General features: G+C 32.1%; 1 protein-coding gene across 1 annotated transcript; it reads left to right on the forward strand.

Moving 5' to 3' along the window:
* Window positions 1-47,552: 47,552 nt before the first annotated feature.
* Window positions 47,553-52,958, forward strand: LOC124357076 (mucin-2-like). Its single transcript, XM_046808493.1, has 3 exons — window positions 47,553-47,580; window positions 51,866-51,975; window positions 52,307-52,958. The coding sequence occupies exon 3, from the start codon at window positions 52,310-52,312 to the stop codon at window positions 52,937-52,939; it is 630 nt and encodes a 209-aa protein (XP_046664449.1). The 5' UTR covers window positions 47,553-47,580; window positions 51,866-51,975; window positions 52,307-52,309; the 3' UTR covers window positions 52,940-52,958.
* The last annotated feature ends 19,131 nt before the right edge of the window (window positions 52,959-72,089 follow it).

Here is a 72,089-nt window from a genome sequence, read left to right on the forward strand (position 1 = left end):
ATTATGATTTATCATGTAAAATACTGAAGTATAATCGTCGTCTCAAAAACCTTTTTTGGTTAAGACTAGCTATGGAACTCATCCAAACTATATACAAGTACTGCCTCTTTAAGATTACTCTGTATATATTAAGAACTACGTTATTACATTAACAATCATTCCCGCAATGCTGTATACTAGTTACAGTTCGTACGCTCGCTAACTGGAAACCATACGTGATATCATAAAACACGTTGTAACATACATTATTGTAAATTACCTGAGAACTTTGGAACACATTTTTCTTGCGCCATAATGAATAGCAACTCACACGTAGCCACCCTTTTCCAAACTTTGGATGTCCACTATCTTGAAACTAAGGAAAAGTCAATAAATAACTAGTGTCTATAATTACGTAATATATGTAAAATTATATGGATTTGGGTATTATTTATATCATTTATTGTGTTCACAAGCTCGCGGAATATTGCATTTAAATTTTTTTAGTTATGGTGATTTAGAATTCTGTTGTCATAATTGGAGAAAATCCCCAAAAAACCGTTGAGGGCAATTGCAATAAGGAGATTTGTGTGAAACCTACCTAAATTATTGTTAAAACTGAAGTTAACAACAGTTGTACACCTGCTCGTATCTGTTTCGTAACAGGAACGATATTCCAAGTCACCTTCATTGCAAGTATTCGCTACGTCTGTAGTAAAATGGAAATAAGTAGTGACTAATCACCGGTCCTGTCCAGGAGATGACTTATGCAGCAGATCTCGTTACGTTCCAAGGACTTGTGTGCCTTGTATGTGCCGAGGTGTTAGTTATTGAGGTGAGGTGTTAGTAATTATGCCCAGAAATATAAGTTACTTTTCTCAATTGTAGGCAGTAAAGATTTAATTCGCATACATGATCACCAAAATGTTATTCATAAAAATTAAATTTAGTACAACAATTTTCAAAAACATTTTGAGTTGAATTTTTACTATTCATAATCGGCTTTATATACTCGTATTTGAGCCAGATTTATATTAAAACAAAAGGCAGTTTATTACTAGAAAGAACTAGATATATATATATATATATATATATATATATATATATATATATATATATATATATAAAATCAATTTGTAAAATATGTTAAAATAAAAAAACGATAGATTTCAAGAAAATTATATCAAGAACATCATTCTTCATTGTACTCAACTTATGGAATAGAAACATTGTAAAGGTTCTGAAACAAAATTTAAGTGATGCGTTAGTTATTTTCAGTATTACAACAAGTATATTTTGAAAACAATAGAAAGACAACATAGTAACATGCCTCAGACTTTCCTAAGGAAACTGAATATTGTCGTATACATAGTAAGCTGTACTGAATACATAGTAATGCAATATAGGACACTACTCCAGGGAGTATACGAGCATAGAGTAGTAAAGAGAGAGCAAGCTATAGAGAGGAGAGAGAATCGCTTTCTTGGTCCTAGCCAAGTAGGTTCACCTTGGTGGACTGAACACTTTAACTAGAGCTTCTAAATATTCTAGTAGATTTATCTTCGTTTCATTCCATATAATAGCTAGCAATGTTCAGTCACGATATTGTGTTGCCTCAGTTTTCGCTGTTTATTCTCATTATCTGCCTCACTCGCCCTTATCACAACATCCTCTCATTGGCTTCGGCTTGTTCTTTGATACATCTTAGTATGTGTAATATTTTCTCCACTGACATCTCAGCTAGCAGGCCAGCCAGGATAATTCTTGTCTTATACGCCTACTATATGTAGAAACTATTTCTATCCCTATCACACTTCTCTACCTTTTTAGCTATAATACTCATTGTTAATTCTCGGTTAGTATTATAAGTAGCAATTACCTTTTAGAAATTATTTCTTTATTCCCATTATGTGTACTTTTGAATGTGTGTCTTATCAAACATTGTTGGGTTTTCTGCTCCACGACAATATTAGCATACTACAGCTACTATAGAAAACTGCCCTCCATTAACCTTTTACCTAATAAAGATTTTAAAGGTGAAGTTTTGAATTGCTATAATGTGAGAGATCAGATTCTTAAAAGCCTAAATTACAACAGACAATTCTAATCGATCAAAAGATATATGTGAACACAAGAGGTGTAAGTACAAGTTAACTCTTGGACGAAATAATGTTTGCTCTTTTCTATGAATGTTGGTAGTCCAGAAGCAAAAGAAATTACAATAATTTAACCCTCAAATATAAAAAAAACCTGAACCAATCAAGTTCGTTGAAGCATGCTAAAACGTACTAAGCTCCAGTGGTGAAATATGTGTAAATTCCCTCACAATATAAATTTTTAAACACAGAACAAACATAACATTTTAAGGCTAACTGTTAGAAAAATCATAGATTTAAAGATCATGTTTCATCAAAAGTATTTTCAGAACGCCGTGATTTACAGAATTTTATCCCCTACGTTAGAACATATTAAAGTTATTTTGGTATAGCATAACGAACTATCAGTACTTTAAGTTTCAAGGACTGGAAAGGAGAGCGCACAGATCCTTGACCAATACAGTGCGAATTCTGTTAAGGATTTTTGGGTCATGTTGAGATCTAGTAACTGAAGAAGCCTTGAACGATATTGATTATTGTGTTGGAGGGCATTGTGTACTTTTTGTGGGAAAACTGGGTGCATGGTACCATATTATTAAAAATTGTTTAATCTTACAGTCTTCCTGTGTTGCATTACAGTTGGATTCCTTTATTAACAAGAATTCCATTGAAGCAATAAATGTTTAAACAAAAAGGTAAATTATTCTAAGAGGTATATTATGATTAATATTACATTTCTGTTTATAATTGAAAACATGCGACACGATCTTGCCATATTAAACTGATAATTAGCGGATCAGAGCTCTAAACAATCGTAAGCGCTTTGACTAATGATATCTAATCAGCTATACGGAAATGATCGCGTCCTTTGACGCAGTCGATAAGCATTAGTTGTAATTGATGGGATGTGAAGCGGTTCCTCCCTACCACCTTTCCCCAGAATTCCTCGCTAATTAATCTTCTAAAGAGTTCTGTAACTGATGTAAATTATTTGACTGCGCATTACAGAACATTTTTGTATGCCAAATATAATGATAGTGGTAAATTTTGCTCTGTTAGCACACTATAAAACATAGCCTTGAATCTAAAACTAAACAAAAATTAAATTTTGAGATAAACGATTTTTCTATAGAGCACATAAGATATTAAATTAAGCCAGTAGTTGTAACATGGTATAATTACAATGTATTACATTTTACTCGGTTCATCTAATTTTATATTATGATATTCCTTTTTGATGACCTTCTGAAGTTTTGTATTATTGTAAATTTACTTAAAAATAGTAACTTGTTAATGGCCATTTTCATTCTAGTGTTATTTTTATATGGCTACACCATAAAACTAGTACAAAATTTGTTATGATTTTTAATGCAACTGAAATATTTATTACTGCTATTATTTATACAAAATTATTACAGTTAGTTTGTTCATAATAGTTTCTTGTTATTGTTAGTTATGATTAAGGGGTTTTCGACAGTTATATTAGTAATAGATAAAAATCATTAACTCTACATATTAGTTTCTTGCTGTAATAAACTGACCATTGTTTTGGATGGGCAATCGTTAACGTAAATAACAAATAAATAAAATAATAAATAAAAAGTGTATTCCCTTTAAATTGTATTATACTTCACATACCAATTGTATTTTTATAATTTAACATAGGCTATATCTGTGATTTATACAGTTCAAAAAGTTAATAAATTAAAATATTAAATACGTATGGTGTTGTAGAGTTTGTTAGTCATTTCATGTTCAATTAACTTTTAATTTTAAAAACACGAAGAATACAAGAATACTTGGATTATTGGTGATAAATTTAAATATCCATTCCAGACGATATGTAGATATCCTCTTCTATTTTAACTCAGGGGCTTAAAAGTTCCGCAGAGAGAAAATATCTTTAATTCCGATTTTAGGTAATATTTTCAATACTGCAATCCATCAATTTAGATGCTAAACTTCTCTCCAAATGTTGTTTCTAACCTTAAAAATATAATTGTCTTATTATTAACAGATATACACGAAATACCCTATGTTTTAATTACCCTATGAAATAACTCAATATTTTTAAAATTGGATGAATTTTATTATATTATTGGAAGTTTGGTTTGAAAGTACAAGATATTAAAGTGTGTATGTCCCTAGTTACCTTCTCAATACCTCTATTTGTGTAAGAATTAACAACTCCACTTTAGCATAGCGCATAAATTATGTCATAAGGACGTAACCACATAGGGCGAGATTGGTCGGGAAATAATCTGACATGAACGTGTCATAAATAACTCCTCAACCGGTCCGCTGAGCGCGACCGAGTTCTTCCACGGCAAAGGTGAAGGCGTCAGGTCCAAGGCAACCTACAACAGACACGGGTCCGCTAAATTATGGGTCAGAGTTTAAAGTGGAGGGGAGGGGTTCATCCAGATCGAGGGAGTGTTGTAATGGTTTAGTTAACCCAAGACAAAGAACAGCTCCTCGGGAACGTTTAACAGAAACAAACAAACTGGGTTAACTTTTAACTCGCGTCAGTGACTCTGAGATGAGAACGTGTTATTTATACAATGAAGAACTACTTTGTTTTCGAAAGTTTCGTGCATCCCGTCAACACACCATTACTTCTTGTTTATGTCGATAAAGTCTAAACTATTGGGAGTTTTGAATGTATCCAAAACACAAACTAACGGTGTTAGAAATAAGGAAAAAGTTTAATATTTCTACAATACATTAACATGATAATCCATATAACATTTTTATAATCATTTTATCTATTATCTAAGCCTATTGAAGCAAAACAAATATCTAGCTATCTAATTCATGTTGTCTTACAAAATTGACAGAATTGAAAATAATAGGTTTTGTGCTATTTTCACTTATTGTATATTTGCTGATATTTTAATTTTAGCTTAACACAATCAGTATGAAGCATTTGTTGTCAATACTAGTTACTAATTAGAGGTTACTGTGTTCCACGGAAATAAAGTATATTTCATCTCCAAGTGCAAAAGTAGTCGTTTTTGTTATTTAATCGTATTTTAAAAGAAAAAAGAAGCAGAGTTTGGAAATACGACCAATCACCGACAGACTTGAATTCTCTGGGTGATATATAAGACGTATTCATCTTATGGAAAATATAATTAAAACATACGTTTTATTTACTCTTTATCATACAGACATTTTGTGATATATACTTATCTAAATAGCTGCTATTTACTTGTCCTGAAACAATAACAAAGTTTGAGATTAGCAAAATGAGAAAAAACTATGTGCCAGTTGGTTTGAGATCTGTGTTATTATATGGTATAATACAATTTAGGAATAAGGAAGTAGTTGTTATGCCATTCCACGTGCCACGTACCAGGCTTCGCTGATATTCCATGAAAAATTTCAGGTCCATAGCTTATTTCATTCTTAACAAAGCCTGGAGATAGACATTTATATAAAAAAGAAATTTTTACATCTCCCGACAGACAAAAGAGAAATTGTTCTAGCGTAATGAGTATTAGGCTCCAATGGCCCTCAATTAAAAACCCATGAATAGTTATACACTACCATAGAACTCATTCTTTTCTATCTAAAAATGTAGAGTTACACAAAAGTTAAAGTCTGACGATAAAACCTGTTTTTTTGTAACTTGTTATATTGTGCATTCAAATTTTTGTACATTAAGTTAGGTTTCATAATAATGTTCATAGCAATAATAAAGTTTCTGGCAAGCGAAGGAGGGAAAAACATCGCAAAAGTGCTCTGAAACCAAATCCTATTATCGAATACTTTTTAGTTTTACACTATAAATACAAATGTCACATGGTAAAATCTCTTTTTGCTTACAATTCTATTTATTATACTAATTTCTCGTATGCTATCACGGTTACCCTATGGAACAATGTAAGCATTTTCGCTAACACTCATCCAAATTCCAAGAAGTGACAAACAGCCTCATCTAACACAGTGTTTCTTATATAGAAACGTAACTTCGTTCAAAATTGCCAAGTCCATAGGCCTGTTCGTTTTCCAGATATCATGCGGACACACAGACGGACAGAAAGATAGACTTAAATCAAATTGGTTCAGCACGACGATTAATAGGTTTAGCTATCGCTCGGCCAATTATAAGCCCAACCATTTTATGCACGAGCGGAAACATCAAAAAGAGCTGTAACCTACTAGATAAAGAGTGAAAATGATAATTCTTAACCGTATTAAACAGACGAACTAAACGATACTCAAGAACGTTATCTTTTCGTCGTTTAACTGTTTGGTTGTCCACCGCCTTATATGATTGGCATGTTTTGGAAGTCAGTTGTTCGATTTAATGTAATAAAACTTCGGGGGTTAGCATTAAGTCAGTGACATACAGTACCCATTCTATATTCTATTGCTTGAATATAAAATAACAGAAAACAAAATTTTGTAAAGTGTGAATCCAGCATTAAGAAAACTAACCAAATACCATAAAATATACCACAGATTTAAAACAATGTGGGAACTATATTTAAAACGTTATCAAGAAAGTCAAAACCCTAAGTAAATATTTTGATTGTGTACGAGGGCGATTAGGTGAGTTGGTGACGGCATCAGAATTGGATAAAGGTTACGCCTCAGTGTTATGAAGACTTATCTGTCACATCACTATCAGTGTGGCTCTACGTGAGGCTAGATAACTGGACCGGGACTGCGGGGAAGCACGGCAAGCGCCCATCCCGCTTCGTGGTATTTTAGTTTATAACTTATCGACTTCACGTGATCAACCAACCTGATGGTATACTTTTAATAAAAAAGTCTCTTCTGGTTTGCTTTTAGATAACTTCTAAGATTATCTAACCTGAACAGAACAAAATTATCAATGAAGCTTGTCTGAACTACTAACAACATTCGTTCCTACCACATCTTGTAAAATTAATTGGAGTTCTAATATTCTTTAGCGGAATATATTTAGGTTCTTATCATGTTCTAACAGTCACAACAACGCTAATTTTATTAAATTATATTAAAAACAATTATACGGTTAAGTCTTCTTTATTGAACTAAGCGAAGAAATACTGTATATTATACATATTATGTAATGTAAGAATATCTTTGAGGCATATTTGAAATTATTTGCCGCCCACTGTTTCATATGTAACTTCTAATACACAAGAAACAGAAGTGTGGTGGAGTGTGTGTGGTTTCATATACTAATGAGTTATTTTTTAAATTATAAACATTCTATATATATATATATATATATATATATATATATATGACTTTGGCTTGGTTTACTGGCACTTAAAATGTATTTGAAATACTTGTATATATATATATATATATATATATATATATATATATATATATATATATATATATATATATATATATATATATATTATTCAATGTTTATTTAAAAATTAAATAAGGCGATTGCATTTTCTACAAGTTTGATTAATGTAAACAAAAGTCGTGTCACAGGTATTTGGTCTTCCGATCATATGTTAGTTTAGTTATTTAAACGCATATGTGAAAGATACGGCCAAATAACAAATAATGGAATCGTAAAAAGTAAGGGCTCTGTGTTGTAATGGTAGCATATTAACCCGGCACGTGAGAAATCCGGGTTCGAGCCCCGGCGGAGCAAGTGCTTTATGTGATTCAATGTTTATTTAAAAATTATATATATATATATATATATATACCTGAATACTTGTTAATGCAATGCTTATTGGCTTTCTGCTTTGGAAAATTATCTCTCAGCAAAGGGGTTAAAAAATTAATTATGAAATAATAATTTTTCCTAACAAGATGATACCTTCCTTCCTTACCCCGCTCAAAACAAACCGTTAGACATGATAATATGTTAAATCAGTAGCGTACATTAACCATAGATAGACGCTTAGAGTAGCGACTTTCATTCTCGTTGTGTCGTTGTCTAGTTGTCTGACGGTGATATAAAGTTGTTTTTGTGACTGGAGTTCGGTATTTATGTGGATAACGGTAAGAAAAATATTATCTGAGAACGCTATGGATATCCTCCCTATGAATATCAGTGTAAGATATTTTCATACCCGGATGTGCCTCTGAATAATGGAACATTCAATGTTAGACTTAAACTGTTGTCTTAAACATTTAAAATGTTAATGATATTTTGCCTCGTATACCAAAAGATTACATAAGCGTAGATGATGAGTGTTTTGTGACCGAAAAATACTCATTACTTAGTTAAATATCTATTACGAAACCAAGGATAAATCCATAAAAAACAACACCGCTTCAAACGGCTTTCCCGGATTGCTTTTCAAGTGTACAGTGCTATCAAGGATTTTGCAAAAGATTAGCCCTCTGCAATACTGATGGATTACTGTACGTTTAACTATCTATCAGTGAAAAGGGATAGGCAAGCAAGAACAGGTATGTATTGTATGAGGTTTATAGAGAGCTTATACAATATTGCAGTACTCCACCATGCAATATTGATATCATACCTCGGAGAGTAATATCAATTTATATCCGATCAGTATCATATCTCTCGTCAACGTAACGCTGGCTCGATGGTTTCCTTCACAATCAAAAATATTGCACTTTGTGTCTGCTGCATTATTTAGTATGCTGTTTGACATGGACATGGACTCGCTGCTCGCTTTTTCTTGTTGTGTGGTCTCGCAGAGTTGGTTCCTCTGGTATAATGTTATTATTGTTCTTTTTGTGATAACCTTTTATCCCTTCACTTTGGTTTTCCTTCATTGATTACATTGGATTGAGTACCAATGTTTAATTAACATCTGTAACGTTTTAAGTAGTTGAAGAGGTCAATGGAATAATTTACTAGTATAATAAAATTTTTACAATAATCTATGTTTTTATTATATTATTTATTAATAGTAGTATACAACATACTTTCTGTTATCGATATGTACTCGTATATTACAACTTAAAAGGCTCTTGTTTTGGTACTTTAATAAACTCGGTGTCTCTATGCAATATTTTACTATCGGAATAGGTAAGATTTAATTAATTTCAAAACTTTATTTTAATTTTAAAGTAAAATTTATTTTACTTTTTAAACCCCTATTTACATGGAGAAAATGTAGTTAAATTAAGTTTTTGAATCCCAGATTCATTTTAGTACAACAGGATATTGTATTATTTTATAAATTAAACTTAGTTTCAAAGAACGTATTGTCGATTAAAACCAATTTCATTGTACTTCTCTATTGGCAAGAGAACATCTATTCTAAAAGATATCTAGGTATATGCTTCTATAACGATTATATTAACTATAATTTTAAACTCTACAATAAAACAATCGTCGTTTAACGCTTTCTATTTTTGAGACATTTAATTTTTTTATAAGTCCAATGAATACTGTTTGAATAAAAATTGGCAAGTCTCTGCAACGAAACCAAATCCGTGAGATCTGTTAGTTAGTATTTTATTTAGCGTATTATAACATTTACTAAGCCATAATATCTTTGTAAATATTAATGAGTTATATAATAAATAATAAAGTAACCCAGTTTCAGATGGAAAGCGTTGTTTGCAAGTACTTAGCCCCATCAGTTGAAGGAGCTTTTTTCTTCTATTACTGACTTGGCTTATAACTAAGTAGTCTGGAATTGTTTCGGGTGGGTTCGTGGTCAGTTCCTTTTCGTGAAGCCAAAATATTGTGAAGCAGTTTTTGTTGTATCAAGAGTTCGTGGAACTAAGAATCGTGTAGCCAACATTTCGTAGTCTCACTTTTAGTATGTTTTAGTGGAACGAGAGTTATGCCATAGAACGCCCAGTGATACAGGGAAAGGCTTGATATCATGCTTTTAAAAAGAATTATGTTAGTTTAAAAATTATGGAAGAAATGGAGTTTTATTTTTTCAGATTGCACCCTCTGTCTTCAAAATTAATATATTTATTGATTGATTAGTAATGTTGTTATTTTATAAAGACTGCATAAAATATATAAAGTCATATGTATTTCTGATTCATTTATATACATTTAAAGTTATATTAAAAAGTTTGTCATATACCATCATATAAGTTTATTTTTTTCTCAAAAGTATTGTAATGTTTGTTCATAATAATTTAGGAGTAGAATCTAGGAGTTTAGCAACATGAGTACAGATGTTTCAGGTTTATGGTAAATTAAATAATATAATTGTATTCCTGCGGCTGCTGGTTTAGCCTGCAGCAAAAGAGGGGTAGTTTCTGTCCTCACAGAAAATAAAGAAACAGGGAAGATATATAAAAATTCTCCTTGTTACACTTTCCAATACTATATTTTATTACATTTTAACGGCCAGCAACCAAGTTATTCAAATGAGTTGTACAATTTCTAAGTACATATTTTGCAATGTTTTGGTCATGAAATTTTCAAACCGTTGCTGTTGAATTTTTGAAGAGCTTAGCTGTTCTTCAGTTACTCTGTAATTTTAACTGTATTAATACCGCTCGCAAATTTTCTTCTCTAGCTACTTAATGCATGTTATGCCGGACAGAGTGCTTTAGGTTGCAGAGATCATCATTCATTTACGCACTGCTAACGCAGAGCGTGACCAATTTCCTTCAAAAAAAAACTTCTGAATAATCCCTTCAGCCACAGTGACGGTTACCTCATGTACCATGTTGTGAAGGATGTCTTAACGCCTAACGGACGGAGGGGCGTTTGATATCTGATGTCTGATGCAGTAATTCATTTATAATAGCACCGCTATAACGTATGTGTCAAGGCACAAGCGGGAGCCAAGGCTAACTCTTGATGATCACGCTTACCGTACTTCGCGATGGATATTTTATTGAGTTACGCCGAAAAAACTCACTTACGGGAGTTAAATAACATTGCATCTTACTGCTTGGCCATGGATTATTTAGGAGGTCGGGTATTCAATTTTGAAGTTTAGACTAGAGAAGCTGACAATTCAAGCTTCAACAATATTACTGTTTGTAATTATATAAAATAGTTTAGTTTTTCAAAACATTTATGACATCCATTGTAACTTTATTCTGGTTTTCTTTATAGTATATCGATATCATATATTACGATCATATAGATCATATTACGATATCATATAGACGATATTGTAAAATATGTAAAGTAAGAGAGATTTAGTACCTTAGGAATGGAGATTTAAGTACTGATTAAGGAGTTTGATCCCAAGTAGGATTAGGATTTGTACTCGATTAATAAATAAATAATAAGTTCTATAATAAAAGTTGATAATTTCAAAATAAATCTGTGTCTAATAACAATTTTATATTGTAAGTGATTGCCATGATAAGGGTACAAGGTACTCGCTTTTTGGGACAGCGTTGGGTGATTAGCGTTCGCCCTTCAGTGGACGCCATCCTGGCTCGGACAACGGATGCTATTAGACCGATGTTACCCATTTCCAATAATAACGTAGAGATAATGGAGGGGAAACTATAAGATTTCAACTCTATATGCAAAATCTCTAGAATTTTATCGTGCCTACAGATGGACACAAGGACAGAAGGGTGACAAAGTCTTCGCTGAACGTTTGGTATTACTGCACATTTGAAATATTAGTTGCACTTTCGAAAATAAAATGTGTATCGGCAATAAATACTTTATTCAGATGAGCTTTTAGAGCAGTTTTTACAGTAGTTTTATGATGAACATGATGATACCAATTTGAAAGAGGTAAGAAAACCTAATTCATCGTCATCGTTATGTGTAGATATAAGTGAAAATATATTTTTAATATAACTGCCTGAACAAATAGTATAGTACAATATTGAATGATGCAGCATTGTAGTGATTTGATGTGGAACCCTCACTAGATTTTGTATAAGTAATAGAAAGAACATAGGAGTATAACATAAATAAACTTAATGTGCTATGTATTGAATTGAGTGTCAAGTATTTCAATTCTACACGGTCAGAAGTTAATGGTTGTTGAAAATGTAAGGATGAGCTGGAGATTAATGTTGAGCAGTCGGCGAAGTTATGCAAATTGCGTGTATAATAATCCGATCATGTAAAGAGAACAGCCCGACCAGAGTGGATCGGTTGACCTCAGGGTACCCCGTGATTATAATGAATAATGGGCCGTTCATCGTGAAGGCACGAGCCTCGGGCCGCCTTTAAGGACAGACTTGGGCCGCGCTGCTGTGTCCATCACCGTTATAAACGCAAGTGGTTGAGACTTGACTTTCCCTTTCTCTGAAGTGTCTTTCGTTATGTCTTTTTATCTGCATAATGTTGAATATTATTACTACGGACTTATACTACTAATAGCTTGAGTTTACAACATAAATATTTATGTGTTTAAATATTTACACACATAAAAGCCACTAATTCAAGAAGTAAAACTTTATATGAGAACTACAGGGTGGCGCAAAAGTCACTGGATAGTTGGTTAAAAGAAGAAAAAAATAACAGCAAAACTTAGTACAATAGTTTTCGTCTGTGATGTTGGTATTACTACATGTTATTAATTATGCCTTTTTAAGTTGGCAATACAATGCAACGAAACACACAACAATCGATTTAGTGAGTTCATCTGTGACACGTGTTTAAAGCTGAAGTCCTCGAATTATTATTGTTCTAATGGAATTTTTGTAAAACATTAGTCATAATGTTAACGAAAGAAGAAAGGATTTTCGCGTTAAAACATTTTATAAAAGTGGTGCTACTGCAGTTAATATTTTTTTAAAGTGGAATTTTGTTATAACGGCTGAATATTTCTTAATGAAAAAATACAGCATTTTTAGAATAGCCCAAAGTATATTTGTTCAAACTTTCAGCTCAATCGAACCATTTTTGTAAAAGAAAAAAAATTAAAAACAAAAAAAAACTGTTTTTTGAATTTTTCGGGTAAATATTTGAGGTTAGGGCAAAAATGATTACTACATAAATTGTAGGTTTTTTCATTTCCAACAACTTTTATATTTGACTGTTTTCAATAGGATGCATTGTTTACTCACAAATTGCAAACAACCATTTTCACCCCTAAAAACCACCCCTCCTATACCCCCTAATAGACGATTTTGGTTCGAAATGTTTTTTTTTATTTATTTATGATGTATTTGACTAAATTGTGCCATTAGTTTGCTGTAAGAAAACATTTATTAATTTGACAATTTGTAACTGCTATTTCTCCTGGACTAATACCACCGTCTAGACAAACAGTGTACGACATACAAGATAGACTTTACTTTCTACACGATGGTGCTCTACCAAATTAGGCCACTGCCGTTCGCGATTATTTAAATGAACGTTTCCAAAGAAAAGTTATTGGTCGAAGGGCAGATATTGACATGCCCCCACGTTCACCAGATATTACACTAATGGATTTTTTCCTATGGCGAGTAGTCAAGGACTCTGTTTATTCTCGAAAGCCTCATACAACTGACGAACTAAAATACAACATACATGACGCATTTTATGATTTAAACAATGATCCCACATTATGCCGTAGAGTATGTAACAGCTTGTATTCCAGAAAGACTTCAAAGATGTATCAATGAAGACGGAAAACAATTTGAATACAAAAAATAATTGTAAGTATTGTTTGTAATAAAAAATAATTTCAAATAAATCTAGTCTTATTTTAACCAACTGTCCAGTGAATTTTGCGCCACTCTGTATATCTGCTACTAAAACAGTGTAAAGTAAAGTAGTCGATTTTAATGTTCACATTACGAAGATTCTATTGCTTTTCCGTTGTCTTGTTCCTGGCGTGAGTTGAAATTTTTAACGGTCATGGCAGTTCCCTGCCAAAAATTACAAGGATAAATGTTTTTAACTTATTTATTATACAAATGCCACTTTGCAGTTTAAGTCATGGGACATAGGAGCAGAATATATCTTTATCTCTAAATCACTACACAATTTACCCCAAGTAAAAACTAAATTGCTGAACTAAAATTAATCCACGAATTCTGCTGCTTTTAAACTACAGAAACCAATAATAGCATATTCTAAAAGGGAATCTTTATTTTATGGTAAAATAAACCCTTTAATCTTTTCTGTACTTAATCATTATGTACTGGGTTCATGGCTTTAAGAACACAGGATAAATAATGCGTAAGTGAACAGACCGAAATTGTGACCTTGGGCAAGGTCAGAGACTTCCGGTTAAGATCCCAGAGATTTATTTCTGAGGGAACTCGTTGGAGCTGGGAACCGGTCTGATGAGGCGTCCCAGTCAAGAATCTCTTTATAGCAGAATGTAGTTATAAAGTTTGTGTTTAATCTAGAAATCACAAATTATATTTTGATAGAGCACCATCCATCTTCTGTTGTTTGTTATATTACACTTTATTTGAACTTTGGTTATCCTCATGGATAGTTACAAGTATTTTATGTCTGAAAATATTTTCAACTAGAATATAAATTTGTTACGATAAAAATTAGGATCTTTATTTTTAGTAGGGCAGGCCGTAACTCTCCTTTCACACTGAAAACATCTAGAATGAACATCCCCTTGCAATTGATTGTGAAATAATTGCAATACAGCTTGTATCATACGTTTTACAGTTGAAATCTGAGATATAAATCTAAACAATGAATCTGTTCAGAAATAAACAATTTTAAAAATGGATTCCTGTGGTTACCTTATTCTACAATTTCTTCCTGGTAATATTCTTTGCAGATCTCCAGACGCGAACGAGTATATTGAAACCCATACATTTATTACGGTGCTGTAAACTCCTGGATTCTTATAATATTATATGCTCTCTCTCTCTCTCTCTATATATATATATATATATATATATATATATATATATATATATATATATATATATATATATATATATATATATAGGTTCATTTTAATCAAAAATAATCAATACACAATGTTTAAAACTATATTAAAAACCTTAGTATATTGAATCCTGTGGTACAACTACTAGAAATCTGGTTTTGAAGATGGTATGAGCCACGTGTTTTTATTTGGTAGCATTATAATTTAAACCGTACGAATTTCTTTTTTTTTTAATTTGATTTCTGACGATGGAAGTTGAAGTATACAGAATTTGTCTGGACATTTTCCATGGTTCCGTGATACAAAAAATCAGGAACACTATGTATCGAGATCTGAAATGTGATCTCTCCTCAGGTAAATAACTAACCTAACACATAATTACAAACCAGGTTAAAATAGCTTACTATAAAACATCCACGTAGTCAAACACAAAAAACAGCACTAATTAAAACTGAACTGCAGAATACAAGTCACAATAGGTCTGCATTCACCGACCAACCACCTACGACTGACAAGAGGCCAATAGTAAATGATACTCGTCACGGCAGAAACAAGATGCCGGCAAAACGTTATTATTGGTTTATGCTAGGTGAACTATACTGATACTCAGAATTGGTTTATTACAAATATCTAATCAGTCTGTTAGATACTTTTGTTCAGTTTTTACAATTGGCATCTAAAACGGCATAATCTCGACTGATGATTGACTGATTGGTTGGTCTGCCAATTTAATTTATGTAGCCTCTATTAATTTCCTTTCAAAGAAGGGAGGTTCCCTATGGCTTCATCACAATTCATAATGATGAATATTGGTCTTCGGACCAACAATGGTGTTTAGTTATTTACTATTCGGTTAGACCCTTTCTTGTGATTTTCTTTGCGTTTCTTTTATCCTCACTTTTAATGGTCTTTTTTCTCGCCTATGTATTCCCTATTGCAAATAAATTTATACTGTAAACACAGTTTTTGGAATCCTGTGTGCCATTTTTGGGGTTTGTTTTTACGATATTTTGTCTAAGATTATTGTCTGATTTAAACGCGGGCCTAATGTAATGTTGTACTTTGTACTTACTCTTCTAATTTTCTCCGATTACCCGGCATATAAGGGATTGACATAAACGCAAATTTATCAGTATTCTGTTTTTCCTGACTCAGGAATGATTCTTCTGGTTCGTTTCTATTTATTTATTACTAATTGAGGGTACCCATTGCGTCTAAGATACAATTTAACGTTCAATTCCTCTTTTAATCCATATTTATCTGAGCATAAGCTCTTTGCTTTATCAAATAAACAGTAGGCCACTCCTTCTGACGGTTTGATTGATAATTTAAATATTTTCCTATGTGTATTTTCTCTCGAAAAAAGTAGTCTGAACGATATCCTTATCTCTTATTACACAAGCATCGAAAAAAGCAAGCTTGTTTTGAACTTAAACTTCCATTGTGAGGAGGATGGAAGGATAATTATTATTAATGCGATTCAAACATTCATTCAATTCAGTGTCACTAAGAGGAAAACAACAAACGTATCATCCACATTTTGTAATACTGGTTGCTCACGAATTAAGTTCTTCAAAAATATGGGAAAACTGTTTTCCTATGTTTTGTTTTCCAATCCAGCAGAACTAGTTTTGCTGAAGCACAGCAAACACTGGTAGAGTATAATACCTGAGTTTGGTTTAAAACGTATTCAACACATTCATGCATTATTGTTTTCTTGTTGTAATACTCAAGGAGACACAATGTGTAAGCACCCTACTGTCAAAACCTAATATTCAGTTTGTATTTTTATCTGAAAAAAGTGTTTTCAACAACTGCACAGATCCGTCTTACTGGCCTTCAGAAGTTGCCAACTATTTCGAGTTTACAGTGTGCAAATACTTTATAGTAATGTCTTCAGTAAAAGGTCAAACAGTAAACTTCTCAAGTATCTCGCTACATTGCACATACACATTCATGATCTTTTTAGTGCTTGAATAAAGAAAGAAAGAAAGAAAGAAAGAAAATATTTATTTCCCAAAAATAAAACATAGTTAATACATAATAAACAATAACAGATATGTATACAATAAAGTCCTTGACCTGCCAGGGTGTCGACCAAAAAAATATGCTATAAGATTTACACTAAGATAATTGAAGCTCACAAAATTAAAATATTAATATTTACATAGACATCAATATAATCTAAAAGTTTAACTTAACTGTTTTCCTAGAATGTACTAAAATTAAAATAAAAAATAAAAAAACACGTTTTGGTTAACTAACATACTTAAAATGCTCTCCCCCAGCTCTAAATAATTCATCTTTTTTTTATATTTTGGGAAATATAATATACCTCTAAAGGCAAGCCTGTGCAGAGGTACATCTTCTACATTGACAAAATATTATAAGTCGAGCATAATAATTAAATAAATAATATAGTAGCTTACTCATTATATAATTAATAGACTACAAATAATGATAGGAAAATATTCTTTTTAGGTGCTGATCATATGTCCCTAATTTTGGCCGTAAAAGTTTAAATGTGTCAAGAAAAAACTAAAAAAGAAAAAAAAATGACTTTGAAAATAAAGACTGTACTGTTAAAATACAGGATCTTACAATATCCTAAGTTACAGCGCTTCGAAATACAATCTTCGCAGACCATCATATAAGTTTTCCAGTTCACACCACATAGAATCAACCCTTCATTGTCAGAACATCTTACAACCTATAGCAAAAGCCATAATATACATGTTACCAACTCCAACGGACGGTCTTTCAATCTTATGGCAGAAACTCTTGATTGATTGTCTATTTTTATTGAATCTGACAATAAAAAAAAAAAACAAAAACTTAAAAATGTGAGAATATTTTTATAAAACCTCAATTTAAAATCTTGAACTATTAAACATTTACTACGGAATTGCCTATTGTCAGTCAGTCAACATATGTTAAATCGAAACTAAAGAAGTATGAACTTTCTGCAGGCTGAATTGATTGTAACAAATAATAATCATACATTTTCCAATATGCATATTTTATATTCAAAGCATATAGAAAACAAAGATTTCATCTTCATTATTTAGTTTTCTGAAGATAATATGTTTGAAGATAAATCGAAGCGCCTTGTATAAAATATATTTGTCTGTCAGACATAGTGAGTTTGTTTTTAGTTACTAGAAACTTCTAAAAGTTTCGAAACAAATTTGCTAAGTATCCCGAAATCCATGCTTTGTCTATTCTCTATTACATTTAGGAATATAGATTTTCGAAACAGAAAACAGCGATAATACTCCTGAAGCTATAGACTATAATTTTATTATTTAGTTGAGAAGAAATATACATACACTAAAAATAGTCAAATATGCATAATACAAGACAAGAGAATCATTTAATTTCAATTAGGTAACGTAACTGAATTTCCAAACATGAGTTAATCTAGACAAAGTTATGTAACAAAACCAGAAACAACATACATCTATCAAGTATATAGTTAATGAATATGCATAATGTCCATATAGTGAATGAATATGCATAAAGTCCATAAATTAAAGTAAAGTCAAAAGAAATATTAAATTTGTAGACTATATCAACAAATTAACAAAACATGAATACTAATCTTGTACACAGGGTAGATTAAAAGTTTGTAACCACACTCTTTTATTATGAACGGGCTCAGATAAAGAACTAAAACTTAGTATGGTTATAAAACAATGTTCTGATGCAGAATGTAATATTTTTTAACGTAGAGGAGACATTCCATGGAGGATGTTGTAAAAATTCAAAAAAGGGCATGTTAAGTGGTACACCCTTTAAAAGCTGTTCCAAGTAAGAAGCTCCACGTTTCAACTCAAAAGGATAATCCTATAAAAAATGATGACTAGTTATCAGTTTTAAATTTGTGATGTTAGAGTGGAATTTTTTGCATTGTAAAAGTTAGCTACTAAGATGAGTATTTAGTTGCAGAAATCGCTTTTAAATTGTATACTGAATTTAAGTTTTCTTTTATCTGAGCCCATTTTGTATGAGGTGATGGTACTTACTTACGTTTTTGTATTACTTATATGATATAAAACATAATGATAGGTTTACACATCTTTCCAATTTATTACTCATTATATAAAAACGTATTTAGGAAATTTCCAACAAATCTAAATGAGTAAGATTCAAAGGACATTCTTCCTCTGAAAGGTTAATGTAAGATCAGTTTATAATTCATGACAGCAAGTGCACCTGTCGCTTCTCCAGATAAGAAGTGCCGCTTGGACTGCGACCTGCCGGAGCGGGACCGATTAATGCAGACATTAATTATGATAATTACACGGTGCTTGTAACAACGTGAGACAAGACATAGCGCCCCATAAAACGTGATAGTTTGTTTACATCGATCCATCGATATCATAGGTGTTCCAAGAGTGCACTCCTTTATTTAACGAAATAGTTTTAGTTAATCTTTATATTAAATTATTTCACTTTAAACTTATTTATTTACGTACAACAATATTTCATTAAGGCTGTACTATTGAGATAAACTTTGATTGAAATATTATATTTTCAAAATAATTGAACACTAACGGATTAAAAACATTTAATCATGTTATTTAGAATTTTTATTATTAGTAAGTGCTATTTTTCATGTTTTCTTAATTTCCACATCATTACTCTCATTCTATTTAGAGTAAAAAATTAATATTTACCATGTAAAACACAATTACTGGAAATATGGCCTAAATACACTGCAAATATGTATTAATACATTTTTAATACATTTAAAGACAGCATTATATTTTGTTACTGTCGAAAAAAAACAAAAAGGAAGCAGAGAAACCGTATTTTTAGAAGATGTGGCATTACATAAGAGAGCATTAAGCGCCTCCTCCCCCACCACAACAGAGCGTGCAAACACGAAACTTACGCCGTAAGTTTCAGTTGAGAAGTAATATTTTCAAACTCTTTTCGTAAAATTACTGCATAGAAATTTCAAATAATTTGGAACAGGTTTTAGGGTACTACTTTTCGAGAATTTTTAATGTATGCCCTTTTTCAGGTCTCAAAAAAACATTGAATCGCAAAAAGTACTTGCTCCGCCGGGACTCGAACCCGTATCTCTTACTTGCCGGGTGAATGTGCTACCATTACACCACAGAGCTTTCACCTTTTACGATTAAATTACTTTGTATTTGGCCGTTTCTTTCACATATGTCTTTAAATAACCAAACTAACACATGATCGGAAGACCAAATACCTGTCAAATGACTTCTATTTACATTCATTAAGTTTGTATAAGTGGCAATATACTGTATACATATATATATACACATATGCTATATATTTTTATCGACATTTATATATGCATATTTATTAATATATTTAAAATATATATATGTATAGTAAATATGTAATTTATATCTATATTAATTCACAAATAAGGATTACATAGCGATGAACTTGCCCTTGTAAACAAGTTGTACATACAAAACTCAAGAAAGACTTTCACATTCACTGGTGTGTTGTTGAACACGCTTCTTCTCTACAGGGACCAGATTGTTACTTATAATTCCTCTGGACGCTCTGGTATGTGCTTGAGTATTTGTTTTGTTGTTTGCCATGCAGTTGTTTTGTGTATGCATAATACATACATAGTTATCCTGTAGCCGTTGTTTTGATACTTGAAGTGGAGGATGGATTCCTTCCCTCGAAACGTAGTGTTTTATTTTAGCAACATTAATGATAGCAAATTTCTGAAAAATGGTTTTATGGCTTTATTTCAATACAAATGAGGCTAAAATTTTGCATTGCGTTACATTTATGATGTAACAGGGCAAATATTTTTCAACAATAATGTATTCCAAGATTAAAAGTCCCTTAAGTTTAATTTAACGTTATAAACATCAAAGAGATTTGTTTCAAATTATTACCTTCAGACGTGAGGTATTAATGATAGCAATGGCTTAAGTTATGAAGATATTGAAAACATTTATGTTAGTGCTATTTTTATAACAATTAATATCTAGCATATTAAATAAAATTAGCCACACGTGCCCCAAAATTGTTTATATTCATTAAAACTGGCATATCATTAATAATCTTGAAGTTAAAATGTTTAGTAAAGTTAAAGTAAGTTACGTAAAACTTTCAGAAATGGCTTCTTACATATATATATATATAAAAAAATATTAATAATGAACAAGATAACGTAAAGATACAATACCAGGAATTAATTTGCCAATTTGAGTTCCAAATCAATAAATAGAGATTTTAATTCAATTCAATTACCACTAAAAATGAGTATTTGTCTGAGCGTTACTGGAGCCGTGGGGCTGGAACAATTTCATTTATTTCCACCTGTCTATTTCTCCTTATGATATCTCGAAAACGATCTGACCAATATAAATGGAATTGTAGATGGAGCTTTATTTCTGAATGAGAAACACTGATATTGTTTATGAACCGGGATTAGTGATATTTTTACATATGTCTAATGGGTAACCATGATGACATCGCACTCAGACAAAAATTCTGGAACAAATGACGTTAAACAAATAGAACAACATATAAGGATTGTATATACAGTATTTTGTGTATATACTCAAACTAAGCACAAATAAACAACCACTTATACAGTACAATTAATTAAAGTATTGTATCGAACTGTATTAATATTGGTTTATTTAGTCTCAATTAATTAACATTCCAATTATGGATCTTATTTACGGTGTTTATTTTGTATTTCATTATAATTACATAGTTGCATCCCCACCAAACTCAAATGCGTGAACAATTGTTATATGAAATTATTAATATGTACTATTAAAGAATGTACTTAACTAATTATATTATTAGAAAATGTACTATTGATAGCGATTTAATTATTTTATTTTATAATTATTTGTTAGTAAACTTGTTTAACAAATTAGCTAATATAGTTTTATTTGCATCATTACGGTATTGTTGTTATTTACAGCAGTAATACCAACTATTTATGTTAAATTGCGTTTTAGAGCTAATGAAAGGACAGTAATGTCCTAGAAATCCCTCTTTAATTAGTAATTGGAGATTCAACGATTAATCAAAGGTTAAATTAGTATTGGTTTTTTAACAATCCTAATTTTCAATTATAGCATGAAAGCGGATTATACGAGATTAAACGAAATTGACTCGTAATACTTGTATTCTTCAGAGTACACATTTTTTGCATGGCATAGAAAAGATGTAAATGTTCAACTGCGAATTCATTCCTAAAGAAATAATTTCTTTACCATCGATCTTTTTCTCGTTTTTAATTTGTTTTTATCTTTAATTGTTATAGTCATGAAACTAATGACCTTATTAATATTCGTTTATATTTATAAAAATATACTTATTGTGAAGGAAACTGGATTTTCCGGACAGTTGCTTTTGTTTAGTGATACAAAAAACAGTAACACCGAGTTTTCAGCAAATGCCCGGAAAAATCCTGTTTCCTTCACAATCCTTCCATCGTAAACGTCAACCTTCAAACAAAGAATACCTATTGTGTAGTTATTTGAAGTGTAATTCTTGACATACGAGTACTATAACTTATTAAAAGTTATATTCATTTCTCGTTAATTTCAAATTAGGCATGATGTATATTCTAGACATAAAACCTTGACCTAAAACTCTTCAGATTATAAACATGTCTTTGAACCGGAGGGTGAAACAAGCTGTAGTTTTAAACCATTAGAATAATAATGGATATGAGCATTTGTATGGCATTATTTTTAGTAGTAGATTTAAGGAGGATTTGTAATTTTAAAGATAATTGAAGATACGTATATTATTTTTATTTTAAGTGTAGGCTAAGAACTAGTTGGACGCTTTTACACAAGATGAATTCCGAGAGAGCTAAAAGATATACCGTACTCACATAATATACATAAACTAAGCTTGTATTTAATTGACTACTGAATATGGTTTCGTTTAGTTTTAAAAAGACATAGCTTGTTCTGTATTGGCTTGATCTAAAACGAGTACTTATATGTACACCATTACAGAGTATTTTACACCATAAAGGAAGGAGGAAGTGGAATACATATTAAATACAAACTTAAATTAAATTAAAACAGTTTATCATAAAGCTTCAATTATGGCTAAAAAGGTTATATAGCTCCAGGATACTCAATGAAAACTAACAGAAAGCTATTTTAGGGCTTACAAGTAGTATATGAGTTGTATTTTCAGGTTAAAACCCGGATTCAAAACCCAGGGGGTCAAGCATGAAGTGTTAAGAAGGAATGATATGACTGAATTCAAATTGATAACTTAAAGCTAAAACATAAAGTATCATGTAATAAGACCAAAACAGTTATAGTTTATTTGACGGCCAAGAGACTTCTTCATTGAGGATGTGACTTTTTCAATAAGATGTTCGTAATATAAATCGGGAGTTTCGCAGGATAATTAAATCCACTAAATTCATAATCCGTGAACTTTGCTACACACTTGGGCGTAAATAAGGCGTCCTGGGATATTATAACCATACATAAAGAGTCCTCGTAGCCCTGGTAAAGACCTTGGGACGTGACTTGCTGCCTGGACTCGGCCACTGAACACGGCCCACTCGATATAATACCACGTGGCCAGGACGGGTATATCGCTACAGTCTAAACTGATATCGTCTGAGGCAGGACAAGGAGCAAAACAACCTTTAACATTCACACATTTCATCCTTTAAACTGTTGCTGTGCCTGTTTGGCAAGGCCTTATTAAATTTATTTAGAGGTAATCTTATTGTGTTACTCCTGTACAAAGAGGCACGAAACGAGTTATAGACTGTTTCGTTCACTGACACAAGGAATTGGAAAATAAACTACATTAAATGGCAAACAAACCTTCGCAGACCTCTAACAAATCTCAGATTTCAATTTAATATATCTTCTGCATGCTAAATAGGCTAGGAATGTGATTTAATTTTGACATTTTCTTATGTATTGCATTTCACCTTTTACACTTCAAATTAACGCTGTTTCTTCCTTTTCTAACAAGCAAATTCACAAGAAAAATATAAACAGAATATAATAAATATAATAACATTTGGTAGTTGCATAAAATTTTCCCCATATTCCATTGAAGTATGCAACGCATTTATAAAGTAGTACAATTTTATAATGCTTTACCATAAATAACATTGTATAGTCTTAGAATTCTAGACGTAAAGTAAATAAGTAAATAATAAAATAAATGTATATACATTTCAAAAAAAACCTTAAACATTTTCAGGATTCTCTAAAAAATTGCTACCAAGCTTGCCTGTTTAACAACTGTTAACTGAAGATGGTTCTCCACCGAGAAGAAAAAACATCTCAGAAAGTTGTTAATAGTAGCATGGAACTTCTTACTATATCTGTTAGCCACAACTATTTCCAGTTAGAAGACAGATTTTCTAATCAAGTATCCGGTTTACCTATACCTATGGGTGGTGTTCTCAGCCCAATAATTAGCAACATATTATGGTCCACTTTGAAGACATTGCTTTTTAAAATTGAAGTATTAAACCCAAAATTTGGTCACCGTATGTTTATGATGTCTTTTGTGTATGGGAAAATAACATGAACATTCAAAATGAATTTTTGAAAAACATCAAAGCAATTAGGCCATAATTAAATTTTACCATTGAAACTGACTGGTTACCAGTGAAACTCTATATCTTGATATTTTGATAAAGAAACAAAAGAAAACACAATTAAAACAACATTATTTTACAAGAATATTTTCAGTGGACAGTAATTATAATTCTAATCATCCTTAACATGTAAAAATTGGATTAGTACTAAGTTTGTTCCAGAAGATTAATAATTTGGTAACTAATAACAAAGATAAATTTTTAAAGGAAAATTATATTACAAAACTTTTGATTAAAAACAACTATCCTCGGTAATTATTGAACGAGCTAAGAATCAAAACAAAAATTGCAAGCGAAATTAACAAAAAAGACAATCCTAATTATCTCACTACTCTTACTATTCCTTATGTAAAAAGAACATCAGAAACAATTCGTTAGATAAATTATAAATCCGTACTGTTTTTAAGTCACAAATTAATCTAAAAAGCTACTTAACAAAATTAAAACCAAAAACCAAACAGGAAAACAAGATTTTAATATATAAAATTGAATGTGGATGCAAAAAGAAGTATAACGGCCAAACATCAAGACCTGTGGGAATGAGGCTGAAAGAACATATTTACAATTATAAAAAAGAAAACATTGAAAAACCTGAATCCGTTGAACATGCTATAAAGGAAAATCACTATATAAATTTTGAATCATCAAGTGCAGTTTTAAAGAATCTTCCTGAACTAAAAGAAATAAAGTTGAAAGTGCATGTATGACAATTTTAAAAGATAATAGTATTTCCCAATATTCCGTAAATTTCAGTGACAATTTTGTACCATTAGTAAAAGAAGAAATCCATTTAAAAATTATGAATTGCAAACCATATTTTTCTAATTATTCTTTTCTAATTTATTATTTTTTGGTCTTTACAATTAGTTTTAAATTTTATTCTATTTTATCATATGTTTATACTATTTTATAAATATGTTTTTTCTGCAAAAACATCTAACTGATGATGCCTTAACCGGCGAAAGCGCTTTTGAAATAAACTAAATGTGGAAGAATAAAAATTTCTTTTTTATTAAACCTCCACTTAGCTTTTGAAAGAACATACAGATATTACCTAAATGAGACAAAAAGACAAATCTACGATCAACACATAGAAACAGGTCCCAACCGATCAGGCACATGAAGAGGCATTTGAACAAGAATTAATCAACCATTACTTTTAGGCTCTTTTACTTTTGCGATATCACTTCTAGACCTGACGAAAACGCTTGATACAGTCCCCTATAGTCCACTATATAAAGACCAGGTTTTATATCTGGAAATTCATATAGTATAGTTATTGTCTTATCTTGGAAATATTCGATAATATGTTTCTATTAAGGGTTCTAGTTATCTGTGAAATTTTTAACGATTAATGTCCCTTAATTCCTTGTCGATTTTCCTTTTATTCAATAAAGTTCTTTGTAATGTTACGTCTAAGCCTTGGAAAACATTATACAATTTTTTAATTCACTGTGTTAATCTTAACTTTAATGAATAATTTTTTAATAACGATTAATTATTATCTACATTTCAAAGTATTCTTAGAACTAATGAAAAATGTTTTATCGGTGAATAGATAGGATGGTTATAGCAAGGGTCAATAATGGAACACTGAGCTTTTAAAGGCTCGACTGGTTTCACAAAACTACATAATTTCTTCCATACACGGCTTTAATTGATTAAATTGACTAGCAACTCATTGCAAATATCGTGAACCTTGACAACTTTTTATATACGGAGTTATGGCTTGTGAGTATTTTTATCACGTGGAAAAATATATCCGCATTAAAAGTGCAGGTGTTATATGGCCTTTCCTGACAATGAAATGAAGGATGTCAAAGAGTAAGAATCCCATTTCTGGTTTAAAATATACTATTACTTCGTAAATCTGAATTGATATTGTAGCAATTTAGGGGGATGACTGAGAGAACCAGACGTAAGAGGACAAGATGTATTTATGATGACGGCAGGGCTCCTAAGGACTATGGATACTTATAAAAATAGTATTGAAAGGTCAGCTCAATTAGGCAACGCGGATGTCTGTCAGTCTCCCGTAAATTGAGTCCAGAAGCAGCAAGGGCGACTGCGTCATACTCCAGTCAGGGTGTTTGGTTAAGTAGATTCTGCTCTCTAAGCAATGCAAATCGCCTTTAGATTTCTTTTCGAATAAGGCATATTGCGTATCACCATTGCATACCAAAAAGGTTAGGATGCTTCATAATATTTATGTCTGATCCCAGTCTGAAAATATTTTAGTAGTTTACCTCTAATTCTTATGTAATTCTTATGACGAGACTTATGTGACAAATATGCAACATATATATATATATATATATATATATATATATATATATATATATATATACGTATTTTTAACGACTCTCAAATACAACCCTTTTCGATAACAGTGAAACTAAGGAAGCAAAACTACCTTTCCATCTTTATTTTTGCAGATACGTACGTACTTAAACTCCCTATCATTTGTAGACCTGTGCTTTGGATATTTTTACCACTATACCTTTTGTGAATGAAACAGGGTTTTTTCCGGACAGTGTAACTGATGTTTTGTATCACGAAACGATGGCAAATGTCCAGAAAAATCACTGTTTCCTTCACAATCCTTCCATCGTGAAAAACAAACAATACCTTTTGTGTCGGTATTTGAAGCGTAATCCTTTATATACCACCATAAAGCATATTTCAGGTCTTTCAAGTAGTATATGAGTTGTATTTTCGGATTAAAAGACCGGATTAAAAACCCAGGGGGTCAAGCATAAAGTGTTAAGAAGGATTTATGTGACTGAATTCAAATTTATAGCTTAAAGCTAAGACATAAAATAAAATGTAAAAAGGCTAAAACACGTGTAGTTTGTTTGATGGCTAAGAGGCTTCCTCAACAAGGATGTGACTTTTTCAATAATTTTTTTTCTGTGGAGACTAAATCAGAACAAACTCTTTATTAAGTTGTGTAACAATGGTTCTAAGAATATTTTATGTTTTATCACCTGAAGTAAAGGTTTGAATTCTCAAATCGTTGAGTATTAAACTGGTAACAAAATATAACGATGGCAAACGTCCGAAATACAATTATCCTTTTAAACCTCCCATTATCAATAACATACTTTAAAGAAAGAACCATACCATACACTGTTCAAAGTTTGGAAGTATATGCACTGAACCTGTGTGTCTTCAGGGAAGGCATCTTAAAGGGACATATAAATATGAAAAATATTTTCTTCACTAGAAACATTTTACACCTTTTCAGTTTAATGTAACTTCCAGAAGGTTAATAATTATGTAATTTTACAGGGAGGTTTTTTAGATACCGCTTAGAGGTATAATAACCACAAGTATGGGTTTTTAGGATTGTCAGAGGAGGATGGAAACGTGAGTGAGGAGGCAGAGGTGAATGGGCAGTTGTAAGCCATGTAATCTTCTTATTCAGTACCAGAATTTCGTGGTCACCGGACCAAATCCAATGAAATATTTTCATCCTTGACAGGTTTCATCTCTCTTATTTGCTCTAACCGAATCATAGTTTTATCTGGGAATGCTTTTTTCATCCTAGGTCATCTAATTCTCTTTAGAGTATCTTTACCCCCTCATCTAAGTGTTAACAAAGTCTTTTCAGGATATCTGATCCTGAGGTATTTCCTAAACATTATTGGAGTGAGTTTAGCGTATCTGGAGGCAACTTTTAATTACTTGCATAACTTCTCATTTTCGTATCATGCGAATATCCACGAAATTTGTCTAAGAAATTTTTTGGGGAAAGTAACCTTTATTATTACTAACAAATGGATGATGGGTGGTATTATTACGTCAGATATGAGTACAATGACTGCTACCATAATACCTGGGGTCTGGATTTCGTCCCGTAATAGAATAGGGACATAATTCTCTTCAACGATGTAAAGGCTGCTTAAATCTGTTAATGATTGAGATCATGTTTTTTACCTTATACTTATGAACTACGATCTAGTTGTTCTACCCAGACGGATAAAGATTAATCTTTTCATTAGCAGAATCTAAAAGATTCTCCTGGTTTTAACACTGTTACTCATCATCTGGCGGTTATTGTAATCTAATTCCATCGTTTCTACGTTGCATCATTCAGACTATTTGGTAGTTGTTATTTATAGAGTATTATTGAAAATTCTGGATGTTTTGAAGGTTTTATACAGATCATTTAGGAATATGCAACTGGTTTTGTTGCGGGTAGGTTGATGTCAAACAATTCCCGCTAAAACTATACAAAAAAGTGGTTATAAGGTAGAATAGAGGCAGTAGAATTTAGAGAATGCAGATATATTAGGAACTTACTGGCCTCGCGAATCTTAAGTAAGATTGTTTACAGGCGTAAAGGGTGTTATTTCGAAGAGTATAATAATTTTATTTGTGTGTATGCCTTACAAATCATAATCAGAAGCAATATTGATCATATCCCCAGGGTTGATACTACACATATATAGTCAGCAAATACGCATTGAGGAAATTACTTTCGTGGATACTCTCGAGGTTTTTTGATATATGGAAGGAACAGGAAGGAAAGTAGCTATGATTTTCAACACATTCAGCTTGACAGAATCTGCATTCTGGTGGTTTTCGTGATGAAACAAGCTATCGTAGACCGCTGTTAATCAAGAAAAATTCTCTTCAATTAAATATCTGTTAAAAAATAAACACTTAAAATAGTATGTAACGAAATAATGAACGTTTAAACGTTTAAAATAATGCCTTTGAGTTCCATAACGAGATGAACCCCAAATGTTTTAATCAGCCGGTGATAAACAAAATTTAAGATTTTAATTTATAACAGCTTTTTTATACAATTGTATAATTTTATAAGTGCACACTTGTATTATACAAACTTTTCTCTTGATAGGATTACAAGTATTCTAGTTATAGATTTTTTAAGTTTTCACATTTTGGTTCAAAAGTGCCAAAACCGGTAAATTTATTACCTTTTACCAACATACAGATAAGACATATTGCTTGTAAAAAATTATCTGTCTACATATGAAACACAGGAATGAAGAAGCCAATTTTGTGTAAATCTCGTTATTGTAGGTATTATTAGTTAGTCTTATCCATCTAAGATGAGGATCACTTTTTTATCTGAAAGTATGCATACCCGTTTTTTTCGTTAATTCACTAATAACACATATTCAGCCATTCTGTTAATTCATTTCTGTACCAATGGATGAGACAAATGTGGAGTGTACTTTCGTCATTTAGTGTTTACTCTGGAAATCTATAAGGGCATTAATAAGTGGAGCGCATCTGCCTTCTCTTATCACAACGCGATAAGTAGGTAGCAATGAATTATTAGCGAGTAAGATGATGGACAGAAGAGTTGGCCTGAGCATTACTTACAAACACAGTTGGGCGTGCAACATTTTATTTTGCTTGTCATAATAGTAGTATCAAAATGTATTTTTTATACTGAAATTTACATAATTACTTTATCATATTTTACTCAAAAATATCATACACCATTGGCACTGAATAGATGTAACTGAGAATAATGCGGAGGTACTGATTTGACGAAAAGATCCGAAAATCGTAGTCTGTTCCGGAGTGGGGATTACTCCTTTGTACAAAAGACATAATTTGGAATTGAGATCAAAGAATTATATTTACCGCAAATCAGATTCTAAAAAAACTCACAGCTTGTTTACCTTGTTAGAGCGCGATATCTTATTTTTAAAGACTTACCTGATTGATATATGACAAACTTAATTTTTTATGGCCAATGGGAGGATCTTTTGTATAGTATCGGTGAAAGGAAACATTACAAAAAACTAGTTCCCTCTAGTAAATTCTTTTAACGACGAGAATATCGTATATCTATGAGTTTTTTGATTGTTACTCAAATTTACTATTCAACGTTTTACAATACTTTCAAACTATATTATATTGTATTATCCTCGTAGATCTTTCAACTCTTGTGTCAATTATATGATTTGAGCAAAAGCCTATTTCAAGAAATCTAAGTCAGACTTTCCACGAGTTATAAATTGGGTGTTTTTATCTTACTTTTTACAAAGGATGGGAATAGAATAACTTATCTGAGGAGATTACGGTGTACAGAATAACAAAATATAGCAGAGCTTTTTAGTGAATATAGTTCTATATCATTAATTTTAAAGAATATAATACTAACTTTTAGTATTATCTACTTTGTATCTATACGGCTACCTATATTTTGTGGTAATTATTAAATTGTTTCCTCATTGAAGTAATTGAGTGACATAAGTCATAATTTACCAACTCTGTGAATAAAACTCCCAACAGCACAAACATCCAAAGAGAACGCTCGCCCTTTGATAAAAAGACTTTTCCCATAAAATATTTTTTCTATACTAGTATTTCTTGTAAAGTAGTAAGTACCGACAAGAAACCTCTACCAGTACAATGAGGAACTTTTTATGCACGTAAAGAACTAACAGCGCAACTAACAACCGTCTGTCTTCTACATAATCGTCTCCAATCAGTTACAGGGATATGGCTGCACTCTGGAGTTGAGCTCCAACAAGTTATTTGTTGTCCAGGTTGCCACTGGAGGCTCCAGATGTCAAGGTCATCGCAGGTGCAGGTTGCCCGAGTAGCCCCGCCTCCGCCGCCGCGCCGCGCCGTGGTCTTCTTCACCTGGATATCTCAAGGACCGCAACTGACCTGGAGCAACCCAGCTGCACCACATGTAACATTCTCAGTTTCTAGCTCATACCAACTAGCCCACTTTTATGCAATATATGTGATGCAACAAAACGAATAGGAGGAAACGGGCTGAGGGTTTTATAGAGGAAGCCTTAATGAGCAATAATCAGGTTGGCCGGTAAATGAGTAGGCATTTTTATCAGCAGGAAATACTGAAATGAATTTAAGCAAAAGGTGTAGTACATTTAAGGTGTACGCAACTTGAGGTTGAGTTATTAGGTATTTAATTGCGACAGGTCGACTGTGAAGAACGTAGTTGGGAGTATTTCAAACGGGGTTTTATTAATGCCAAGAGGCGTTCTGGTTCCGTTACCAGATCTCTCTAGACTTTAAAATCTAATTAAAGATATACGCCATTCCAAGCCATTATTGGGAAAGATGGTATACATACAGAATGCCCTATTTTGGGTGAGTAATATTTCAAACATTAACTATAATTAACACAGTTGGCCTCCGCATCCCTTACTACATGCTTGCCGTGATTAATAAGTAGGTATTGTAACGCATCTTAAATATAAAGAAACAATTGTATGTTATTTCCATAAAACTAGTCTGAACCAAAAATAACGATATGTGTTGAAGTTATGTTTTTATTATAATTATATACATTCTAACGTCAGCTTTACCACTCCATAAGTACATCATATTTGGATTAATTTCCTTCATATTGGTTTGATCATTAGTTTTTAATACAATTATCTGAATTAAAGAAGACTTAACACATGTAAATAATGCATACAATATCAATGATTATTAGGTTTTGAGAGTGTTTGAATTTGTCGAGGGATCTGGGTAATACTTTAGAGGCAGAGTGTAGTGTATACACTCATCATGCACCGTAGAGTTTTCAAGTTCCCACTCTAATGAAAGAACAATTCGGTCATGCAAATTTAGGAACAGGTACGTCATACATATGCTTAATTCAAAACATAACACTGAACGAATATTTCTAAACTATGTAATATAGTACAATTTAATAATACATACATACTACAATAAAGCTTATAAGCAAAACCCACCGTGAGGCTCTTTGGTAACCATTCCGTAGTTTCAATGTTTTTTTAGTAGTTACTTAATATACATAGGTACTAAAGAAAATTAGAATACCATAGCTTATAATAAAATCATCGGTGTTATATTTTTCTTAGACAATTTGACATAGCTACCAAGGATTAACCTAATTTTTTTAAAATTCAATTTGGACACGTTTCTAAACCTAGCAATGGTGAGTTGTTGGAAATGAATGTTTAAACTTCATTGTTCTGCTTAGCTTACGGTATAGCCAAAAATGTTATATATGAACGTACATTTTACCAGCTTCTTCTTATTGGAAACTAAATGCTTAATATATGATCAAACACTCCAATAAATGATAAATTTGTATTTTTGTGAGGCCTTTCGTGCTCAATTAATACATCGTCAGGACATGTACATATTCCACATAACTGAAATATGAACATAGATTCAGTTCAACACAAAAGCGTAAAATGCTTTACACATTTTTCGCAAAAAACTTTAAGGAATACTTTATTTTGCTTAAATATAGCATTTAATAAATACTTGAAATTTCTTCTTGAATGGAATTAGTTATGAAAAATAATTATTTATTCTTTAGTACTTTATGGTCCAATGGCTCCAAAGGGATAGTTTTAATTTTATGGAAGATAAATGTACCTCGCAAACAAGAACGTCTTACATACATTAGCAGAATATAAATAGATTTTCTATCTTATTTCAGATGCAACTTGCATATGAATCTGTCTGATCGTCGACTCAGAGGATCAGGTGATCCGTCTCCAAAAGATATCAAATAAAGTTATTAAGAAAATTATGTTACTACATCCATTTCTTGAGTACACTTTACATCTCGGCTATTGTAACCCGCGCGAAATATTCCGATGGCATTTTGTGGCGGTTTTGCCATATCGCGGTTTTTCCACTATGACGTGGATATGGTCTCAATTTTTTTCAAGGAGAAGCCGATCTCCTTTTATGCCTTATTCTGCCCGTCCTCATGGGCCACTGGCCTGTGCGAGGATCTTATCAAACAGAATAAGGGGGAGAGTCGATACAGTACAAGGTCGATGGTGCTGATAAAAAGTGCAATGGTCACAGACAGGATTCGAACCTGCGCTATCTTTAACTCAGACTCAAAGTACAACGTCATAGATCACTGGACCATCGGCACTCCCAATGACCGACTTACGTATGACTTACATATGTCTGAAACACAGATGAATGAAATCGACAGCTGATGTCGTTTGGTAATTATAAAAAATATTGAGGCTATTACCTTGCGAGTTGTTTTAGTCACTGTCTTAAATATGATATTAGTTTTCAAACTGTCAAGAATATATGTTAATTTAGGGGATACGCAGAATATTTTTCCAAATCGAAAGATCACCTGGTAGTTAATAGATGTTCACTTCCATGAGTGTTTCCGATTAACAAAATACCACAATAGCAATGAGAAATCAGATGTCCACTACCGCAGCAGCTGTATTCCGGCGCGGAGATAATTACATGGTACAGAAACTGGGTTATGTAACTAAATTGCTTCGTCGTTATCGCACTCCACGTGTCGTTCTACAATCGTTCCCTGGCCGCGCCAAATGGGATATAAACACAGAATCCGATACTTTGACGAACCAATATTGACTAAGCATTGAACTAAATAGACATATTCTATTGTGTGTATGTTGTAACATTCGTATATGACGATATTTCCCATTGTAATTCAAACACAAGGTGATTCTGTTCATAAATCTTTAGATAAATTAATTATTACTATTAAAACAATATTTTATTGGACATCTATTACCCAATGTACTATATAACAAGAACAATAATTATCTTTCTATTTTAAAACATTCCTTCACCGTACTATCTCATATTTCTTATTGAAACATAAGCATATTCCTACGAGTAAAATCGTATGTACAGTTACCCTCTTTAACGCTGTGTGTGTAGGTATGTCCAAATCCAAAAGTACCAATGAGGTATATAGTAAGTTTTGTAGATATAAATTCTCAAAATGTTGCTTATTAATTAAATATGAGTAGCTCAACCCTTACACCCTTCTACATAATAACAAACAGTTCATATCAAGACTCAAATATCTTTCTAGATAAATTTGTTAAAAAAATTAATCCAGTTTTCCTGGTGAAACTTATATGCTAATAAGTGGTTTTTACGTATGATGCTGCCTAAACTTGTGATGTAAAGTTACACAAGTAACGATTATCTATTATGCTCGTATAGAAATCTCAAACTTCTAGTGATCTTGCGGTAGTTGAGATTCAGAGCTGGGAAAATATCCCAAGTTATCTGATCTTAGAGACACTTATAGGTTTCTCTGAAAGATTGGGATGCCCAATGAATCTTTTGTTAGATTTCCCGTGCTTACAAGAAAATGGTATAGGGTAGAGGAATTGAAAACAATTAAAAATCCTACAAAGGTTTCCGAGATTTTACCAGCGTTCTATGTAAATTGGATGCTGACCTTGTTGGAAGTATTAATGTTTCTTGCTGTACAGGGACGAGATCTAGACCATGGCTAAGGATTCATTACAAAAAAAACCATACATAATCTGAGAAGAATACATTATCCCAGGGAGACCAATTAGTCTGCTTATGTTTCTGTTGCAATTTTTGAATCTTGAACTGAAACAATATTAGAATTAAGTATACACTCCCAATTTGGAAAGGTTAATCCTCAACACCATATTGATCTCCGGAATACTCAGGAGTTGGTTGCCATCCAAATTAAAGTGCATGATATCACGTATGATAGGAATGTTAAGCTTCCTAAAATTATGCAGGGAGGTATAGAAGGATTCGGTGATTAGGCATCCCTGAGAAATAATGATTGGGTATAGAAATCTCTTAAAGATATCTTCCAATCTATAAGAAGGGTCTCTGATATACCCTACTCCATTTGAAGACTGTAATCTCTGGGGTTATTACAACGAGACAATAAAGATCTCTGAGTGGGAATACCTCCCAACAACCACTGTTGTTGGTACATATATCTAGAGACACATCAATATGTAATGTAAGGTGCTCTATATGATAGGGTGCACGAGATTCCAGGCTTGGTCCTGAGAGATTATGAATATCAAGTATATGGATCCGTTCTACTATCTACATGTTAGCTTAAGAATGGTTAATAATATCGGTTTCGTAACTTTTTACCCTTTTATTACCTTATTATTTCTTGATTCAACAAAATATATATTATGGATCGTTTTATTATCGGGGTCATTTGAGTAATGATTACTAACTGGCTATGGGTCTTTGTTATTCTTTTTCTAAAATTAGTTAGTTTTCCATTAACGATGGATCTTTTCCTTTCTCCGCTTCTAAAAGGTCAAGAAAGGTAATTTGTATAAATAACGATTTCATGTATTGTAACATGCTCTAGGAATAAGAATGAAACAACCTGTTCTATGTATGAGAAGAAACATTTATGGATATGTCCACAATATGAAGAAAATAAAATTACATATAACGTATAAAGTGTGTATTTGTATATAGATTAATATAAAAATATAAAATTTAAAAATATAAATATAACGTTGTATAATAAAAACTTCAAGGTGGCCAACTGAAAGTGTTAATTATACAGCAAAGTTTACTACAAAAGGATGCAAAATTGATTTTATGATGATTTAGGTGACTTTGAACACCCGGTCCAAGTTATAATAATCAAATAATTTTAACATTAATTTAGGTAAATGTTTGTATAAATTTAAGTATATGTTAAAATGCAATAGATTCTAAAACTCCATTGAAAAAAATATTGCTCTTTGTGTAAAATATTTTGATAAATGGTAAAACATGCCTCTTTATTAACTGCTGGGAAAAGAGTTAACTTTCAACGTTTGTAGTGGCTAAACAGTTAGTATATCAAAATTTACAAAATCTTAAAACTGAAAGTAAAACCCAAATCCGTCAGGATAAATATTGGTTGCCATAAGAAATTTCAACTGGCGACCAAATTTTAAACTTTTAAATACATAATTGTAAATAAAAAATAACCTAAAACTCCCAAATTTAAGTTTGTTGTACAATTATTATTTTCTGAGCTGCTAATTGTGGCTTTCTTCAGTTCATCACCTTTTATAGATTCAATGGTATTAAGGATAAAGTTGTTCTTTGTATATACAAAACTATTGATTCAGCCTATGTGATACGATAAGAATTTATTCTCAGTATACTCTAACAATGTAAAAATAAAATAAAGTTAAATGCATGACAGTTAAAGTTTAATGTAGTTAGATTAAATCGAGGAATGTAATTTAAATCTACAAAACGCTTTAATTCAACGCTGCGTCCACACCTCTTACGTAATTACATCAGTTTATTAACGTGCGAAATCGTTTATTAACGCCAGTAATCGCGTTATCTAAATTTTTGTCAATACTGCTAAAATGAAGGGAATCATGGATATTCTAACAGCAATAATTGTTTTAATGAACTATTCTGGTTTGTTTTTCATGGATAAACGACAAGAACTAATACACCTTGTAATATATAATAGAAAATAACTTAAAGTATTTATTTTACACCATTAAAATAAAGGTATGTTATTTTTTGTATATTTTTCCTTATTTATTGACATTTTATATTATGCTAGGGACTTTATCCTATTAAATACATAGGCTGCTTATATTTTAAAATGATTTGTCTAATTGCAATAAAATATAACACTAAACTCAACAATTTAGTCCAATAATTTGATAAATAACATAGTATGAATAATAATAAAAACATGACCCGTATAAATAAATAAACAAATACGGAACGAATATAGTACGGCTATATTTCAATTAGAAGAGTTCTAGTAAGAGAACTTGTGATGTTTATAATTGCACATGGTTATTTGTTTTGTTCAAACTTTGGCCTATCAAGTTGTGAAAAGTACATAACAATGTTACATCATATTATGACACACAGTTTCATACAACCAACTATTCCAAGGAGGCAGGATAATGGGCGGGTGTCCGCCATGATTATCCCCAGCTACCACGTACAAGACGTGACAGCGAGGTGCTTACCGCCCCCTTACCTCCTACCTATTCATCTGTTGAACTCCATTCACTCAAGCAAAACTGACAGGTCATATTACAATTAAATATAACCAGCCTAACTCATTAGTAATATGTGTGTTCAGCTTAAGTAATGCATGCCTTAGAAATAAATCGAAACAACGAAGAGTCGGTGGATCCGACAGGACACAACGAAGGTCTTCACACCGAGTCCTTGTTACACATGCACTACATCACATGGCAGAATGTAAACTGTCTGTTTACATAATCATTGATTCTTCGTTTTTCTCTTTGCTATTGTGGTTACTGATCAGATCAAAATAAAAACATTAAATTTATTATCAGCTTTAATTGTAACATTTTGACCAAAATTTATTAAGAAACTTATATAACGTGTAGAAGACCTATCAGAGTGTATTGGAGGTCAAAAGGAAACTTTATTGCCTGTCCTCTTTTTATCCTAGATTAACGAAGTTCACCTACGGGCTAAGAGGAACGTATATTCTAAATTTCAACTCTCTGAGACCTTTCTATCAAGAGCTATCTCACGGATAGACAGACAGACAGACGTGCAGACAACAACTCGATTTTATAAAGCCCTTTTTGCATTATAAGTAGTGATGGCCTTCTTAGCCAAGGTAGACCTTTATATACGAGGAATTAGTTTATTTTATATTATATCATGCATGTAAATAAATATACGCTTTTATTTATATCTTATTTGTGCATATAAAGTAGGAAACCGTTTTCTGCGGATGTATATCAGTACAAGGTAAAAGTACGCTTCGCCATATTTCACGAAACAAGCTTCGTGGAAGTTGCATGCAACATTGCAGTTCTACAAATTATTTTATTCTTGCGGACAAACAGAATAAGACAAAAAAAGAATTTTGCAGCCCCGAGACATACAGAATAAATATAACAGTGTAATTTGACGCTGAGTCTAATTCCATTGATAGACACGCACCTTCATCGACATAATTATACCTTTGTAGAAATGAAATTTTGTTTACACTCTACAGATCAAATCTTCTTTAAGATATCCTGCAAAAAACTAATACAAGGACATGTCCACTATTACACACGATAATGTATAAATAATAGTACATGCACAAATTTCAAGTCCATAGCAATTTTTTTTTTTTTTTTTTTTTTTTTTTTGAGGTACCCAGCAGCAAACAGACACAAAGGCATACAGAAAGGCAGAAGACTAGTTTTACCAGATACATTAACGATAGCTAAGAAAAATATCAGTGCACGTTTATACTTAAATTCAGTCTCGATATATCTTCCTGAGTTTTAGTTTTGTTTAACGCCCTGCCATACAGAGGGACTTGCAGACATGTACCATTATCAAACTCGATATTTCTTATACATAAATAAAGCTTCGTGCAATATTTTAAGCTTGTATGTCGGTTAGTCCTCGAGATATCGTGCAAAGAAACAAAATTAAATTTTTTCCAATACCTCAAGTGATAACTAACGCTCAGCCAATAAAATACAACTTCCCATCATAAAAAATTATATTAGAGCTAAAACACCTCGCACTTAAAAATATTATTCAGGGCATAAACATTTTTAAAATATTATTGATTTTTTAGTGTTAGAGAGGGCTTCTTAGCCCTAACTTCGCCTGGTAAAATAAGACATTCTTTACTTTTTTTTACACCATATATTTCCAAATGAAGATTAGTTCACGTAAATACAAACTGCAAAAAACGTCATCCAGACTTTTACAATCCGTTTTGCCTAAACTATCACAGGAAAACTCCAACACAATAAAAACTCCATAGTCCATAAACTCACAGCTTTGTAAGCGTAACACAATCGAAATCTCAATCAGACAACAAACAGGTTCCGTCTCCCACATAAATCTCCGGCTAAGGAAGAATGTCGCCACGGTCATTCACACGTGTATCTACCGTTCTCAGTGTCCTAGGGCAGGAAGACAAACTCTGGCGACACAGTGGGAGTCGGCATCAAACAACGCTTATAATTACAGTCCACAGTGATCTTATCAGGTGTCGTGAACCGCTGTTACTCACGTTATTTTGTATAAATATACTTTCTATAATCGCACACGTTCATTGATACACGTTCTGATATATCTTCTTGTATAGTAGAACGTATAGTAGTATACATATATCTCTATATGTAGAATTAACATGGGTAAAACTAATAATCGAATGTTTATAAATGAGAGCTGGAAGCTAATTTGGCATTATATGTGCGGTATTTTTTCATCAGTTACCCTTAATTTACTCAAAGCTACACGGAAAGATTACATTGCATTCAAGATGTATCAGCCAGTGTTAAGGTCCCGACAGTTGAACCGATAACTAAGTTCGTCAGAGTGCTGCGTTTACTTCTGCAACTTCTGTCACATAATGTGAACAAATATAAACAACAATGGAAAATATGTTTATACATGGTAGTATATTAATTTATCGCCAGTGTTTGTAGCTAAATGTTTGTGTGCGACACAGCAATCTAATTCCCAGGTACAACTGGCCGACACTGTTTTTCAATTCCCAGGACCAACTGTCCGAGACTACATTCCAATTCCCTAGTTCTACTGTCCGACACTGTACTCCAAGTCCCAAGTTCAACTGTCTGACACTGCTCTCCAATCCTTGAGTAAAACTATTCAACATTGCTATCTAATTATCGGGTACAATTGACTGACACCGCTCTCCAATTCCCAGACCCAACTAAACAACACTGATCTACAATTCTCAGACACAACTGTCCAACATCGTTATCTAATTCTCGGGTTCCAACATTGCTGTCCAACTCTCGAGTACAACTGTCCGACACTGCTCTCCAATTACGAAGTTCTACTGTCCAACACTGCACTCCCATTCCCAAGTTCAACTGTCCGATAACGCTCTCCAGTCCTTGAGTAAAACTGTCCAACATTGCTATCTAATTATCGGTTGCAATTGACCGTCACTGCTCTCAAATTCCCGGAACCAACTATCTAACGCTGTTTCTACAATTATCGGATACGACTGTCCAACATTGTCATCTAATTCTCGGATTCCAACATTGCTGTCCAACTCTCGAGTACAACTCTGTCCGACACTGCTCTCCAATTCTCAAGTACAACTGTTTTACACTGATTGATAGAGCGCTTGCAAGAACGCTTGAGCTCATTTAGACGAGCAAATTTTATTATTGAACATAACATATGCGCAAATTCTTATAATATTAAACGCAGGTTTAAAGTCCGTCTGTGTTCTAACATAGATTACAAAACTTTGTTCATAGATATCTGAGTCATAGAATGAATTCTATCAATTTTGGATTGAAATTTCAAAGCGCAGGAACGGTTTATTATTAAATGTCTTATGGTAGTACGTTTTAATGCTCAGTTTTTATTTAATATTTTTATAAAAAATTATTAAATTGTTCCTCGACGTCTTAAACGTAAACGTCTATTTAACAAAAGAATTCACAATTAATAAGTGATACCAGTAATCTAAGAGTTACAAAATCATGTTGTACCGATATCTTTCAATTAAAACTATAGTAAGGCCAAAACCTTTTGTTATTTAATAATAATATAGATTATCCTTATTAACTTATTATTTTATTGTATCAATCCCTATTGAGTTTTATTGGTAATCTAAAGAGAGTGTTAAATGTACTATTGCCTTTAAGATCCAAACCTTTTTACAGCAGAGAAGTCATTTCTCGGAGAGAACTGAAACGCTGGGCACTTACAAAGAAATCCATTTACACGGGATAACTGGATTTCTTATATAGATAGGGAACGCTTTTAAATTTAAGTTTGTTTCATTGCATTTTTTTCTTTCTTTTTATAATTTCCCTACAAAAAATGTTGTATCAAAAATTGATGGCTGAGAGCAATGAATTCTTATACACGAAGCACTTGTTTAAAGAATATAACCATATATAGTCATTAAAATTTGAATAAGGACCCCTGAGTTCAGTGACGATCATGTGAGGAACAATTTTCTTACATTTTAATTCAATTTTTCTGTTTAATTCAAAAAAGGATAAATATAAGCAACCTTATTTGGCGTTTCCGTAAACTATGGAATATATATATGAAAAAATACTGGTTATTAAATGGCCATAAAATAAAAGATAACTGCATTGTGATGAATTTTGAGTTTCGATGGCTATCTTAAATCCTCCAAATAAAACTGTTTCATAAGAATCATAGTTGTAAATTGTTTTTTTGTGAAATAGACAAATCCGTTCTCCAATATCGCAAATATAATAATGATGTATTAATAATTTATATTATTTGTTAACTTGGACTTTCAATTATGTACGTTTTATCACCGGCAGTTGAGTTAATTCACATATTATATGAGTTAAATGAACATGTATAATAATTCACTGATAATTCTAAGCCACTATTAAGACCATTCACATTTTTCACACCTTATGGACACACTGTGTAGAAAGGAACCCACATTCCTACACTCTACAAAGGTTTTCTCATCCAAAAAAGTCATAAGAACGCTTACCTGAGCAGCCATATAAATTTTCTTGGGGTCGGTTATAAATAATTATTGGAATAAATCATTGTACCCACATCTGGTACCATTACTTGAAAACCTTGGAAGATTTATCAAGGATTTCTTCGTGAAATCTCATCCTAATCACCATGAAATATCCATCAGAATATTTTTGCACAGAAGACTAATGGAGCAGAACTTGTTCGGCTGTTTGACTTGATAGATTTGGAATTCTGCTAAACAGACACACATTACAGTGCCTATCAAACATGGGCGCCAGTTAGTAAGGATACACATTCCTACTAAATATATCTTCGCTATTATACGAATCTAATTGTGTCTGTCTGTCCATGTCTGTGTTTAATTCAATCACGAATAAATACTAGACTGACTGTACTTATATAGTATATGGGCATTCTTAGGGCCCCTGATTAACACATAACCCTATTCCTATTTCGGAAAGAAGTAAAATGCTATCCATAAATACATCGTAAGTGTGTTAACTAAAAACATATGGTAAATGGTTTTAGTTTCTTTTAGATATAGGATTTCTCCTTTCTGGAATAAACTAGTTCAATTGTTACTGAGATCTTTGGAGCTATTCAACAAAATTAACAATATTATGGAGAGAAATTCAAGAAATATCGGAGGTTTAATACTTAAAAAATGTGTTTCAATCTGCTTCTACAGGCCTCCATCTTTCAAACAATTAAATTAAAAATGGATCATGAGATTGGAATCTCTGTGACTATCACCTATCAAATTTTTGTTTGAAATGTCATTTTTTAAATATGCTCTTCATGCTGTCCCTTTTTAAATAATTTGGCCTGCTAAACTTCTGTAACAGAAAGAGCCATATATAATATTTAATAACAATAAAACAATGTCCTAGCCACATAAGTATCATTCTCCAAACCGTATGCATTGGAAAAATACACTGAAGGTAATGAGAATTTAAAAAATATTCTCCTTATATTCTCCAAAACGTATGCATTGGAAAAATACATCGAAGGTAATGACAATTTTAAAAAAATGATATAATTACTAAAATCAAATTACCTAGTTTGACGTAGACATAAGTCAAGTGACATGTGAAGTGATGTAAGTTGAGTTACACATATTTAAGTGAGGTAGTTGCGGTTTTATAGTGATAATAAAGTTGTATGGATGCAACAGCTCTGTATCACATCTTTATTATATCTTTGGCTGTGTATATGGCTCATGTTTGTTTTATGCTGCACTAAATCCGCATAATGCGGAGTGATCACTTAAGATTAGTATCAACCTCGTAAAACCTGTATACTTCATATTAAGATACATTATTGCCTGCAGCTAAAGTTATTTCACAAATTAAATCCTAATTACGTCAAAAAGAATTATTATTATGAGCCTAAATTAATAACACAATATCATCCTGGTCTCTACAAAATTAACAACATTTTTAAAGCAGCTTAAAAATTCTTCTAAATTCTCCACTGACAGACTCATTTCTAAAAAGTATTCTACGTATTGTTTTGGATTTGGAGCTGATTCTGATGTGGAAACTAAATTTAAAGGACTACATCCATGTAATAAATCAAGATGCATGGTGTGTAATCAAATAGAAGAGTCATCAAAATTCGAAAGTAGTTCAACTAAAAAAGTATACAAAATTATTGGAAATTTGACATATTATAAAAAAAAACGTAGTATATCAAATTAAATGTAAAAAATGCCCGAAAGACTACATTGGCTCTACAACAAATATTTTAAGAATAAGAATGACAGGTCACCGTTATGATTTTAAGCATAGTGATGAAACAAAACCATTAGTCATTCATAGTAAAATACACAAAAAATCTTTTGAAAATGTATATACAGTAAAACCAATACGATCAATAAAGAATAATTCAAATACGTCGAAATTAATAAATTTATAACAAGCATGTCAAATTGTCACAAAATCTAGATTTCCCTATGCATTGAATCTTCGATAGTAAATTTAAATCATCTGAACACTCACATTTTTACACCCACATTTTTTTGAACATATGTTTACCATTTCAAAAATATTATGCTTATTAATTTATTTATCTGTTTAAATTTAGGTATGTTTTTGGTTATTTTATGTGTTTCGTTATGAAGTTATTTTTGACCTGAAGAAGCGTAAAGCGAAATATAGTGCATTAATATTAATATGTTGGCCTTTTTCTACATATGTACATCGATTTATTGTATTATTTAAATAGGAAATGTGGATTACTTTTTCAAAACGTGTCCTATTTCAATTATGAGAGCTGAAATATCTCAAGACAAAAAGATTAAAAAATTACAGTTGGCGAGAATATTTTTGTTTTATCTTATCTCAAAAAAACGTGTCAAATACGTGGGGGGGGGGGTGTAATTCTACATTTTTGTGTTGGATAGCTCATAACATTTTTAATATTTCTTAAAGCAGGCATGTGAATGACCACTATGGGATTCCAAAATTACAATATTACATACCACATAAAATACTGCTTCTATTTTTCCCCGCTTTAAGTGCATGGACTGTTAACGACTCAATGAGACTTGTGTTATTCAAGTAGGGACCAGGACGTCAGCACGCGTCGCCTCGTCACTACGTATACCGCTACCGCCGCCCGCCGCGCCCGCCGAGGCCTCTGCGGTATTGTTTACAACGTGATTGATCCTTAGTGACCTCACGCACTGTCACGTCTCCATTTGGGTCACGAATGTAACGTTTTGTCTGACGCTAGCGGGCAAAGAACAATGATCGTGACTCCTATGTAAAGTGGGCCATGATACTCTATAATGGGTTCACTTACGCCTGCTTAGATAACGCAAGCGTTGACCAAGATGGGGATAAATTGCCTCCTGTTACTATCGCCTATGTAACTACAGATGTACAGTTTAATTAATATAATTATAAGAAAACTATACATTTTAATATTTAATAAGATCTATATTAAAAGCCTATAAGACAGTAAACTATTGTAATTGGCTCAACTTCATTAAACCATATCAATTAGTTAATGGACCTATTTCACTTATGTTTGTGTGTCTGTCTATCCTCATGATATCTCGGGACGAATTGACCAACATACTTGAAACGTTGCATGAAGCTTGGTTTGTGTACAGACGACATCGAGTTCAATGGTGAGGCATTTTCCCCCACAGGATTTGGTTTAGCGAATTTGTTCGCTGATTATTACGAAAATAGATGGTGCTATAGCTTAAGAATATTGCATGTTTTACTTTAACAGTGAGCTAGCGGCATTTGTTTCTTGTCTGTCTGTCTTTTTGTCTGACTGCCTACCTCTTAACTGAATTTTATCTCGATAACCAAGTTATGTGTGAACTTGATATTTTAAAATTACGGTATATGTTTTGAGGAACAGACAGAACCTTCTTCAAATTTTGTCTAGTCCTCTGTCTGTCATTCTGTTCGCCAGTGTGATTACTCTTAATAAAAAAATTCCTGGTAACTTTGAAATTTCTACGTAACTTCCTCTGGTTTAAAAAATAAAACTTTCGGTTTTGGGGTCAAAAGGTAAAAATAAAAACCATTAGGTGTCATTAGAGCCTCTATCCCAGTAGCTTGACAGATTCCTCTTTTTATCTTCTGAGGGGATGTAGGTCTACCAATTTCCTTTATAAATCATTGTCTGCCTGTCTGTATGCAGGACACCTTAATGAGCAATAGACTTAATTAACATTTTTCATGCACCTTAAGCGAAGCCTGTTACGTTAACGTGGATTAGTGTACCTACCTTGGTATTTTATCATGGCAAGAAGCTCAAAAAGATTTAAGATATTTGCTATGGTTGAAATTTAGGTTCTATAGTACTGTTATGTGTTCTCTTCTTAATTTATAACATCAAAGATATAAAATACGATTAAGCGTGAACAAAAATGCCCACGAAATATTAGTAAATCACAAAAGCGTGATTAATCAATGAAACTTTTACAAATAGTATATTTAAGGTAATAGCTCGTCGATTTTTAAACATATTTATTTACATTTCCTCCGAATTTTTGATTAATATTAGGTGTTTATAATTGTTTGTACTACTGTAAACACCACACTAGACTAATGAACCTGTTAAAGCGCATTTATTGAACATGTAACCTGAAACTCTAACTGTTGTGAGGTAATTTACCCTAAACTTTAATTACGTTCCTACACGCTCTAAGTTACCCTTGAGGGAACGATACAATTGAACTCAATATCTTTTTGTATTATGGGAGGCTAACTACCAACTAAAACTAAAGTTATTGCTTTTCATTCTAAATTGTTCGTTTTCGGTGTATCCATTTCAACACATATCCATGTTTGTATTACTAAATTTAATATACTGGAGGCATTCCGCCTTCCTTCGTGAGAAAATTAAACAAATGCATTATTTTATTGTTATTAGCTTAGCACTCATATGTAAATAAAGAATTTTAATTTTGTGATCATTTTTTAAGTAATATAATGTAAGAAGGACCGAATTTTAAAGATTTTTCTGGAAAATGATCTATATATTTTGTAAACTTTATTTTCTGTTTAAGCGACATTGGCATTTTTCAACTATTATTACTAATTTTACACTAATTAGATTAATTTACTCTAAAGCCAACATATGCAGTTTTCATTCTATTCAATAACCACCTGATATATAGGTTGATACGCTACTTAACATTTAGATAGATGATATAGTATGACCATAAAAATGATCGTATTAGAGAATGAAATTCTCAACCATGGTTAATCCCAAATAAAACCGTAGTTAACTTCTGAGAAACATTTTGAGTACCTATTGCCTGTGAACGTCATACAAATATGAAAACAGGGCAGTTGAGAAAATAAATATAAATGGCCCAAAGATTAAAAATTATAGTTAAACTTGTATGTGTATTTCATAGTAAAATAACAGTTTTATGACATCTTGGTAGATTTTTCACACTGCGAAGAAAGCTCAAGTGTTCTTTAAACTCGGCTTATTCTTTGAACTTAGATTTTGAATTCTTACATAAAAACCACAAACTTTCAAGTCCAATTGTGATTAAATAAAAAACTTTTTACTCATAGTATCACTATTCTTTAAAGCGCAAATGTTTTAGTTATATTGTATTCGGCACCCTCACGAGACGTTTTTAGACGAATTTTGTATAAGTGTAATACAAAATCGAAAGCCAGTACATGTATAACCATACATATGGCTTTGAATATAAATTTAAAACCAAAAACTTGTTTAAGGGGCCTTTTAAAAAATTAGGTTCAACAAATTGCTTTTATTTTCCACATTTAATTTTTGTGTGATTACAATAGTTTGGTTTGTACGATTATTTGAAATATTTACTTAAAATGTCCTGTGATCATTTATATGCTTATTGTTGTTTTTTTTTTATTTTTCAGTAAAAGTTTAACGTTTGATTTTTAAAACTGTCCATCGATAGCATTATTATAATTAAAAATTAAATGATATATATGTATTTGTACACGTTAAAAGGTTTTAGTGCGAGAATATTTTTTTATTTTTTCTGAAATTATTGTTCTTATTTTACAAAAGACAAAGGACGTATAATAAATTAACAAGTAAAAATTTAGAATTCGCCGAAGGGCATGAGTCCATGCATGGGTACGTCATGTTCGGTTTCGGTAGTAAGCCCTGACAAGCCCAATCCCGACAAATTGTGGGTCAGACGGGTTAACACAGGGGAACCGACAACCGGCCTCGTCACGCAGCCCCTGCCAATAAATAATCTGGTCTAATTGCGGTAGGTGATTTTTGGTAGTCCAGTCCGTCCTTGACATTCGTAGCTAGCCGACATCTCCAGGATCCTCTCGGTATGATGATGACATTTGTCTTCCGCCGGTGCGTCGGGTGGGGGAGGGGGAGGTGACGGTATAAAACCTGCAGAGGAACTACGATGGCCACTCACTGGACCTACGACATGGCTCTCTACAAGTTCTTGGTAAGCCATTTCTTCTCACAGTCTCTTATCATCAATTCTAAAATATGTAATATTAAACTAGTTTATGTCGATAAGGACTCTTTTAAAAATGCAAGTTGTACACATAGTAAATACGGATCTCATGTCCATATATTTCTTGAAAATCTAAAAAGTGTTGATCACTAAACAAAGAATAAATTAAAGGAATAAATATGAAAAGTTGCAATATAATAAGTAACAAGTCAATATTTTTAAAATTATATTTTCAAATATGGCTAATGATAAGTAGGCATGATACGTCATACCTAATGAACCAATAAAAATAGGCTTCTTGAATTTAATAAAAAATATATGCTTTGACTAACTGGAGGATACTTGGTAGTTTCACTAAAATACCCGAACAGGTAGGAAATAAAAAGCATAATAACAAATTAATCAAAATTATAACTAATATTTTCACTCCTATGTTATATTTCTGAAAGATAAATGAAACCATCATAAAAATTTTACATACAACGTTATTATTAAATGCATATATAGATTATGCACCCAAACAAACAAGCAGAGACCAATAAATAGAATTCTGTATTAAACAGAATAATTAAAATGTTTAATTACATGAACAGGTCAGTAATTCAGAAATTAAATAGTTGGGCATAATTTATAATAGCTTATTACTTGAAACAGATATTTCTATTTAATTTTATGACGTTTTTGTACAATATTTTTGTCTTATGATTTTATTGATATAAAAACATATATCGAGTATGAATATTGATTTATAAAATGTTTGCAAAATTTATATTATGTTTTTTAAGATGTTATGACATACTATTACATAAAAATAAAAGATTAATGAGGTAATATAAGTAGTGTGTTTGTAAACGATCAAATCATAACTGGAAACATTTTTAGGTTGCAATAGAATCATTACCGTAGATTAAGCAATGTGGATACTTGCTAGATAATTTAAGATGACATTAATTAAATTTTAAAAGTACAACCTTTGCTTCCAGTGAAAAAACAATTATGTTTGTATATTGTATTGTAAAAGTATGTTACTTATAGGTTTGAACAAAGAACACTCTTTTCAACATGAAATAAGAAAGTTCCCACCACGCTAGTAGTTGAAAACAATAGTAAACTCTATTGATTTTAATGATTGGGATAGGGTAATTTAATTATTATTTTACGTATAGTCAGATTCTCCCATTCATAAATATGACCATGCAATGCTTTAATTATTTAAGCAGTCGAATTTTGAAGGTCTCCACTTAAAAGGGTTTTAAACGATATAACTATTTGTTTGCATCAATATTTAATCTCTTCATTGGCTAACGTAGGAATTATAGTTTTGTTTTTACTTACTATTTCATGTAAAATACTAATTAAATGTTGCAATATATATTGGAGTAGTCTAACTGTAAAAGGTGATCAGTTTGAAGTATATTGTAAATTTCATGAAAATAATTGAAAAACCTATATCAAACTTTTTTCAAAACTACTTAATCATTTTTAATTGATTTATATAGATTTTTTGCGTCAGTGCTATGGATACCCAAACTTAAATCAATTCACATTGCCATCGTTAAAATCACACTTGACCAAACATAACAGCGTCAACGTTAAAGTTATTTAGTACACATATGTCATCGTTTCACAACCTTTCTTGATAAATGACAGTAGTAAAACTACAAACAATAACCAACCTTGGTGATAAATTCATATTGCTGATAAAAAGGCTCGTATTATAAAATATGCAAGACTGTTTTTATAACTGTGTTGTTGTATATTTTACCACATGATTTATGTGTTATACACTTACAATGTCACGAAACGGTTAAATGAACTACTTTAAAGCAGAATAAAAGTGGATGCACAGGTTTAATAACAGTTAAATACTGCGATAAGTATATAAAATGTATATAAACGATTTTTATAATTGTTGACAACAATTAAAATATAAGAATTTGGAAACTACGTGTTCCTCTTCTCCTACTTCATCTGTTATACTATTTATAATAGCTCTATTTTATTTTTTTATATAACACTATCCAAGAACCTTTCTATTAGATAGATAAGCTAGACTTGTTTTCTTGCCATTGCATATGTAAGTAAAGTAAAAATAAGTATTAGAAATATTCAAATCTTTTAAATCATTTGTCGTAGAAATTTCTTTATACCGCTTAATATATTACATGGAACTCAATATAACTGCAAAAAGATCATAGTTTTAAAATAAATTTTATCTGATCTCATTCCTTTTTTAAATTTAAATTAAACTGTAAACCCCAATTCACTTTCCGAATTTCATATTAAACATATCTTGTAGATACAGTTTACCTAAGGCGTTATGATGTGAGTTAGGATAAAAAAATTAAAATATTTCAGGCGATATTCGTAAGCAGTAAAGTCTAGCGGATAGATATTAAGAAAAGGGGGAAAATTTACACTATGTAGTTCGTTTTGGTTTACCGGAAAACAATCATATTACAAACCTTTTTAAAATATATATAGGTTGTTAGCTTTATAACGCGCCATAGTTATTTTCATGATAATATCAGATTATATGTTTTGCGTCCTTATATTAAATAACATACTATTTAATAGCTGACAAGTATGTTTTGAAATAAATAGAGTTATCTAATTTGAAGGTCATTTTTCTAGCATTATTATTATTTCTGTTAAGAAAGTGGTAGTCAAGATTAAACTGTTGTATAAATTGACAATCACTGACCTCTCCTCCTACTGTTTTTTCTTTTGTTTCTAATGCTGTCAGTAAAATGTATTTGTACATTTGATGAAGAGAAATAAATATAAAAGAATCTAGTCCAACAATACATGGTATTGGTTTTATAAATTACACCAGAGGAATTCTGATTTATTTTTAGGCAAGGTCAATCACCTCTTTTATTAAACTGGATGGGTTTTTTTATTATTGCACAATTGGTTCTGGTTTAATACAAACAAAAACATACATAAAAATATTCTTCTAAAACAATTAAATTCGTCCTAATGATATTTTTAGATATACTTGTTAAATATAGGTAAAAATTTATAATCGCATATATTAAAACCGTTAAGTTAGTAACACGTTTCATACATTTTCCCACACAATTAATATAAACATTACAGTAAATATGAAGTTTATTGAGGTTAATTTTAAACACAAACAACGATTCTCATCTTGCAGGGTGAGCTGCACCAAACTAACATTTATATCCTATGAGTCAACACGTGGTTCTATAATATATACGAAGTTGACTTTTCTCGTGTTGGAACTCTAGGTCTGGTATCAAAACGAGCCACGCGTTGCCTAGGGAACCCTTAATTTGTGAGTTGTAAACCACGTCCAGGCAACTTCGATATTTGCGCCAACTTCGTTGGGACACTCCGTCTGCCAAATGAGCTATATTCGCTTTTTAATAAATTTCAGGATTACATTTTTTTAACATAGTTTTCTACAATTACAAGTTCAACGTGCGTATTTTTAAAAATATAATATATGATTTGTTACATAAAAATCTAACATATAGCCGAATTATACTGAATTATAATTCTGTATATTAAATTCTTTAATATTGTTTATGTTTTACATTTTAGTTAGCAATAAATACCATAAGGCAAACTAAGTTTATTTCCAAGGAGTTTGTAATCAATTTTGCACGATAAGAAATCGTATAATCGTTTATAAGAATTTGATTTATTTTTATTGGATTAAAATTATGTTATTGAATTGAAATGGTTCTATGTAATATTTATTAAATATATGACCAGCAACTAATTAAATTGATTCTTTATGCTGCAATCCACTAGAGAGCTCATTATCTCAAATATTTCACTTAAATAATTGTTTACAATCTTATAAGAATATAACAGATTCTGAAATCCCGAAAATTGGAAAGAAGTAGTAATTGGCAGGTGTAACGCATGAAAATGTCTTTTATATTCAGTAAAACTATAGAATTTAAATTTATGACAACAGTACAAGAAGGTCTTAAGTATGCATCAATAAGTTATAAAATATTATTTTCCTCATACGAGTTTGGTTATTTTTTTTTTATTTATTAATATAATAAATGAGGTGGCCCAGGGAATGTGAAATGTTTTCATCACATCAGTACTATCACAGAACTAACATGAAGGTATTTGGTAAAAAGAATTAACATTTAGTAATACATGTAACATTTCAAAAAATGTTTCAAAACAGAAATTAAGACGTTAGTAAACCGTACATTTCAACCAGTACTTGTACACATAGGTACAGATTTACGTTGAAAAGTACGGTATTCATTGTCTTTTGTAGGTTCTGCTGGCTGTGGCGGCCGCTGTGGTCTGCGAGGAGGCTGCGGAAAAGACAGTAGAGAGGGCCCAAGAAGGATACAGAGAAGTCCACACTCTCTACGGCAGAAACCGGTATGTACTTGTCATAAGATTTGGCTAGCTTATGTTACTTCACTTTGCAGGTGTAACCCAGTGAAAATCTAATAAACAGTGTTTAGCAAATTACGACACAACTGTGTAAACACAGTTAAATTCTAGTAGTTATATCTAACTAGCGCTTCTTTATAGCCAATATTTTGAGAGCTTTTAACTAGTTTTTAAATACTAATATCGGAACACATCTATAACGTCTCCGATACCAAGTATATAACAAGTAAGAAAACTATATATCAATACGTAAGATAGCGAGATTGATATACTCATACAATAGACTTAAAATATATTAAATATGTACATTTTTCAGGTTATGCAGGATACGGCGCTTATCCCGGTTACAGTGGATACTCCGGAGCCTACCCTTACTCCGGAAACTACGGAGCTTACTCAGGATATTCTGGAGCTAACAAGGGAGCCTACGGTTATAACAACGCCTACAACAAAGGAGCCTATCCCTACAGTGGATATGCCGGCTACACCGGAGCTGGAGCCTATCCGTACACTGCAGGTGCAGGATACGCCGGATACAACTCTGGAGCCTACCCCTATGCTGGATACAACTCTGGAGCCTACCCCTATGCTGGATACAACTCTGGAGCCTATTCCGGATATAACGCGGGAGCTTATCCCTACTCTGCCGGTTACTCTGGTTACACTGGCTACAAGGGCGCCGGATACGCAGGATACCCCTACAACTCCGGATACACCGGATACCCATACAACAACGCTTACAGTGGATACACCGGAAGTAAGGCCGCCGGATACAATTACCCTGGATATACTGGATACACCGGATACAAGGGATACACTGCTGGAGCCTACGATGACGGCAAATACTATCCTGGCAAATACGAAGGATCTTACTGAACTGCTCTTCCGCCTGCATTTTCTTGCATTCTTCCTAATTTCATGTCATAAGCAAATCTGTATTTTAATGTAAAATAAATTTCTTAATAATATCTTTTGTTATTTATCATCAATTTTGGTTCTACGTTTTAAATTTTGTACTGATTATATTACCATTGCTGAATTTTCTAAGGCGGTTAAAATAATTATATAAATTGTAATAACATAATTTTATGGTATGTGAATATATATATAACCTACACGGTCATACAGTTATGTTGATTATACCGGTTAGACAGGCAGACTCATTAATTTCCAAAAACCTATCAGATGACATACTTTATAATTTTATAAAGTCTTTTTGAATTATATAACGTCCTATCCTGTCTTATCATCGTTCTTTCTGCCCAAGACCACAGTGTATTAAAACTAATCAATAGCTCAAAATTGAAGTACGGCTGAAATAGGCTGAATCATTTACGACCCTTAACGGTGGAAGTACTCGCATACTATTCTAACCCTATTGGTTAAAATTGCTGCCTTCTATCGTTAAGACACTTTCTTAAAATAAGTATAAGAGTGTCTGAATAAATCGTTCCTGTTAGTAAAAATTACATTTTACTTTTAAATATATCTGGATTTTACAGTACATTGCATAACAATGTTCATACCATATTTATTTATTCTTTAGATATATAAAAATGTATTTAAATCACTAAATTAAATATGAAATATATATTAGGTATTAAAATTGATTTATTGTATTAAACCAAAGCTAAATTACGGAAATTTACTTCAGCTAATATATCTAATTATGTTTTAAATTTTTACAAAATTAGTTTTTTGACCTTATGCACTGGATTGATAAACTACTCTATAATTACTATATTGATATAACACGTCTTTATACTAAAGATTCCGAGAGCCGATCCTTTTTTAAGTCTTATTCTGCCCGTTCTCCTGGGTCATTGGCCAGTGCGAGGATCTTATCAGGATACGCGGGAGAGTCGATAGTGTAGAAGTCAATGATACTGATAAACCAACGGTAAACGGTCACAGGCAGGATTGGAACCTGCGCTATCTCTGACTCAGGCCCACAGTCATACGTCTTAGACCGCTCGGCCATCAGCACTTCACGTTTATCCGCGCAGGTGACAGATACTGGGCTCTCTGCCTCATTAGTCCCACACTTTATATAAGACTATGTTAAGCATGTCTCACATAGTCAAAGACCTATTCTTAATCAGTTAGCGATTGATCCTCCTATTTGTTGATTGAAGATCTTATTGATCTACTTATGCTGCATATAATCCTCCACAAACTAACATCAATCCTTGTAATTATAATATATCTTTATAATATGTACCTTATTTAGATATATAATTTTTCACATAATGGGATTTTCAGTATAAAATGACTATATTAGCTAACATATTTGCGATTGATGAGTCCTTATAATAAAGCATGCCCTAAAAACTGTAAATGACTTTGGAATTTGGATTAGCGTCATCCACACAAATATCTCTCAAATGGTAACAAGATCCATTGTTTACTAGTTAGTGGTTGTAGCACGACAGTTGCACAAAAAAGATTAATCTTGTTAAACTGAGTTTTTAATCCTCTACACATTAATGTCAATCCATGTAATTACAATATATACCTGCATATCTTATTTAGATATCTTGTACGTTTTTCTATGGCGGTGTTAAAGTTTTTACACAATATAACTAAAGCTATCAAACAAAGAACATATATTTTCAATAACTTCAAAACTATAAAAGATCGTATTTTAAATCGTCAGTCACACCAAAACATTCTTTCATTACTTGTGTCGAATCAAATATTTTCTTTCCCTGTGTTTGATCGATGTGATGCTGGATGCTATACGATCTATTTATCATTTTATACTCATTATTATTTATGACCATATTTGATATAAATGAATATTCATGGAGCATTAGAATATTTTGTATAAAAAATTACTGTTTTACAGATCCTTGTTTTTGACAAACAAAGACCTTCATATTAAACGCAACTTGACTATGCTTACATTATTGGTTTCCCATTGACTCGGTAGAACGGTCTTGCACCTCTGAAAAAGAACTATATTAGCAAAAGTTCCTTCAAAACCCAAACGTTATATGCAAATTTTCTTGTCGTAAACATAAACATAATAAATATAAACAGATTTAGAAACTATTGACACCGTATATAATAAACAGGTTATTCCCATTCTCAGATTTCACATCCATCTAAACATTTATAAAAAATTATAAAACATTACAGCTAACATAATTAAATTATTTTAAATCCATCTCATAACAGATGGTTGTATTACAGAAGACGTAACAAAACAATGGTTGATTGGTGGAAGAAGCACCTGACACATGAAGATGTATGAAGATGGATGTTATAATCTCATATTGTCCTGCTGGTTTGGTGAATATTGCAATCTGATGTCTGACTCAATAAATTATAACCACAAAATTTTTCCTCAATAACTTTATTACTTTGTGTTGTTTTTGTATAATAAGAGTGGTCCTATGGCTAAAAACTCTATATTCATTTTTATTCGAGTAGGGAAAGATTGCGTCAATAAATTCAAGGCAATTTTTAACATCATTATAGTAATATATCCGCTCATTAATGTTTACATTTAAATATAAAGGTCAAAACTCAGTAACAGATATTCGCTTTGATTGAAATAAATTACAAATTTCACATATTTACTAGAATTATAAATTAATGTAGTATGTTGTGATAAATTTCTTTATTTAAAAAAAAGATATGAGTATGCTACACCACACATCACGTAAGAGACTTCGCTGAGGTTACATGCAAAATTTAAAATCGATAAAATTTCAAGCTCGAGGTTTCCTGCGGGCAGATATAGAGGCAGATAATCATACAGAAAAAAATTGACAAAACAATTACGATCAGCCAGATATCATTATTAGGAATGCAACAACATAGAACTTATTCTTGTTTAAGTAGCAGAGAAATGTCATGCAAAAGTGAACTTTTATGTATAAAATCTTTATCGGGATATCTTGTCACATGATTCAATCATATCTTTGTTTAATAAGTTACGTTTCATATCTGCGTTCAAACAAATAAAACTTCCGACGAATTGGAGAGGACACTATAAAATGAAAGTGCGCTGAGATAAAATATTGTCACTGACTTTTAACATTGCATTTCATTTTTATTAGTTTTTGTTTAACAAAATGAATAAATATGACTGACTCATCTATTTTCAAATCTCACATTATTTTCTCAGTTTGTTTAAAAATGTATTTGTTCTGCTATTTACTAGTTATTATAATGGTTATAAAGAATATTGCTTTAAATTAAAAATCTGTTTTTGAATACCATGATTTCAGAGTAAAAGTTTATGATATTTAGCACTGTCACGAACACTGAATTTCAATTAAATATTTAAACTAACTCTTAAAAGTTACATATCGTTTTCTATATATAATGATATATAATATTGTCGGGTATTCTTCATAAGCCGCGGACATTTTTAAAATACTGATATGCAACACAACTATTTTTAAAATGTTAGCATTTCTAAGTGATGAAGCAAAAGCTCTAGTTATTTTTATAAAAACTTAACGAAATTCTAAATTGTTAATGTTAAACACCATTTTTCACAATTGATAAGTTGCAATGTTATTAGTAAGAATAGAAAATATATTTATTTACGAATTCTGCAACATATTGAATATAAACTATAAAAAAGTAGAGGAGGGTGAAAGCTACATATACTTTCTGTTTAAATTAAAATAATGCTTTTATTTATCATAAATATCGACATATGTCAGTTTTCCATCCATTAATCCATTTGCTTATACGAACAACCTTATTCAACTAACTACCGTTCCATATAATTCTAAAGGGTTAGGGCAGGAACGAACCTTCACCACCACGTAATTCATTAACGATGATTAAAATTACGGAAATAAATCTAGGACCCAATGAAACGTTAGCAATTTCATTAGTAACCTTTGTCTTCGCCTTCAGGCCTTAAAATATTCTAGTCCTCCTTTAACACAGTTTCAACTCTCTGCATTATAATAAGATGTTTCAAATTTTATATTTAACATTAACGACCAGTTTAATTTTTTTAATTTGGTTCCTGCATTAAATGCATACCTTTATTACTCAATTGTCTGCTTTACAGTTAAACTCGAAATACCTGTATTTCTAATAAGGTCAGTAATACTGGTTGCCTGCAAGTTTGTTTAAACTATTTGTAAAACAGAAAATTGGAGCTGTTTGCAGTCAACTACTTGAAGGCAACCATAGGAATAATGATGTAATCCATGACGCCGAGCTATATGTAGGTGGCCATTACGTGTTTGTATATATAGTATGTGGTTACTGATTCTTGTAAGTTGGTACAAACTCTATAGTTATCAGCCATTACTATTTATGGGAATTATGCAAATTTGTATTGTTAATAATGTTCAGTATAATTTGAAACAAATGTGTACAGTATAAATAGTCATTTGCACTGAACAAATGTAAAAGATGTAATAATATTACATAGTGGGGTACTATAACGTAGCAGGCTAAACTCTAGACTGGACTCCACACAGCTTTCTTATATTTTAAACCCCTTTTCATTACCTTCTGTTCTTTATTTTTTTTATATTAATACCTCCTTCCACTAGACGAAGAGGATAGATTTCCAACCTAGAAACGTTGTTTCATACCTTTTATGAAATATAGCGATAGCAAATGCCCGAATTCCTGTTATTCTTTCACACATACCATCTACAATAACAAAATTTAAACAAAGAACTATTATGTAATTGGGAACGATTCTAAAGGTCAGTCGATCAGGACATTAGATATAATGACGTTATCTAATTTTTCAGCAACACGTTACTACAGGTGTATGGTAGATCTCAACTACTACTGAGATACAATTAAAAGTTGTTCAATAGTTTTGAAGGTAAAAAATAATTCACACATTTGTTATAAAAGGCTGTCATTATTATTGTAAGTAAGATTTTTTTTAATTGATTCAGTTAATTGTGTGTTTTTGGGGGCTTACATTCTTTTCGTAGTGGGTAAAGAATATTTAACGCTACTATGAAACCCTGTTAGGTCACAGTAGGAGTCCGCCACACCACGTGCAGGCTCGTTGAGGTTGTATGAGAAATTACAAATCAATAGATCATTGTTATAGGGTTCATAATTTGTTTATTATATATAATATTAAAATGCTCACTTAGTTTATTTACTAATTTATTTCTTCGGTGACTTTATCTTTGCTATTATTGTTATCCATAAGATCAATGTAAATATGCTCAGCCTATTCCATACAGTTACAAGCACCATTACTGAACTAGCTGTTGACTAATGAATATATAAATGAATATTAATGTAAGATTTCAAGTATTATGTCAGTTCTTCTCGATAAATAGAGTGAACAGACAAATAGTAGTGAAATTTTTGAATGTCTAAAAAGCTTTGCTAGCGCTAAACCAATGGAAATGTTTAAGTAGTTCATAAATACAATTATTCATAAATCAAAAAATGTTAATGCTTGCCTCAAACTCATAATGAGTTATTATTTAATCTGAGAGTAAGGCTAGAATGAAAGTTTGAGGACCAATATCAAGGCGAAGTGTTAAGTAAGCTTCTATAGGGCCACAACCCTATGCAAAATATTTTATAACAATGTTTTGATACATATAGAATATGTTTTTAATTTAAATTGTTGTTTAAGTCTGTTGGAGTAAGTAGAGGAAAGTACCAATGATGAGAACCCTCTTTGTTTTTTTTTTTTATATCTATAGCTAAAACCGACGTACCCTTTATAGCTTAATGGTTATGTTTTCCACCCGTTTAGTGCTTTGAGTGCTCACTTGAAATCTACAAATTGTCCTTTAGGGAATACTGGTCAATTATTTACCACAAAAGTGCTAGAGGTGAATTCTTCTATTTTTACAACAAATACGCTTTTACCAAAACTAGTGGTTTTATAGCCATGTTAGTTACACTGATATCTAAGCATCATGTAAATTTGCAAAGCATGGTAAGCATGAAGCAACTGTACATTTTGCACATTCCATGCCATTTTACAAATTTTGCCGTCTTATTCTTCGTGCTGCATCTCACACGTGTTCTACACAAGCAAGCAATTGGCAGTTTGGAAGTCGTGCAGGTGGTATACCTCATACTTCCGCTTTTTAGGATAGTTTTCCCCGTCAGAATAGATATTAAAGATGCAAAATATGTACATGATGCCATTTAAGAACTGTGCACTAAGGTGCGCAAGCGTGTGCGTATATACATCTTAATACACTATTGCACGGCTTCATGTATTTTCATTCATACAGACTACTATACACATAAAAATTTATATGCGAAAAGAATCAATAGTTGGTTTAAAGGCCCTTTGTTATTTCTCATAACCTGTCTCAGACTTTTAAAATAAATAATATCAACTGCAAACATTTTTCAATTTTATACTAATATTGTTTTAAAGAACTCTTTATTAGAACGTGTGTAAATTGATAATTATGAATAAAAATGCAAAAATCAAATTATAACAACCTCTCGCAGGTTATTTTTTTAATAAGAACGACAAAATTAATTAACAATGATTTTTAGGTTCTTACTGCCCTTATCGAATGCGTTAATAGTGTAGTAAAAGAAATACACATAAAACCAAAATTAATTTAGTACAATAATACAATTTGAAACTCTTACATAATTTTGAAGATGATTGATTACTTCTATCAGCTAACTCCAAGAAGAACTAGTAGCAGCAAAGGGCTCAAAGCCATAGTGTCTCAATATTTGCCCACTGAAGCGAATTTCAACTCCGTGTATCTACACAGGAGCATTGAGCAGCTGTTATTACTACTGAGCAGTCAGTAGAGAGCCAAGTGGTAATAGGTTAGAGATTAACTTGACTGACCAAGCAATAATGAACTTAATGAGTGATAACTAAGATATTAGACAAATGCGCAGAGACAAAAATAGGAAAAACCAACCTCCAGAGTGATTAAGTAGTAGTCAATATTTTAGCTATAATCCGCTATAGTAAAAAAAAAACAAAAATATCCACCCCTACTAATGGAAAAGCAGAAATTTTAAAATGGCTCTTTAATATCTTCTTTACAAAATTATAAAATCAAAAACCGCTATTCGTGTAACGAATGTCTCAAAATCGGATTTTTCCAGAAGATGACCCTTTTAACTTATAGAAAACGGGTAACTAAACTGAGCCCACCTTGAAAAAGTTTAAAAATTATAAAAAGAGCTTCATAAGAATAGACAAAATACGAATGTCGAGTTTAGCTCCATAACCAGCTTAAGAGAGGATCATCTGTAATCTGATTCTCTCATAGACTTGACTCCTGGAATCTGGAGTCCACGTCTGTAGAGATCCAAAAAACAAATCAATTCTTCGCGTCGTTTTGACATCAGAGACATCTAGTTCTAGAAAAGGTCTGTCTGGTTTCTCAGCAACCATTCTTAGAAGTTCAGAAATCAAAACACAAAGCAAGAAAAATCCAACTTTTGCTAATTCCCCTATTTTATGATGAAAACATAAATGAAAGTAAGCCCACTTTAGGAGCCTTTACAGAGGTCTGACTTAAGACGCCCATGTGCAGCAAATAATATTCATCTTCACGCTGAATGTTATAAATATAACTAATAATAAACTGCATTAAATGACTGTTTATTTACTAGTAATAGTATAATATACAAGAAAAACTACTTCACTGTCAACAGAAGTGATTAAGATAATAACAAAATGTCTATGTTTACTCATAAAAAACCTTTTTAATTTTTTTTAAAGTTTAAGATTTCAGAACTGTAAATTTCAGCGCTACATAGTGGAAAACATATAAACTATTTATTACTTTAGTCTAAATCTTCAAACCAATATCGGAAACCACATAATATGTCTTAAAATAACATGTTTTGCATAGCTGGGGTGGCTAATCAGTTCGAGATTTCTCATAAAAATTCCTTTCAAAAACTTCAGAATAATTGCTCTTTTATGAACTGTCAGCCAGACCTCATTACGTTGGTATGAACTGCACATGAACAAACAACCCCTGCCGCCGGGTGTGGTTGCCAGTCTCATGGGGCTGCCGTTACTGATGAACTGGAACGTGCTGTGAGAGTGGAACGGTTTTTAAAAGCGTAATTATTAGAATGATGCTGAAACTTCACTTGAACACTAAAGTATCTATTGATACGTGATGTTACAGGTATTACTTTCTATTATTAGTATTTTTGTACGACTGTTTCACCTTTTATAAGTGTAACCTAAAATAAGATTATATGAATTTAGTTTTAAATCGTTAGTGCATATTAGAATTTGTATGTATTAAAACAATTCAAAATTGTACTAATTACCTTTGGACTCATAAAAACTGCAGAGCACTGCTAGGGGGTATTCACATTAATTTATTTCAGGCTATTAATGTTAGAAAAACGATATAGAACGCCCATGTATGAATTTTTAATATATTATTCTTTAGAAAAATAAAAGAATGTACTGTAAAAACATTATACTTATGTTAAGATATAGAAAAGTACGCTTTCCTTCTCAATAATGACTACTTTTCAACATCTCAATTCTCATCCAAGACAAATCCAACTGGTTATAGACTTACCTCCTTATCTAACGCAGCCTCAAGTTTCTACTATCGGGAAATATGCGTAAACAATAATATCTTTACAGGAGAATTCAGTTGTGATATTTCCAACTCAAAAGAGCCTCGATGTAGGGGCGAAACTCACCAAGAACGCCTTCGGTTTGTCTGATTTAAAAATAATCTAATGATATTAACAAAAATTCTTATTTAGGCTATACATTAAATGTACTGTTTTGGAATGCATACTGAAGTCTAAATGGCAGTAAATTACAAATCTATTCTAAATATATAATCTTAATTAAATGTGAACCACTCTTGAAAGTTAACAAACAAACACATTATAAAAACGAGCGAATCCTAAAAGAAAGCCTCCCTTTTGGGTCCGAGTTTAAAATAAACTAATTATAATGACAATATTATTTAGACTCTATACTAAACGCACTGTTTTGAAATGTATAATGAACTCTTAAGCCAATAAGTTACAAATTTATTAATTAATTATTATATTCTAAATATATAATCCTAAATAAATGTGAACTACTCTCGAAAGTTCACAAATAAAAGTATTGTAAAAACGAACGACTCCTAAAAGATTGGAAACAGGAAAGCCGTACGTTAAAAAATATCATTTGTAACAGAGACCCAGCACCAAGGTAAAATAACAAAAAGCAGAAATAACACTGAACATCACAGACGCACTGTACCAATACGTCAGCATACACTATGGCAGATAAGCGTTACATTACATTCTAACGATACCTCAATAAGGTGGGGTACGCGGCACTGTCTCTAAAATACAGTAGAAAAAAATCCCATCTTGGTATCCTAAGTTGCTAAATAATAACTGGAAGAGCCTATTCTGTAAATATTATTGAACTGTTCTATATTATTTATGACAGCATAACCATATGTTTAATTAATTTAACTAATATTTTTAATGTTTTTACATTAATAGTTTAGAGTAAGCTTTGATAATAACAACACTTTTCTTCTCCTGATTTTGGGCATAGACTAACATAATATATTGATAAAAAATTAAAAGAGTATTTATTCATTCTGTTTATTGTTTATTGCATACAGTTACATGGTTATAATCCGTAACTGTATAACTTTGCTACCAACATCAAATGCAATTCTATCCAAAACTGCAGAGTTTGTTCTAATAGTTGAATTAATTAGTTAAAAGATATAATGACAAGACATTTATTTTTGTTTCTTCCGTATACATAGTTTGCAATAAGACGTTGCTAAATAGTCTGAACAACTTTTTGTCAAATTGTAAATGCAACATATTAATTTAACCTTTTCTAAAATTGATTCATTAACAAAAGACTGGCTGAGTGTAAGTAAAGCCTATCACTCGAGGGGCAATAAACACTTTATCTGTCCATCTGACCGCACGTTATCTATAAAACGACGTGACCTATAGACTTTGCATAAAGCTACATTTCCATACAGACAAAATGGAGTTCGATGAAGGTGCATATAATTCCCTAAAAATTTGCAGAGCGTTTGCTATTATTTTCATACTGGTTTCTGGATAGCTACGAAGGCAATGATTAAAACGCAAAATAAATAATTTCTAATGAAACTGCCAACAATCGAATGACATCTTCACATGTAATATTATGCAAACTGTGACGTATTCCTATATTGTATATCATACAAAAAAGGTGCTAAAAACATAAAATGTTTTGTTAGAAAGAAAACTAAATAAATTCTTATTTAATTTCCTTAAACAAGCACCGTTTTCTTTATTGTCTGAAGAAGGCGCGAATGTCACTGACGATTTCATTTCATCAGATTTTCTGTCCAGCTTCCTCCGCATATTGGCGTGAAAGTAATATTCAACTTTAGCAGATAATAATATTGCTTTTCTTTACCTTCTTCATAATTTCGTTGTTTTGTAAGGGGCCATTTTCCTTAATACTTGATATATTTTATAATATTTCATTATTACATCAAACTAATTTATATTATTTTCTATATCTTTCTTAAGACATTATTAACCATTTGCTAATTATTAGTGGCATACTGCCATGCCTGCAATATTTAGGCTGTGCTCCATGAACTGTTTTACGTAATATATTATAAAGTCTACAGAATCCCTCTATAAGTTTTGCTTGTTTATATAGAGTTTTGTATTATAGGTTTTCATTAACAGTATTAATTGCTTTCTTTACGCCATCAAATGCCATGAAAGCATACTATGGTATATTCAATGAAATAATTATAAAGTTAAAATTAATATAAAAAATATAATCAGTCTGGTTTGGGATATTCTAATTAAACCATTTGATAAATAATAAAAGATAATTTGAAGGTATTTCCTTTTTTTTAATAAGAGTCTATAAAATGAATTGCAGTTCAGCTTCTTATAAATGAATAAACTAAAATAGACCAAAGCATTTCCAACTGATCCGTGGAAAAGTTTTCGTTTACTTTTAGCCAAATAAGAAGAACAAATGGCAAGTGACCATTTATACAACATTGCTTCCTTAAGCATTTATCTGTATAATATTATACAAAAAAATATTTGAAACTATTAAAAAATGCAATAGGCCATCAACCACTTACAAAATACTTTAACAGTAGTATTTCGCACATGGTATGTTCAGTCAATTAAAGGTTAATTGGACCTATGATAGTATCCAACTAGACCATCCATCATATACATAACGTAGCTATGGTGAGAAGGTTAATTCCATGTGAATGTTGAGTTAAGTTCCCGTCCACTCCTCTCATATTGCAGCGTCTAGAACAACAGCAACAATGAGAAATTTGTTTACACACGACAGTATATATCTCGGCAATGTTCGTAACTAAAATTGTACTGTTCGAAACTGCTCACCAATTCTCTGGTATAATTAGCGAACATATTGCACTATACTGTTTGGGCACAACTGCCCGAAACTGCCCGCAATGCTCCTCAATTTCCAGGCAGAATGATAGGACAATGCTTTCCGATACTCGATTACAACTGTCAAAATGATGTGAATCTCTTCAGTACAACTTTGTTATACTGCTCTGCAATTCTTGGTTACAACTGTCCGACATTGCTCTGCAATCTCGAGTACAGCTGTTCCACACTGCTCTCCAGTTCTCAGGTACAACTGTCTTACACTAGTTGATAGAGCGCTTACAAGAGCTCTTGGGCCCGTTCAAATTAGAAATTTTTACTATCGAACACAAAATTTTCTCAACTTATTACCAGAGTAAACGCAGCCTTAGAGTGTGTCTGTGCAATAACACTTGATAATATGGTACAAGTGATTCAAAACATGGTACGTAGATTCCTCTTAGTCAAAAGATGACCTTTATTTATTAATTTATGGATCGATATATCAAAGGGCGGGGAATTTTCCAGTTTAATAATAAATGCCTTCTGGTAGTAAGTTTTTAATCCTCCGTTTTTATTCCATACTTTAATGGACAGTGAAAAAACTCTTCCTGTTAAACTAACTTGTGAAACTTCGATAGTTTTCGTAATGAAATAATTCACAATTCATAAATAATACCAGTAATCTAAGAGATTAAAAGTCAATAGTAGGTACAAAAGTCTATTAATATTAATCATTTTATTATTATAATTAATTTATTTTTTCATTATAGCAATTCATATTGTGTTTACTGGTTATTTCAAGAGAATGTACTAGTGGTTTCAAGATCCATACCGTCTGAAAGCAGGAAAATCATTCTCGGAGAGAACTGAACGCTGGGCACTCTCAAAGAAATCCATTTACACGGGGTAAATGGATTTCTTAAGAAGACAGAAAAAACTTATAATTTACATTTGTTTTATTGCATTAATTAGTTCCTTTTTACACTTTCCCCACGATAAATGTTGTATCTGTGATTGATGGGCGAGAACAAGCAATTGTTTTTCATGGAGTACTTGTTTAAAGAATATATATGATCATGCGTACACATTGTTAAAATTTTTATGAGAAGATGTGGGTTCAGAGAAGATCCTTATATTATTTTTTATGGACTTCAAAAAGAGAAAATCTAACAACCTTGATCTATGTGCTCGTAGATTATTTAATATATTATGAACAATCTAAATAATTAGTTAGTTGTTAGTAGATTGATGGCCATCTTATATCTCATATATTTTGTTGGGCATATTAACACCACGAACGTTTAGGTTTAAAACCAATGTTTAGGTTTAATATTTAAATTAACAGTCACGAGTGTCAATATTCATTGTACTCGTAATTATGAACTTTGCTTAATCAGGATTAAATGTTTTGTTGAATCACTATCCGAAGTCTAGGATAATGAGTATAATAATTCCTACACATTGAAACATGTGACATTAAATGTTTCTTGTTATTAATATGTAAAAGTCTGTTGCATTTTACAAATGTCATGTTACGGGCGGAAGCTTTTCTTAGTCTTGGTTTGTTTTTATAGGGATTTCATAATTTATTACATCATAAGAGTATTTACTCAAATCCGACTATAGTCTCCCTATAGACTTAGGATTTATTCACATTGGACTAAAATAGTTCATTTGCTACTGAGGTCGTTGGAGCTAATCACTAAAATATTAAATATTCAAGAAATATTCAAAATAATTCAGAGGTACTTATATAAAACTGTTTCAATTTCCGAGAGGCCCATTGTTATCTTAAATCACAAAAGGATCAAGAGAATGGAATATCTCTCAATGACCATCACTTATCTTACGATTGTTTGGAATGTCATTTAAAAAGAATATGTTTATGGTGTAAATGTTTTTTTTTTTAAACTTAATTGCATGCGAGGACTCGGTTAACTGTTAGTGACATATATAATATTTAATAAAAGTAAAACAATATTAGCTATATACTCTATTATCCAAAACGTTAAAGTGGGCCTTCGAAATATAGAACTGGTAGGTAAGAAGGATATTAAAAAAAAAATATAACAATTAAAATCTAACTACCTGCTTCATCGTAACAATATTTACATAAGTGAAATGACGCATCTTCAAGCGAGGTAGTTGCGGTTTTATAAGGTTAATAAACTTGTTAGGGTGCAACTTCTCTATATTACATCTTTATGATAACTTTGGCTGAGTATATGAGTCATGTTTGTTGTACGCTAGGCTAAATTCTCGAAATACGGAGTGTTCACTTAAGATTAGTAGAAACATAATAAGATAACGATAAATGGCTTCCTGTTACTATCACTTATGTGACTATAGATATATATTTTTAATTTATTACGATTCCAAAAGATCTATTTTAAAAGCCCATAAGAGAGTAAACAATTGTAATTGGCTCAACGCTATCAAACCTTATTAATGGGGGACTGGTTAAACGTACATCTGACTGTCTGTCTATCCACACGTTATCTCGAGAATAAATTGACCCGCATACTATAGACACTTTACATGAAGCTTTGTTTCTATGCAGAAAAAATCGAGTTCGATGGTGATGTATAGTACGTATGTTTTTCCATGGGATTTGACTGAGCGTATTTTTCCGCAGGATATGCCGAGGACAGATTGAGTTATAGTTTTGTAATTTTGCGTATTTTTCTATAACTCAGTGGACTGGCAGGATTCCTCTTTTGTCCGCATATCTTTGTGACTGTCTGTCTCACTCTTATCTGCGGTACATCTCACATCTATCTTTCTTAAGAAGATAAGAATCCTTTCTTTCTTAAGGATTCTTATCCACAATGACCTTTTTTTAAAGCTTTCCGTAGTCTATTTGTTTTGTTTGTCATGCTGGTCGCCCGTGTGATAACTCATTATAAAAAGGCCCTGGAGACTTTGAATGTAACTTGCTCTGCTCCAAAACAAGAATATATTAGTTTTGGTGACAAAAGGTAACAATAAAATGTAACATTATTAAATCGATCTTGTGGGTAATTATGATGGCAATAATAAACTTACTTACTTACTACTTCGTACTTCCAATTCCGCAGGAGTTGGCCCAAACTGGGCTTCTGCAGGTCAAACTGCCCCAGGAAAGGGTCAGGGTGGGTAAGGTATAATGCCCTCACAAAATTCAAAAAATTCTTCTACACTGTAGAAACAATTTAAGACTAAAAAGTTCTTTAGCTCACACTTGAATTTTTTTATAGAATTTAAATCTTTTACACTAGAAGGCAGAACTTGAAAAATTTTGTTTCCAGAATAATAAGGGTTATTTTCAAAAATAGTAAGCCTATGGTATACAGCAAAATTGTTTCTATGCCTGGTGTTATACGAGTGAACATCATTTTGGTATTCAAGATTTTGTGTTTTAATATACACTGCACACTCATAGACATACAAACATGGTACTGTTAGGATATTTAAATCAATAAAAAGATTTCTACAGTGAGTCAGAGGCGGTAAACCCAGCATAGCTCTGACTGCTCTTTTTTGCAAGGTAAAAATCTGTTTGATATTTGTTGTTTTGTCACCCCAGAGGATGATTGAATAGGATATGTGTGACTCAAGCAGGCAGTGGTATACGCTTTTGACTAGGTCTAAGTTATTGAGTCCAGAGAGACACCTAAGAACAAAGGTGCCCTTGGATACTTTTCCAGCGACTTTTCCCAACTGCCTGCCCCAGTCCATAACATCGTCCAACACCACTCCTAGCAGCTCAGATGACTCTGAGATATCCACTTCAGTGTCACCAATGAACAAGGATGGAGTCCTAAAGTTTTTTGAAATTTTCATTTGTTTGGTTTGGATGCAAATGCATTTTGTTTTTTCGGGGTTCATTTTAAGACTGTTTTTTGAAAGAAATTGGGCTAGTACATTTGTTTTGTGAAATAATTCTAATTCAAGAATTTCACAATCCCTACTTTTGGTCACAAGAGTGGTATCATCTGCAAAAATGTAAAGGTTTTCTTTTGGAATTTGATTTGTGATGTCATTTATGTAGATCAAAAAAAGAAGGGGACCTAGAATTGACCCCTGTGGAACTCCATTTAGGATCAATTCTGGCTTAGACTGAAAGGTTTTGATTTTGGATTTTGTTTTGTGCATAATTTCAACTACCTGATACCTGTTTGACAGGTATGAGGCAAGCCAATCTCTGGCATAATTTTGAACGCCCAGGGCCGAAAGTTTGCCAATAAGAATTTCAGCATTGACACAATCAAAGGCCTTTGAGAGATCTGCAAAACAAGCCATTACAGTCTCACCAGCCTCCATTGCCTCAATGACACAATTCACAAAGTCAATAAGAGCCAATTTGGTTGATTTTGATTTTCGGAAACCATACTGTCTCTCCACCAGAAGCTTATTTGTCTCAAGGTAGTCAATCAGCTGGTTACAGATGGTTTTTTCAATGAATTTTGAGACCACTGGTAGGAGCGATATTGGACGATAATTACACACATCCATAACATCCCCCTTCTTAAAAAGAGGCTTGACCTTGGCAATCTTGCAGGCGTTTGGGAAGGTGCAGCTACTAATTGATGTGTTTACAAGATCCACCAGTGGTCGAGTAATTTCTTCCTGACAGAATTTGAGTGCCTTCATACAGAGGCCATCAACTCCAGAGGAAGTCTTAGGACTGAAGTTGACAAAGAGTTGTTTTATAGTTTTTTCATCAATTGTTTTAAAACTGTCAAGTGTGAGGTTGTTTTCTACTTGGGCATGAACATGTACATCATGATTGACTTGTAGATCACCTTTAATTTCATTTGCAATGTTGATAAAAAATTTATTAAAGTGCTCACATATTTGAATTGGATTGTATATTTGTTTATTTTGATTTATGATGCACATGTTTTCAGAATTTGTTTTGCTTTTTCCTCTTATACCATTAACTATATTCCATGACTCTTTTGGTTTGTTATCAGATTCCTCAATCCTTTTGTTGTACCACTTAGCTTTTTCAGTTTTAAGATTGTCCCTGTATCTTTTAAGAGCAGCATTGTATCTTAATTTATTTTCTTCAGACTTAACATTTCTCCACAGGCTGTAGCAAGCTGTCATCTCATTCTTCAATCTTAAAACATCGTTGCATTGCCACTTAATTTGTTGAGTTTCTCTTTCATAGACTTCTTTTACTGGGCATGATATGTTATAGTGATACAAAAATGTCTCAATGAATGATTCATATTTTTGGTTTACATCTGTCTCTCTGTCAAAATCAGTCCAACTTTCACCTTTGAGTCTAGCCTTTAATTCCATTAAATTGTTTTGATTTAGCTTTCTAATAGTCTTTTTAATTTTCTGATTTTTTTTATGGTTTATATCAAATTTTAAAACAATTCCATGATGATCAGATATAAAAGGTTCAATAACTGTACAGTTGCAGTTTTCCAGGCTGGTGATAAAATTATCAATGCATGTAGCTGAGTGTTCAGTTTCTCTCGTGGCCTCATTAATTGTGGTGATTAAGTCAAAACTTCTAATAATATTATTGAAATCGATTGTGTTATTGTTTGGCTCCAAGAGATTAATATTAAAATCACCTCCAATAATTACCTCAGTTTTCCCACCACCTAGATGTAGGTTTCTCAAGTAACTTGTGAGATTTGCTTTAAAAATGTCTATATCCCCATCCGGGCTTCTATACAGTGCACCTATAATAAAAATTTGATCATCAATTGACGCTTTAATTTCACAACACTCAAAGTTTTTTCTTTCTGATATTTTGTTTCCAATTTTAAGAATTTTTATGACTTTTGCACTGGTTTGATTTTTTACAAAAACAGCTGTACCTCCCATTTTCATGTCATGTCTGCTAAAATTATTTAGAAGCTTGTAATTTTGAATTTGTATCATTTGAATTTTGTCATCATCAAGTCCGTGTTCCGTTACGAGAAAAACATCTGGTTTTTGTTCATTTAGAAAAATTTCCAGCTGAGGTATTTTGCTATATAGACCCCTGACATTCAAGTGAATTATTTTAAAAGTTGAATTTTTTATTTTGGCAAATTTATTCCTCCTCCCACCTTTGTTTTTTCTCATGGCAATGTCAATGTCAACTGAGTCATTTAGGTCTGGTTTGGCTTTGAGCACTCCTTCAGGTTTTTTGTACAAGCAGACTGCTGGACCAGTGGGTCGACACATGCTATATAGCTTTCAATGACACCACTGAGGACATCTTTTCCCCTCCAATTCAAGTGTAGGCCATGCCTTGTATAGCATGACCTATCCATCAAAGATTTGATGCCCAAAAAGGCCCACTTGTACTTTGTACATTTCTCTTTAAGTACCTCATTTTGCTTTCTCAATAGGTTGTTGTGTTGAGGTAAGTCGTACCGGTATGGTGTTTCTACCCACACAACCCTTCCCTGCATCCCCTCAGCCAATGCATCCAGCCTAGGGCCCAGCCTCTGAACACTCTCCTCAGTGACAAAATTTGTCCCCCCGACCATCACAAGATAATCCGAGGCCTCGGCCTCGCCAGTCACCGCCCCCGCTCTGTCAACCATGGACATGACAGGATCACCAGGCTTCGTATGATCTTCAATAAAACAAATTTTTCCCACCTCCGACCTCCCCAGTCTGAGCCCACAACGCCTACCATGACTGTCAGATACAACCCTCAAAACACACCCAGACCGAACCACCCCACCCCCAGACACATGTCCCCCCCACCCACTCTCCCCTCTCACATTCCCTTTTTTACCTCCCTTCCTCTTACCAGTAAGGGGGGGGAAATCATTTAGGCTCTCCAGATTGTGCCTCTCTCCAAGAACCTCAAATGAGTTTGAGGTAGCGAGTGGCCCACCTCCCACACTCATTCGGCACACCCCCCACGCCCGTGCCCCCCCACAACCCGCCACTCACCACGGTCTTCCCTTGATTTTTCCGTTCTCATGTCCATGATCAACCCTCTTAAGCTAGACAGTTCTTTCTCATTTTTTTCAGCCTCCACAGACAATTCCTGATTTTTTTTACATAAAATTTCATTTTTAGCTGTTAATTCCTTAACCTGCTCCTCGTACTTCCTAAGAAGTGTGTCAATATTTTTGCTACTAAGACTATGGTAAAACTCGATACACATGGGACAGGCCCACTGGTCTTTGGCTTTAATGTTAACAAATAGTGTTTTCTTAAGCTTACTACATGACTTTTCAGCATGATACCATCTACAACATATGTCACATGCTATTGAGCCAGACTTTTCATCATCAATGGCCTCACCACATTTGCCACACTTTTCAACAATCATAGCTAACTTAACAAGCTTCGTCACTACGCTTACCTAAAAGTGCAATAGCCTAACTAATTTCGACAATCCTTTACTTTGGCTATTTACAAAATGGGCTATTTGTAGTCTAATAGAAATAAAAATTTACTAAAATTACAATGGCTATAATTAGCCTAATATAATTTGTCAATATAAATAAAAGTCTAATATAAGAATTTGTAAATATTTGTAAAATGAAATTACAATGGCTATGAATGGCCTATTACAGTTTGTCAAGCAGTCTAAAAACATTTGTCATACTGTGTAAAGAAACAAGAATGAGACATTTTATTGCAATTAGACCTGTTTGTCAATAAACTTTATTGTTGAATAATTTTGAGGGTTTTTTATCCAATTGGGTTTTTAATTTAGAAAAATGCTTCGGGCTAGGTTCGAAATCGGTGCCGGTGAAGATGAATATGAAATGGTTTAGGTTGTTACCTTGTACAGATTTAGAGAAAGGAAG

The sequence above is a fragment of the Homalodisca vitripennis genome, chromosome 3 (genome assembly GCF_021130785.1).
Source record: "Homalodisca vitripennis isolate AUS2020 chromosome 3, UT_GWSS_2.1, whole genome shotgun sequence".
NCBI lineage: Eukaryota > Metazoa > Arthropoda > Insecta > Hemiptera > Cicadellidae > Homalodisca > Homalodisca vitripennis.

Bases quoted from the DNA above. Each gene is read 5' to 3' on its own strand.
- LOC124357076 (XM_046808493.1), top strand. From the start codon at position 52,310: ATGCAGGATACGGCGCTTATCCCGGTTACAGTGGATACTCCGGAGCCT.